General features: G+C 42.9%; 5 non-coding genes across 5 annotated transcripts; 1 reads left to right on the top strand and 4 right to left on the bottom strand.

Annotated features, from left to right (window-relative positions):
• The first annotated feature begins 5,916 nt into the window (after window positions 1-5,916).
• LOC140279030 (U5 spliceosomal RNA) lies at window positions 5,917-6,030 on the top strand. The gene has a single exon (XR_011909236.1). It is a non-coding gene; the product is annotated as a U5 spliceosomal RNA (small nuclear RNA).
• Window positions 6,031-37,789: 31,759 nt separating this feature from the next.
• LOC140279079 (U2 spliceosomal RNA) lies at window positions 37,790-37,973 on the bottom strand. Its single transcript, XR_011909280.1, has one exon. It is a non-coding gene; the product is annotated as a U2 spliceosomal RNA (small nuclear RNA).
• A 308-nt stretch (window positions 37,974-38,281) lies between these two features.
• LOC140279060 (U5 spliceosomal RNA) lies at window positions 38,282-38,395 on the bottom strand. Its single transcript, XR_011909263.1, has one exon. It is a non-coding gene; the product is annotated as a U5 spliceosomal RNA (small nuclear RNA).
• Window positions 38,396-46,640: 8,245 nt separating this feature from the next.
• LOC140279078 (U2 spliceosomal RNA) lies at window positions 46,641-46,824 on the bottom strand. The gene has a single exon (XR_011909279.1). It is a non-coding gene; the product is annotated as a U2 spliceosomal RNA (small nuclear RNA).
• A 308-nt stretch (window positions 46,825-47,132) lies between these two features.
• LOC140279059 (U5 spliceosomal RNA) lies at window positions 47,133-47,246 on the bottom strand. The gene has a single exon (XR_011909262.1). It is a non-coding gene; the product is annotated as a U5 spliceosomal RNA (small nuclear RNA).
• Between the last annotated feature and the right edge of the window lie 24,843 nt (window positions 47,247-72,089).

Genomic DNA, 72,089 nt, shown 5'->3' with positions numbered 1-72,089 from the left:
TGGTCGGACTTTCACACCTTCTTGTAGCCGAACAACTCCGCTCCTGCTATTGATTGTGTACAGTCGGGTATTTTAACCTTTTCTTACCCGCTTTTTACCAACTATGGTCGGACATTCACACCGTCTTACAGCGGAACACCTCTGCTCCCGCTTTTGATGGTGTATAGTCGGGCATTCGAACCTTTTCTTACCCGCTTTTTACAAACTATGGTGGGACATTCAAACCTTCTTGTATCCGAAAACCTCCGCTCTCTCTTTTGATCATACATTGTCGGACATTCGCACCTTTTCTTACCCGCTTTTTACAAACCATGATCGGACTTTCACACCTTCTTGTAGCCGAACACATCCACTCCCGCTATTGATTGTGTACAGTCGGGTATTTTAACCTTTTCTTACCCGCTTTTTACCAACTATGGTCGGACATTCACACCTTCGTACAGCGGAACACCTCCGCTCCCTCTTTTGATGGTGTATGTTCGGGTATTCAAACCTTTTCTTACCCGCTTTTTCCAAACTATGGTCGGCTATTCACAGCTTCCTCTCCACCATACTTGTATGGTTGGATATTCACACCCACTTGCATCCGAAGACCTCTGCCCCAAATTTTTTTGATATTTAGTCGGACATTCGCACCTTACCCGCTTTTGGCAAATTATGGCCTTCTTGCAGCCCAACACCTCTGATCTCGCTTTTGATGATGTAAGGTTGGGCATTCAGACCTTGCTTCACCTGCTTTTCACCAAATATAGTCGGACATTCACACCCACTTGCATCCGAAGACCTCCGCCCCAAATTTTGTTGATATTTAGTCGGACATTCGCACCTTACCCGCTTTTGGCAAACTATGGCCTTCTTGCAGCCAAACACCTCTGATCTCGCTTTTGATGATGTAAGGTTGGGCATTCAGACCTTGCTTCACCTGCTTTTCACCAAATATAGTCGGACATTCACACCTTCTTGCAGCCGAACACTTCCGCTCCACCTTTTAGTGTTCTATCACACCTTTTTTTCACCGCATTTTATACATTATGGTTGGAAATTTTCAACCACTCTCATCCGAAGACCTCTCCTCCCGCTTTTGTTAATATATTTGAACTTTAGTCGGACATTCAAACCTTCTTGCAGCTGAACCACCTCCGCTCCCTGTTTTGATCATATATGGTCTGGCAATACTACCTTTTCTTACCCGTTTGTGAGTAATTATGGCTGGACATTCACACCTACTTGCAGCCGAACACAACCTCTCTCGCTTTTGATGATGTATGGACCGGCATTCTTACCTTTTCTAACACATTTTTCAGCAATTATGGTCGGAGATTCACACCTACTCACAGCCGAACAACTCCGCTCCCGCATTTGATGGTGTATAGTCGGGCATTCTCACCCTTTCTCATCAGCTTTTTGCAAATTATGATCTGACATTCACACCTACTTGCAGTCGAACAGCTCTGCTCCCGCTTTTGATTATGTATGGTTGGATATTCGAACCTTTTCTTAACTGCTTTTTACAAACTTTGGTTGGACGTTCACACCTTCTTGTAGCCGAACACATGCACTCCTGCTTTTGATGATGTATGGTTGGGCATTCGCACCTTTTTTTTACCCATTTTTCAGGTATTATGGGTGGACATTCACACCTTCTTGCAGCTGAACACCTCCTCTCCCACTTATGAGCATGTGTGGTTTGATTTTCGAAAATTTTCTTTCATGTTTTCTAGCAATTATTGATGGACATTTAGACCTTCTTGCAGCTGAACACCACCTCTCCCGATTTTGATGATGTATGGACCGGCATTTTTACCTTTTCTAACACATTTTTCAGCAATTATGGTTGGAGATTCACACCTACTCACAGCCGAACAACTCCGCTACCGCATTTGATGGTGTATAGTCGGGCATTCTCACCCTTTCTCATCAGCTTTTTGCAAATTATGATCTGACATTCACACCTACTTGCAGTCGAACAGCTCTGCTCCCGCTTTTGATTATGTATGGTTGGATATTCGAACCTTTTCTTAACTGCTTTTTACAAACTTTGGTTGGACGTTCACACCTTCTTGTAGCCGAACACATGCACTCCTGCTTTTGATGATGTATGGTTGGGCATTCGCACCTTTTTTTTACCCATTTTTCAGGTATTATGGGTGGACATTCACACCTTCTTGCAGCTGAACACCTCCTCTCCCACTTATGATCATGTGTGGTTTGATTTTCGGAAATTTTCTTTCATGTTTTCTAGCAATTATTGATGGACATTTAGACCTTCTTGCAGCTGAATACCACCTCTCCCGATTTTGATTATGTATGGACCGGCATTTTTACCTTTTCTAACACATTTTTCAGCAATTATGGTTGGAGATTCACACCTACTCACAGCCGAATAATCCCCTACCGCAATTTGATGGTGTATAGTCGGGCATTCTCACCCTTTCTCATCAGCTTTTTGCAAATTATGATCTGACATTCACACCTACTTCCAGTTGAACAGCTCTGCTCCCGCTTTTGATTATGTTTGGTTAGATATTCGAACCTTTTCTTAACTGCTTTTTACAAACTTTGGTCGGACGTTCACAATATCTTGCAGCCGAACACCTCCGCTTCCGCTTTTGATGGTGTATATTCGGGCATACGAACCTTTTCTTACCCGCTTTTTACAAACCAAGGTCGGACTTTCACACCTTCTCTTAGCTGAACAACTCCGCTTCCTCTTTTGATTGTGTACAGTCGGGTAATTTAACCTTTTCTTACCCGCTTTTTACCATCTATGGTCGGACATTCACACCGTCTTACAGCGGAACACCTCCGCTCCCTCTTTTGATGATGTATGGTTAGGCATTCGCACCTTTTCTTACCCATTTTTCAGTAATTATGGGTAGACATTCACACCTTCTTGCAGCTGAACACCTCCTCTCCCGCTTATGATCATGTGCAGTTTGATATTCGAAAATTTTCTTTCATGTTTTCTAGCAATTATTGATGGACATTCAGACCGTCTTGCAGCTGAACACCTCCGCTCCCACTTTTGATGGTGTATAGTCGGGCTTTCGAGCCTTTTCTTCCCCGGTTTTTACAAATTATGGTTGGACATTCAGACCTTCTTGCAGCCGAAAACCTCCACTCCCTCTTTTGATCATACATTGTCGAGCATTCGCACCTTTTCTTACCCGCTTTTTACAAACCATGGTCGGACTTTCACACCTTTTAGTAGCCGAACAACTCCGCTCCCGCTATTGATTGTGTACAGTCGGGTATTTTAACCTTTTCTTACCCGCTTTTTACCAACTATGGTTGGACATTCACACCTTCTTACAGCAGAACACCTCCGCTCCTTCTTTTGATTATGTATGGTTTGACATTCGCACCTTCTCTCACCCGCCTTTTACTATGGTCGGCCATTCACAGCTTCCTCTCCACCATACTTGTATGGTGGGATATTCACACCCACTTGCATCCGAAGACCTCCGCCCCCACTTTTGTTGATATTTAGTCGGTCATTCGCACCTTACCCACTTTTGGCAAACTATGGCCTTCTTGCAGCCAAACACCTCTGATCTCGCTTTTGATGATGTAAGGTTGGGCATTCAGACCTTGCTTCACCTGCTTTTCACCAAATATAGTCGGACATTCACACCTTCTTGCAGCCGAACACTTCCGCTTTTAGTGTTCTATGAGGCATTCACATATATTTTTTCACCGTATTTTATAGATTATGGTTGGAAATTCTCACCCACTCTCATCCGAAGACATCTCCTCCCGCTTTTGTTAATATATAGTCGGGCATTCGAACCTTTTCTTACCCGCTTTTTACAAATTATGGTCGAACATTCACACCTACTTGCAGCTGAATACTTCCGCTCCACCTTTTAGGTATGTATGGTTGGCATTTGCACCTCTTTTTATACTGATTGCTGAAGATTAAGTTGTTCTTTCTCAAACTACAAATTTTTTTAATTGTTGAAACTTGATTTGAAGTGGATAAATAAGGAGGACAAACAGTTTTAAGTCAGGCTGATAGAAGGAATTAATTTTATAGCAAAATCTGTATTTCGTCATATGTCGAGAGATGCTTATTGCTGAAGAAGTTCTTTCTCATTCTACAAAGTACAACGTTGTTTATCGTTGAAACTTGATTAGACATGAATAAATATGAAGGACAAAGCAGTCTTAACTTGGTTTGAGTTAAGGAATTCGTTTTATAGGAGAATCCGAATTCGTGCATAACTCATAAAATAGAGCTTATTTTCGGATTCCTGAAGAATGATTCTGGTTCTTTCTCATAATACAAAGTTTGTTGTTTATTGTTGAAACTTCATCAGAAGTGAAGAAATAAATGAATGCCTATCAACAAATGTGGGATCTAAACTCTAGTGCTTCCTCTAAAATAATTTCCTTTCTCAATTTAGAAATGTGTGTGTGTAAGTCACAACACCCGTGACACCAAAACGGCTTTCTTTTCTCTACACTCTGCACTATGAGCACACACACCAAATCAGAAAGGCTTTTTTCTCTCTTTTCTACATTATGGACTGTGGGGACACAAAACCGCTCTCTCTCTTTTTTTTTTTATCGTGTGCCAGGGCGTTGTCTCATGTATTAGATTATGCTTAAGATACGAATGGGTTTATCAGTCACATCAGAATCCATACATACTGATCCTCCCGTAATAAAATGGTCGGATCTTATCAAACACACTTTGTTTCTTGTGACAATCAAGTCAGCGAAACAGCGTATACACGTCAAGACACTGAATCAAGTTTGCCACAAGAACTCATAAGTTTGGCAGTATTGCTCTGCCATCAGCAATGACACACCCATTTTATTTTCGTGAGACATGTGCAAGCACCTGTTCATCTACTGTTCTATCACTATGAATTAGTGATCTATTATCAATAAGGATACTTCTACAACTACTATCAAAGTATGTCCGGACTTCTTATGTTGTCAGTTGCTATATATGAATAAGTGGGTAGCTACTGACAAGCATTAAGCATGTCACACAGCCCAAACATATAACATTTCAGGACACACCACACAGTTAACAACCACAGTGAAGCGTGTCAAAGCCCAAACATGTAACATTCAACAGGACACTTACACAACACATTCAAATCAAACAGTCAGACAACATACAAGAACATATACCCCAGCCGGCATTGCTCCCTGCCTATTTTCGTACAGCACACTATGTGTGCGCACACCTTTATTCACAAACTCTTCAACTTATACTCTTTTACCGAAGCTGCTACAGCTCGATTGGCCGAATACCCTTAGATCCTATTTCGGTGAATTTGACATCTGCCTTACATGTAACAGATTAGCGGTTTAGCAGTTTTAATTTAGTTTGAGTGAAGGAATTAATTTTATAGCAAAATCCGAAATCGTGAAGCACTCATGAAAGTAAGCTTATTCTCGGATTCCTGAAACTTTAGATTTGCTCTTTCTTTTACTGCAAAGTACAACGTTGTTTTTTTTGTTTAAATCTTTCTAGACATGGTAAATATGAACGACAAAGCAGTTTTAACATAGTTTGAGTGAAGGAATTCATTTTATAGATAAAATCCCAAGAGTCTGCTGAGAAAAGAGAGTGAATGCGAAGTAGACTTTAACACGGCTATGGGAGCGAGCCGAGTGTCGGCTAACCGGGAGAATTGCTTGAAAGAAACGCGACACCGAATGAGCGGTCAGAACAAAGCCTCAATACGGGATTCTCGTGGTGTTTTTGTTGCTGCCTTGTCTTTTGCATAGAGTAAAAGACAAGGCAGCCATCGAATAGGGCCCGATTGTTCCTACTTGGTCAGCCGAGGAGCAGGGGGGGGGGGGGGGGGGCAAGCGTCTCAACCAAGCAAAGCTCACCATGGGGAAGGTGGCTATACCAACTAGCCTGATGCCCTGCTCCCGCAGTGACGGATAATCGTACTCTGGTTTCTCTTCATAACATACAAGTCTTTCGCCTTTTACTAAAGACTTCCGTGGAGAGCAGCACTAATGAGTTGTTTCTATTATTGGCAGGCTTTACCTTTGCGGGTGAAGCCCTTTCTGTCTGTGCAAAAGAAATCTTGCTACTTTGCAGAGTGACTTCTCTGAGTAGAGTCGCCTTACAAGACAAGGCAGCCATCGAATAGATTGTTTCTACTTGGTCAGCCGAGGAGCAGGGGGGGGGGCAAGCGTCTCAACCAAGCAAAGCTCACCAAGTAGGAACAATCGGGCCCTTTTCGATGGCTGCAACACCTGAAAGAGATATTGATGCGAGACCCGATCAAATGCTTTTTCAAAGTCTAAATTTAAGATGACAAGCCGGGTGTTTCTGTCTCTAGCGTAATCAATGATGTCTCGAATCAGTACGAGGCTGTCGGTGAGTTGTCTCCCTGAGATGGCACAAGCTTGGTCTGGGTGAATTACCTCCTCTAAAACAGAGGACATCCGTGTCGCTAAAACCTTGCTAAAAAGTTTACAGTCAAAGTTTAAAAGTGTGATGGGCCTCCAATTCTTTAGGTCAGTCTTATCATTTTTTTTATAAAGTAGAGTCACTATTCCCACTCTAAAACTGTCAGGCAGTCGGTCGAGTTTTTCAAAATCTTTAAAAACATCTAAAAGGTCCCAATAGGTCAGATAGAATTCTGCAGGAAGCCCGTCTAAACCCGGAGCTCGACTTCTCTTAAAACCTGTTAGGCATTTTTTTAACTCTAAAGCAGTAAAATTCTGTGTCAAGTGTGCATTCTCTTTTACGGTTTTGTCAACGAATTTTAAGATTTCTGCCGATGTTTCCAAGTGCACTGGTTTCTCTTTGTACATGTTACTATAAAAGGTATGTACAGTTTCAATCATCTCTTGTGTGGATTTTGTTAAAAACCCATCTTCTCTTTTTAGATTTTGAATACACTCCTTTTTATTTATAACTTTCTTTCTTTTTCACCTTCCTCAATTTCCTGCTCCCTGCTTCTTACAAAAATTCCTTTACTCTTTATTTCTGCTAAAACTGACATTTCCTTTTTGACATCTTTGATTTCTTCTTTAAAGTCTATGCCACACTGATTTAGTTTAAAGTAGCGCTGTAAGCGTTTATGTAGTCCCATCATACATCTATTCTCTTTCCTTTTTTTACGTTTACCTTGCTGTTTAAAAAAAGTCTGGGTCGTTTCCTTCACCATTTCCCACCATTGTGCATGTGTTTCGTAGAGGTCTTGAAGGGTCTGCCACTCTTTATAACATTCCCTGTACTGACTGACTATGATTTCATCCTCCAACAGGGAACAGTTGAGTTTCCACAGACCACTTCCTACCGTCACACCAGAAGGGGGTGAAAGGGTGCAGGAGAGCATAAGGTGGTCTGAAAAGAAAACAGGGGTTAATCTAACATCAGTGGGTGGGCAATCTCTAGTAAAGAAATAATCAATGCGAGAGGCTCTGGTGCCATCATGACTAAACCAGGTGAAGCCCTCCTCTCTGGGATGCATGGTTTTAAAACAGTCAGTAAGCTTAAAATCCCTGCATATGCCCTGAAGTAAAATCGAAGTCTTATCCACTTTAAAATCTACCCCTGCTCTTTTTCTATCTTTCCTGCTCAAGATACAGTTAAAATCCCCTCCTACAACTAAAGGTACTTGCCCTAGCATGTAAAGCTGTATATCTTCTAAAAGGTCATACCTTTCATTTTTTCCATTGAAACCATAAATATTTAAGAGGTTAAAGTCTTGCCCCATAAAATTCAAGTGTGCTAAAAGTGCCCGTCCGTCTCTCACCACTGTGCTACCTTTCACCAGAACATGCGGATTTTTAATTAGAATGGCCACACCATCATTTTTATTTTGATTTGAGCCACTCCATATCGATAAATGGGGCCACATTTCCTCCCATTGTCTATGGTTTTTTAAAAAAGGTAGTCCACATTCTTGTATTAAAAACACATCTGATTTTATGGAGTCTAAGATGGATAAAATACTCTGGGCTCTTGTCTTTGATTTCACACTTCTCACATTTAGTGTTGAGAAGGTGAGAACCATTAAAAGCATAAAGGAAAGTAGGTATGTCATTTTCGTTTTTCTAAGTTATCAAAACAAATTACACACAGGTTATTTCTTGGGAAACTAGCTCTTCCTTCATTTCTTTAGGTGAAAAGTGAGTAGGTTGATCTATATTTCCTTTTCGGACTCTCGGTGTTGGCCTCTGACGCAATGTTGCATTTAACTTTGAGTCCCTGGGGGTCGAGTGCAGAGCTGAAGTTAAAAAGGAGACCTCATTTGGTGAGTCGGAGGGGAAGACTCTAGGTTCTTCCACTGAAGAACTGTCTGAAAGGGACCTAACCCTTCCCCTCTTCTCTGATACCACTGGGGAATCAGAGGCTCAGATGCCGTCCTCTTCGGCTGTTGACCTTCGGGGAGGTGAGTATCTTCACTAGACTCACCTGTCTGCTCTTCCTCCTCATTTAGCGTAGCTCCACCCTCTGCCTGTGAATTCTCACAGACTTCAACACTGAGTGGTGAGGCCTCTACAGGCCCCTCCCCTTTTTGCTCCTCACTTCCAATCCAAGCTTTTGGCGGGAAGTTTGAATTTATTGGGTCAACCTCTTCACTTTGTTCACCAACTGCCACCTTTGGTCCTTCTCTTTGTTGGCTTGACTGTGGCTTTACCGTCTTTAATTTGTTGGCAAAAGATTTAGGGCAATCTCTGAAGAGGTGATTTAATTCTCCACAGAGATTACATTTCCTGCCATTTGGACACTCTCCAAAAGTTTGCCCAATTTCTCTGCTCTTCCCACATAACACCTTGGTACAAGCCTCAACCAGGTGCCCATGCTCACCACACTTGCGGCAGAACTTGGGCTGCCCCTGGTAGTGGATGTAATCTCGGTTTTCAAGGTGGCCAGAGTGTCGCCCACCCGCTGCACTGAGCACTCTTCAGCCCTTTTAAATGGTATAACTTTGCACTCCCGCACGCTCCAGCAAGCACCATTCAAGCAACAACTTTGCACTCCAGCTTCGAACATCGGCACAGTCGCAACAAGTAAGGCGACTCTACTCAGAGAAGTCACTCTGCACAGTAAGAAGATTTCTTTTGCACAGACAGAAAGGGCTTCACCCGCAAAGGTAAAGCCTGCCAAAAATAGAAACAACTCATTAGTGCTGCTCAACATTGTACTTTGCAGTAAAAGAAAGAGCAAATCTAAAGATTCAGGAATCCGAGAATAAGCTTAGTTCTTCACGATTTCGGATTTTGCTATAAAATTAATTCCTTCACTCAAACTAAATTAAAACTGCTAAACCGCTAATCTGTTACATACAAGGCAGATGTCAAATTCACCGAAATAGGATCTAAGGGTATTTGGCCAATCGAGCTGTAGCAGCTTCGGTAAAAGAGTATAAGTTGAAGAGTTTGTGAATAAAGGTGTGCGCACACATAGTGTGCTGTACGAAAATAGGCAGGGAGCAATGCCGGCTGGGGTATATGTTCTTGTATGTTGTCTGACTGTTTGATTTGAATGTGTTGTGTAAGTGTCCTGTTAAATGTTACATGTTTGGGCTTTGACACGCTTCACTGTGGTTGTTAACTGTGTGGTGTGTCCTGAAATGTTATATGTTTGGGCTGTGTGACATGCTTAATGCTTGTCAGTAGCTACCCACTTATTCATATATAGCAACTGACAACATAAGAAGTCCGGACATACTTTGATAGTAGTTGTAGAAGTATCCTTATTGATAATAGATCACTAATTCATAGTGATAGAACAGTAGATGAACAGGTGCTTGCACATGTCTCACGAAAATAAAATGGGTGTGTCATTGCTGATGGCAGAGCAATACTGCCAAACTTATGAGTTCTTGTGGCAAACTTGATTCAGTGTCTTGACGTGTATACGCTGTTTCGCTGACTTGATTGTCACAAGAAACAAAGTGTGTTTGATAAGATCCGACCATTTTATTACGGGAGGATCAGTATGTATGGATTCTGATGTGACTGATAAACCCATTCGTATCTTAAGCATAATCTAATACATGAGACAACGCCCTGGCACACGATAAAAAAAAAAAGAGAGAGAGCGGTTTTGTGTCCCCACAGTCCATAATGTAGAAAAGAGAGAAAAAAGCCTTTCTGATTTGGTGTGTGTGCTCATAGTGCAGAGTGTAGAGAAAAGAAAGCCGTTTTGGTGTCACGGGTGTTGTGACTTACACACACACATTTCTAAATTGAGAAAGGAAATTATTTTAGAGGAAGCACTAGAGTTTAGATCCCACATTTGTTGATAGGCATTCATTTATTTCTTCACTTCTGATGAAGTTTCAACAATAAACAACAAACTTTGTATTATGAGAAAGAACCAGAATCATTCTTCAGGAATCCGAAAATAAGCTCTATTTTATGAGTTATGCACGAATTCGGATTCTCCTATAAAACGAATTCCTTAACTCAAACCAAGTTAAGACTGCTTTGTCCTTCATATTTATTCATGTCTAATCAAGTTTCAACGATAAACAACGTTGTACTTTGTAGAATGAGAAAGAACTTCTTCAGCAATAAGCATCTCTCGACATATGACGAAATACAGATTTTGCTATAAAATTAATTCCTTCTATCAGCCTGACTTAAAACTGTTTGTCCTCCTTATTTATCCACTTCAAATCAAGTTTCAACAAATAAAAAAATGTTGTAGTTTGAGAAAGTACAACTTAATCTTCAGCAATCAGTATAAAAAGAGGTGCAAATGCCAACCATACATACCTAAAAGGTGGAGCGGAAGTATTCAGCTGCAAGTAGGTGTGAATGTTCGACTATAATTTGTAAAAAGCGGGTAAGAAAAGGTTCGAATGCCCGACTATATATTAACAAAAGCGGGAGGAGAGGTCTTCAGATGAGAGTGGGTGAGAATTTCCAACCATAATCTATAAAATACGGTGAAAAAAAATATGTGAATGCCTCATAGAACACTAAAAGCGGAAGTGTTCGGCTGCAAGAAGGTGTGAATGTCCGACTATATTTGGTGAAAAGCAGGTGAAGCAAGGTCTGAATGCCCAACCTTACATCATCAAAAGCGAGATCAGAGGTGTTTGGCTGCAAGAAGGCCATAGTTTTCCAAAAGCGGGTAAGGTGCGAATGTCCGACTAAATATCAACAAAATTTGGGGCGGAGGTCTTCGGATGCAAGTGGGTGTGAATATTCCACCATACAAGTATGGTGGAGAGGAAGCTGTGAATAGCCGACCATAGTTTGGAAAAAGCGGGTAAGAAAAGGTTTGAATGCCCGAACATACACCATCAAAAGAGGGAGCGGAGGTGTTCCGCTGTACGAAGGTGTGAATGTCCGACCATAGTTGGTAAAAAGCGGGTAAGAAAAGGTTAAAATACCCGACTGTACACAATCAATAGCGGGAGCGGATGTGTTCGGCTACAAGAAGATGTGAAAGTCCGACCATGGTTTGGTAAAAAGCGGGTAAGAAAAGGTGCGAATGTCCGACAATGTATGATCAAAAGAGAGAGCGGAGGTTTTCGGATACAAGAAGGTTTGAATGTCCCACCATAGTTTGTAAAAAGCGGGTAAGAAAAGCTTCAAATGCCCGACTATACACCATCAAAAGCGGGAGCAGAGGTGTTCCGCTGTAAGACGGTGTGAATGTCCGACCATAGTTGGTAAAAAGCGGGTAAGAAAAGGTTAAAATACCCGACTGTACACAATCAATAGCGGGAGCGGAGTTGTTCGGCTACAAGAAGGTGTGAAAGTCCGACCATGGTTTGTAAAAACCGGGAAGAAAAGGCTCGAAAGCCCGACTATACACCATCAAAAAGAAGGTTTGAATGTCCATCAATAATTGCTTTAAAACAAGAAAGTAAATTTTCGAATATCAAACCGCACATGATCATAAGCGGGAGAGAAGGTGTTCGGCTGCAAGAAGGTGTGAATGTCCACCCATAATTCATGAAAAATGGGTAAAAAAAAGGTGCGAATGCCTAACAATACATTATCAAAAGCAGGTGTGAATGTCAGATCATAATTTGTAAAAAGCTGATGAGAAAGGGTGAGAATGCCCGACTATACACCATCAAATGCGGGAGCGGAGGTGTTCGGCTCTGAGTAGGTGTGAATGTCCGACCATAATTGCTGAAGAATGTGTTAGAAAAGGTAAGAATGCTGGACCATACATCATCAAAAGCGGGAGAGGTGGTGTTCGGCTGCAAAAAGGTGTGACTGTTCGACTAAAGTTTGTAAAAAGTGGGTAAGACAAGGTGCGAATGCCTGACAATGTATGATCAAAAGCGGGAGCGGAGGTGTTCAGCTGCAAGAAGGTCTACATGTCCATCAATAATTGCTAGAAAACATGAAAGAAACTTTTCGAAAATCAAACCGCACATGATCATAAGTGGGATAGGAGGTGTTCAGCTGCAAGGTGTGAATGTCCACCCATAATTCCTGAAAAATGGGCAAAAAAAATGTGTGAATGCCCAACCATACATCATCAAAAGCAGGAGTGGAAGTGTTCGGCTACAAGAAGGTGTGAACGTCCAACCAAAATATGTAAAAAGAAGTTAAGAAAAGGTTCGAATATCCAACCAAACATAATCAAAAGCGGGAGCAGAGCTGTTCGACTGCAAGTAGGTGTGAATGTCAGATCATAATTTGCAAAAAGCTGATGAGAAAGGGTGAGAATGCCCGACTATACACCATCAAATGTGGGAGCGGAGTTGTTCGGCTGTGAGTAGGTGTGAATCTCCGACCATAATTGCTGAAAAATGTGTTAGAAAAGGTAAGAATGCCGGTCCATACATCATCAAAAGCGAGAGAGGTTGTGTTCGGCTGCAAGTAGGTGTGAATGTCAGGCCATAATTACTCACAAACGGGTAAGAAAAGGTAGTATTGCCAGACCATATATGATCAAAACAGGGAGCGGAGGTGGTTCAGCTGCAAGAAGGTTTGAATGTCCGACTAAAGTTCAAATATATTAACAAAAGCGGGAGGAGAGGTCTTCGGATGAGAGTGGTTGAAAATTTCCGACCATAATGTATAAAATGCGGTGAAAAAAAGGTGTGATAGAACACTAAAAGGTGGAGCGGAAGTGTTCGGCTGCAAGAAGGTGTGAATGTCCGACTATATTTGGTGGAAAGCAGGTGAAGCAAGGTCTGAATGCCCAACTTTACATCATCAAAAGCGAGATCAGAGGTGTTTGGCTGCAAGAAGGCCATAGTTTGCCAAAAGCGGGTAAGGTGCGAATGTCCGACTAAATATCAACAAAATTTGGGGAGGAGGTCTTCGGATGCAAGTGGGTGTGAATGTCCGACTATATTTGGTGAAAAGCAGGTGAAACAAGGTCTGAATGCCCAACCTTACATCATCAAAAGCGAGATCAGAGGTGTTTGGCTGCAAGAAGGCCATAGTTTGCCAAAAGCGGGTAAGGTTCGAATGTCCGACTAAATATCAACAAAATTTGGGGCAGAGGTCTTCGGATGCAAGTGGGTGTGAATATCCCACCATACAAGTATGGTGGAGAGGAAGCTGTGAATAGCTGACCATAGTTTGGAAAAAGCGGGTAAGAAAAGGTTTGAATGCCCGAACATACACCATCAAAAGAGGGAGCGGAGGTGTTCCGCTGTACGAAGGTGTGAATGTCCGACCATACTTGGTAAAAAGCGGGTAAGAAAAGGTTAAAATACCCGACTGTACACAATCAATAGCGGGAGCGGATGTGTTCGGCTACAAGAAGATGTGAAAGTCCGACCATGGTTTGTAAAAAGCGGGTAAGAAAAGGTGCGAATGTCCGACAATGTATGATCAAAAGAGAGAGCGGAGGTTTTCGGATACAAGAAGGTTTGAATGTCCCACCATAGTTTGTAAAAAGCGGGTAAGAAAAGGTTTGAATGCCCGACTATACACCATCAAAAGCGGGAGCAGAGGTGTTCCGCTGTAAGACGGTGTGAATGTCCGACCATAGTTGGTAAAAAGCGGGTAAGAAAAGGTTAAAATACCCGACTGTACACAATCAATAGCGGGAGCGGAGTTGTTCGGCTACAAGAAGGTGTGAAAGTCCGACCATGGTTTGTAAAAACCGGGAAGAAAAGGCTCGAAAGCCCGACTATACACCATCAAAAAGAAGGTTTGAATGTCCATCAATAATTGCTTTAAAACAAGAAAGTAAATTTTCGAATATCAAACCGCACATGATCATAAGCGGGAGAGGAGGTGTTAGGCTGCAAGGTGTGAATGTCCACCCATAATTCATGAAAAATGGGTAAAAAAAAGGTGCGAATGCCTAACAATACATTATCAAAAGCAGGTGTGAATGTCAGATCATAATTTGTAAAAAGCTGATGAGAAAGGGTGAGAATGCCCGACTATACACCATCGAATGCGGGAGCGGAGGTGTTCGGCTCTGAGTAGGTGTGAATCTCCGACCATAATTGCTGAAGAATGTGTTAGAAAAGGTAAGAATGCTGGACCATACATCATCAAAAGCGGGAGAGGTGGTGTTCGGCTGCAAAAAGGTGTGACTGTTCGACTAAAGTTTGTAAAAAGTGGGTAAGACAAGGTGCGAATGCCTGACAATGTATGATCAAAAGCGGGAGCGGAGGTGTTCAGCTGCAAGAAGGGCTACATGTCCATCAATAATTGCTAGAAAACATGAAAGAAACTTTTCGAAAATCAAACCGCACATGATCATAAGTGGGATAGGAGGTGTTCAGCTGCAAGGTGTGAATGTCCACTCATAATTCCTGAAAAATGGGCAAAAAAAATGTGTGAATGCCCAACCATACATCATCAAAAGCAGGAGTGGAAGTGTTCGGCTACAAGAAGGTGTGAACGTCCAACCAAAATATGTAAAAAGAAGTTAAGAAAAGGTTCGAATATCCAACCAAACATAATCAAAAGCGGGAGCAGAGCTGTTCGACTGCAAGTAGGTGTGAATGTCAGATCATAATTTGCAAAAAGCTGATGAGAAAGGGTGAGAATGCCCGACTATACATCATCAAATGCGGAAGCTGAGTTGTTCGGCTGTGAGTAGGTGTGAATCTCCGACCATAATTGCTGAAAAATGTGTTAAAAAAGGTAAAAATGCCGGTCCATACATCATCAAAAGCGAGAGAGGTTGTGTTCGACTGCAAGTAGGTGTGAATGTCCAGCCATAATTACTCACAAACGGGTAAGAAAAGGTAGTAGCCAGACCATATATGATCAAAACAGGGAGCGGAGGTGGTTCAGCTGCAAGAAGGTTTGAATGTAAAACTAAAGTTCAAATATATTAACAAAAGCGGGAGGAGAGGTCTTCGGATGAGAGTGGTTGAAAATTTCCAACCATAATGTATAAAATGCGGTGAAAAAAAAGGTGTGATAGAACACTAAAAGGTGGAGCGGAAGTGTTCGGCTGCAAGAAGGTGTGAATGTCCGACTATATTTGGTGAAAAGCAGGTGAAGCAAGGTCTGAATGCCCAACCTTACATCATCAAAAGCAAGATCAGAGTTGTTTGGCTGCAAGAAGGCCATAGTTTGCCAAAAGCGGGTAAGGTGCGAATGTCCGACTAAATATCAACAAAATTTGTGGCGGAGGTCTTCGGATGCAAGTGGGTGTGAATATCCCACCATACAAGTATGGTGGAGAGGAAGCTGTGAATAGCCGACCATAGTTTGGAAAAAGCGGGTAAGAAAAGGTTTGAATGCCCGAACATACACCATCAAAAGAGGGAGTGGAGGTGTTCCGCTGTACGAAGGTGTGAATGTCCAACCATACTTGGTAAAAAGCGGGTAAGAAAAGGTTAATATACCCGACTGTACACAATCAATAGCGGGAGCGGATGTGTTCGGCTACAAGAAGGTGTGACAGTCCGACCATGGTTTGTAAAAAGCGGGTAAGAAAAGGTGCGAATGTCCGACAATGTATGATCAAAAGAGAGAGCGGAGGTTTTCGGATACACGAAAGTTTGAATGTCCTACCATAGTTTGTAAATAGCGGGTAAGAAAAGGTTCGAATGCCCGACTATACACCATCAAAAGTGGGAGCGGAGGTGTTCCGCTGTAAGATGGTGTGAATGTCCGACCATAGTTGGTAAAAAGCGGGTAAGAAAAGGTTAAAATACCCGACTGTACAAAATCAATAGCGGGAGCGGAGTTGTTCGGCTACAAGAAGGTGTGAAAGTCCGACCATGGTTTGTAAAAAGCAGTTAAGAAAAGGTTCGAATATCCAACCAAACGTAATCAAAAGCGGGAGCAGAGCTGTTCGACTGCAAGTAGGTGTGAATGTCCAGCCATAATTACTCACAAACGGGGGAAGAAAAGGTAGTATTGCCAGACCATACATGATCAAAACAGGGAGCGGAGGTTCAGCTGCAAGGTGTGAATGTCTGACTATAGTTTGTAAAAAGCTGGTAAGACAAGGAGCGATGTCCCAACATTGTATGATCAAAAGCGGGAGCGGAGGTGTCCAGCTGTGAGTAGGTGTGAATGTCCGACCATAATTGCTGAAAAATGTGTTAGAAAAGGTAAGAATACTGAACCATACATCATCAAAAGCGGTAGAGGTGGTGTTCGGCTGCAAGAAGGTGTGAAAGTCCGACAATGGTTTGTAAAAAGCGGGTAATAAAAGGTTCGAATGCCCGAATATACATCATCAAAAGCGGAAGCGGAGGTGTTCGGATGCAAGAAGGTGTGAACGTCCGACCAAAGTTTGTAAAAAGCAGTGAAAAGCGAGAAAAAGCTTTTCGTGAGTTCTGCATGATTTGGGATTTTGCTTATAAAATGCATTACTTCACTCAAACTATGTTAAAACTGATTTGTTCTTCATATTTACCATGTCTACAAAGATTTAAACAAAAAAACAACGTTGTACTTTGCAGTAAAAGAAAGAGCAAATCTAAAGTTTCAGGAATCCGAGTATAAGCCTGCTTTCATGAGTTCTGCACGATTTCGGATTTTGCTATAAAATGAATTGCTTTGCTCAAACCAAGTTAAAACTGCTTTGTCCTTCCATATTCATCAATGTCTAGATCGACTTCAACAAAGAAAAACATTGGACTTTGAAGAAGTTGAAATCCATCTACACATTGATAAATATGAAGGACAAAGCAGTTCCCACTTGCCCATAAGAAAATAAGCTTATTCTCGGATTCCTGATCAGTTCAGGAAACTTCAGTTTTGCTCTTTCTTCTACTGCAAAATACAATGTTTTTCTTTGTTGAAGTCGATCTAGACATTGATAAATATGAATGAAAAAGCAGTTTTAACTTGGTTTGAGTGAATGAATTCATTTTATACATAAAATCCCAAATCATGCAGAACGTATGAAAAGAAGCTTATTCTCGGATTCCTGATCCTTCAGTTTTGCTCTTTCTTCTACTGCAAAATACAATGTTGTTCTTTGTTGAAGTCGATCTAGACATTGATAAATATGAATGAAAAAGCAGTTTTAACTTGGTTTGAGTGAATGAATTCATTTTATACATAAAATCCGAAATCGTGCAGAACTCATGAAAATAAGCTTATTCTCGGATTCCTAAAACTTTTGATTGGCTCTTTCTTTTACTGCAAAGTACAACGTTGTTTTTTTGTTTAAATCTATCGAGACATTGATAAATATGAAGGTAAAAGCCGTTTTAACATAGTTTGAGTGAAGGAATTGATTTTATAGATAAAATCCCAAATCATGCAGAACTCCTCAAAAGGGGCGTATGGCTTAATCACAAGTGTGGCTCTTTCTCATTCAGGGTAGTATGAGGAAGTTTATGCTTGAAATATATGTAGAAATGGGTACATATGAAGGACAAAGCAGTGTTAACTTAGTTTGAGTGAAGGAATTCATTTTATACATAAAATCCCAAATCATGCAGAACGTATGAAAAGAAGCTTATTCTCGGATTCCTGATCCTTCAGTTTTGCTCTTTCTTCTACTGCAAAATACAATGTTGTTCTTTGTTGAAGTCGATCTAGACATTGATAAATATGAAGGAAAAAGCAGTTTTAACTTGGTTTGAGTGAATGAATTCATTTTATACATAAAATCCCAAATCATGCAGAACGTATGAAAAGAAGCTTATTCTCGGATTCCTGATCCTTCAGTTTTGCTCTTTCTTCTACTGCAAAATACAATGTTGTTCTTTGTTGAAGTCGATCTAGACATTGATAAATATGAAGGAAAAAGCAGTTTTAACTTGGTTTGAGTGAATGAATTCATTTTATACATAAAATCCGAAATCGTGCAGAACTCATGAAAATAAGCTTATTCTCGGATTCCTAAAACTTTTGATTTGCTCTTTCTTTTATTGCAAAGTACAACGTTGTTTTTTTGTTTAAATCTATCGAGACATTGATAAATATGAAGGTAAAAGCCGTTTTAACATAGTTTGAGTGAAGGAATTAATTTTATAGATAAAATCCCAAACCATGCAGAACTCCTCAAAAGGGTCGTATGGCTTAATCACAAGTTTGGCTCTTTCTCATTCAGGGTAGTATGAGGAAGTTTATGCTTGAAATATATGTAGAAATGGGTACATATGAAGGACAAAGCAGTGTTAACTTAGTTTGCGTGAAGGAATTCATTTTATACATAAAATCCGAAATCGTGCAGAACTCATGAAAATAAGCTTATTCTCGGATTCCTAAAACTTTTGATTTGCACTTTCTTTTACTGCAAAGTACAACGTTGTTTTTTGTTGAAATCTATCTAGACATTGATAAATACGAGCCAAAACTCTGCTGCCGCTTTTGATAATTTATGGTTGGGCATTCTTACCTTTTACCCGCTTTTTACAAATTATGATCTTACATTCACACCTACTTGCAGTCGAACACCTTCTCATCCACTTATGATCATGTGCGGTTGGGCTTTCGTACCTTTTCTTACCCATTTTTCAGTAATTATGGGTGGACATTCAGACCTTCTTGCAGCCGAAAACCTCCGCTCCTCTTTTGATCATACATTGTCGGGCATTCACACCTTGTCTTACCCGCTTTTTACAAACTTTAGTCGGACATTCAAACCTTCTTGCAGCTGAACCACCTCCGCTCCCTGTTTTGATCATATATGGTCTGGCAATAGTACCTTTTCTTACCCGTTTGTGAGTAATTATGGCTGGACATTCACACCTACTTGCAGCCGAACACAACCTCTCCCGCTTTTGATGATATATGGTCCGGCATTCTTACCTTTTCTAACACATTTTTCAGCATTTATGGTCGGACATTCACACCTACTCACAGACGAACACCTCCGCTCCCACATTTGATAGTGTATAGTCGGGCATTCTCACCCTTTCTCTACAGCTTTTTGCAAATTATGATCTGATATTCACACCTACTTGCAGTCGAACAGCTCTGCTCCCGCTTTTGATAATGTTTGGTTGGATATTCGAACATTTTCTTAACTGCTTTTTACAAACTTTGGTCGGACGTTCACACCGTCTTGCAGCCGAACACCTCCGCTTCCGCTTTTGATGGTATATAGTCGGGCATTCGAGCCTTTTCTTCCCCGCCTATTACTTACTATGGTTGGACATTCAAACCTTCTTGTAGCCGAACACATCCGCTCCTGCTTTTGATGATGTATGATTTGGCATTCGCACCTTTTCTTACCCATTTTTCAGTAATTTTTGGTCGGACATTCAGACCTTCTTGCACCGGAACACCTCTGCTCCCGCTTTTGATGGTGTATAGTCAGGCTTTCGAGCCTTTTCTTCCCCGATTTTTACAAATTGTGGTTGGACATTCAGACCTTGCAGCCGAAAACCTCCGCTCCCTCTTTTGATCATACATTGTCGGGCATTCGCCCCTTGTCTTACACGGTTTTTACAAACTTTAGTCAGACATTCACACCTTGCAGCTGAACCACCTCCATTCCCTGTTTTGATCATGTGTGGTCTGGAAATACTACCTTTTCTTCCCCCGTTTGTGAGTAATTATGTCTGGACATTCACACCTACTTGCAGCCGAAAAACCACCTCTCCCGCTTTTGATGATGTATTGTCCGGCATTCTAGTCTTTTCTATCACATTTTTCAGCAATTATGATCTGACATTCACACCTACTTGCAGTCGAACAGCTCTGCTCCCACTTTTGATTATGTTCGGTTGGATATTCAAACCTTTTCTTAACTGCTTTTTACAAACTTTAGTCGGACGTTCACACCTTCTTGCAGCCGAACACCTCCGCTTCCGCTTTTGATGGTATATATTCGGGTATTCGAACCTTCTCTTACCCGCTTTTTACAAACCATGGTTGGACTTTCATACCTTCTTGTAGCTGAACAACTCCACTCCTGCTTTTGATGATTTATGGTTGGACATTCGCATCTTTTCCTACCCATTTTTCAGTAATTATGGGTGGATATTCACACCTTCTTGCAGCTGAACACCTCCTCTCCCGCTAATGATCATGTAAGGTTTGATATTCGAAAATTTTCTTTCATGTTTTAAAGCAATTATTAATGGACATTCACACCTACTTGCAGCCGAACACCACCTCTCCCGCTTTTGATGATGTATGGACCGGCATTCTTACCTTTTCTAACACATTTTTCAGCAATTATGGTTGGAGAATCACACCTACTCACAGCCGAACAACTCCGCTACCGCATTTGATGGTGTATAGTCGGGATTTCTCACCCTTTCTCATCAGCTTTTTGCAAATTATTCTCTGACATTCACACCTACTTGCAGTCGAACAGCTCTGCTCCCGCTTTTGATTATGTTTGGTTAGATATTCGAACCTTTTCTTAACTGCTTTTTCACAAACTTTGGTCGGACGTTCACACCTTCTTGCAGCCGAACACCTACGCTTCCGGTTTTGATAGTGTATATTCGGGCATACGAACCTTTTCTTACCCGCTTTTTACAAACCATGGTCGGACTTTCACACCTTCTCTTAGCTGAACAACTCCGCTCCCTCTTTTGATGGTGTACAGTCGGGTATTTTAACCTTTTCTTACCCGCTTTTTACCAACTATGATCGGACATTCACACCGTCTTACAGCGGAACACCTCCGCTACCTCTTTTGATGGTGTATGTTCGGGCATTCGAACCTTTTCTTACCCGCTTTTTAAAACCAGGGTCGGACTTTCACACCTTTTAGTAGCCGAACAACTCCGCTCCCGCTATTGATTGTGTACAGTCGGGTATTTTAACCTTTTCTTACCCGCTTTTTACAAACCATGGTCGGACTTTCACACCTTCTCTTAGCTGAACAACTCCGCTCCCTCTTTTGATTGTGTACAGTCGGGTATTTTAACCTTTTCTTACCTGCTTTTTACCAACTATGATCGGACATTCACACCTTCTTACAGCGGAACACCTCCGCTCCCTCTTTTGATGGTGTATGTTTGGGCATTCAAACCTTTTCTTACCCGCTTTTTACAAACTATGGTCGGACATTCAAACCTTCTTGTAGCCGTACACATCCACTCGTGCATTTGATGATGTATGGTTGGGAATTCGCACCTTTTCTTACCCATTTTTCAGTAATTATGGGTGGACATTCACACCTTCTTGCAGCTGAACACCTCCTCTCCCGCTTATTATCATGTGCGGTTTGATATTCGAAAATTCTCTTTCATGTTTTCTAGCAATTATTAATGGACATTCAGAACTTCTTGCAGCTGAACACCTCCGCTCCAGCTTTTGATGGTGTATAGTCGGGCTTTCGAGCCTTTTCTTCCCCGGTTTTTACAAATTATGGTTGGACATTCAGACCTTCTTGCAGCCGAAAACCTCCGCTCCTCTTTTGATCATACATTGTCGGGCATTCACACCTTGTCTTACCCGCTTTTTACAAACTTTAGTCGGACATTCAAACCTTCTTGCAGCTGAACCACCTCCGCTCCCTGTTTTGATCATATATGGTCTGGCAATAGTACCTTTTCTTACCCGTTTGTGAGTAATTATGGCTGGACATTCACACCTACTTGCAGCCGAACACAACCTCTCCCGCTTTTGATGATATATGGTCCGGCATTCTTACCTTTTCTAACACATTTTTCAGCAATTATGGTCGGACATTCACACCTACTCACAGACGAACACCTCCGCTCCCACATTTGATAGTGTATAGTCGGGCATTCTCACCCTTTCTCAACAGCTTTTTGCAAATTATGATCTGATATTCACACCTACTTGCAGTCGAACAGCTCTGCTCCCGCTTTTGATTATGTTTGGTTGGATATTCGAACATTTTCTTAACGGCTTTTTACAAACTTTGGTCGGACGTTCACACCGTCTTGCAGCCGAACACCTCCGCTTCCGCTTTTGATGGTATATAGTCGGGCATTCGAGCCTTTTCTTCCCCGCCTATTACTTACTATGGTTGGACATTCAAACCTTCTTGTAGCCGAACACATCCGCTCCTGCTTTTGATGATTTATGATTTGGCATTCGCACCTTTTCTTACCCATTTTTCAGTAATTTTTGGTCGGACATTCAGACCTTCTTGCACCTGAACACCTCTGCTCCCGCTTTTGATGGTGTATAGTCGGGCTTTCGAGCCTTTTCTTCCCCGCCTATTACTTACTATGGTTGGACATTCAAACCTTCTTTTAGCCGAACACATCCGCTCCTGCTTTTGATGATGTATGATTTGGCATTCGCACCTTTTCTTACCCATTTTTCAGTAATTTTTGGTCGGACATTCAGACCTTCTTGCACCGGAACACCTCTGCTCCCGCTTTTGATGGTGTATAGTCAGGCTTTCGAGCCTTTTCTTCCCCGATTTTTACAAATTGTGGTTGGACATTCAGACCTTGCAGCCGAAAACCTCCGCTCCCTCTTTTGATCATACATTGTCGGGCATTCGCCCCTTGTCTTACACGGTTTTTACAAACTTTAGTCAGACATTCACACCTTGCAGCTGAACCACCTCCATTCCCTGTTTTGATCATGTGTGGTCTGGAAATACTACCTTTTCTTCCCCCGTTTGTGAGTAATTATGTCTGGACATTCACACCTACTTGCAGCCGAAAAACCACCTCTCCCGCTTTTGATGATGTATTGTCCGGCATTCTAGTCTTTTCTATCACATTTTTCAGCAATTATGATCTGACATTCACACCTACTTGCAGTCGAACAGCTCTGCTCCCACTTTTGATTATGTTCGGTTGGATATTCAAACCTTTTCTTAACTGCTTTTTACAAACTTTGGTCGGACGTTCACACCTTCTTGCAGCCGAACACCTCCGCTTCCGCTTTTGATGGTATATATTCGGGTATTCGAACCTTCTCTTACCCGCTTTTTACAAACCATGGTTGGACTTTCATACCTTCTTGTAGCTGAACAACTCCACTCCTGCTTTTGATGATTTATGGTTGGACATTCGCATCTTTTCCTACCCATTTTTCAGTAATTATGGGTGGATATTCACACCTTCTTGCAGCTGAACACCTCCTCTCCCGCTAATGATCATGTAAGGTTTGATATTCGAAAATTTTCTTTCATGTTTTAAAGCAATTATTAATGGACATTCACACCTACTTGCAGCCGAACACCACCTCTCCCGCTTTTGATGATGTATGGACCGGCATTCTTACCTTTTCTAACACATTTTTCAGCATTTATGGTCGGACATTCACACCTACTCACAGACGAACACCTCCGCTCCCACATTTGATAGTGTATAGTCGGGCATTCTCACCCTTTCTCTACAGCTTTTTGCAAATTATGATCTGATATTCACACCTACTTGCAGTCGAACAGCTCTGCTCCCGCTTTTGATAATGTTTGGTTGGATATTCGAACATTTTCTTAACTGCTTTTTACAAACTTTGGTCGGACGTTCACACCGTCTTGCAGCCGAACACCTCCGCTTCCGCTTTTGATGGTATATAGTCGGGCATTCGAGCCTTTTCTTCCCCGCCTATTACTTACTATGGTTGGACATTCAAACCTTCTTGTAGCCGAACACATCCGCTCCTGCTTTTGATGATGTATGATTTGGCATTCGCACCTTTTCTTACCCATTTTTCAGTAATTTTTGGTCGGACATTCAGACCTTCTTGCACCGGAACACCTCTGCTCCCGCTTTTGATGGTGTATAGTCAGGCTTTCGAGCCTTTTCTTCCCCGATTTTTACAAATTGTGGTTGGACATTCAGACCTTGCAGCCGAAAACCTCCGCTCCCTCTTTTGATCATACATTGTCGGGCATTCGCCCCTTGTCTTACACGGTTTTTACAAACTTTAGTCAGACATTCACACCTTGCAGCTGAACCACCTCCATTCCCTGTTTTGATCATGTGTGGTCTGGAAATACTACCTTTTCTTCCCCCGTTTGTGAGTAATTATGTCTGGACATTCACACCTACTTGCAGCCGAAAAACCACCTCTCCCGCTTTTGATGATGTATTGTCCGGCATTCTAGTCTTTTCTATCACATTTTTCAGCAATTATGATCTGACATTCACACCTACTTGCAGTCGAACAGCTCTGCTCCCACTTTTGATTATGTTCGGTTGGATATTCAAACCTTTTCTTAACTGCTTTTTACAAACTTTAGTCGGACGTTCACACCTTCTTGCAGCCGAACACCTCCGCTTCCGCTTTTGATGGTATATATTCGGGTATTCGAACCTTCTCTTACCCGCTTTTTACAAACCATGGTTGGACTTTCATACCTTCTTGTAGCTGAACAACTCCACTCCTGCTTTTGATGATTTATGGTTGGACATTCGCATCTTTTCCTACCCATTTTTCAGTAATTATGGGTGGATATTCACACCTTCTTGCAGCTGAACACCTCCTCTCCCGCTAATGATCATGTAAGGTTTGATATTCGAAAATTTTCTTTCATGTTTTAAAGCAATTATTAATGGACATTCACACCTACTTGCAGCCGAACACCACCTCTCCCGCTTTTGATGATGTATGGACCGGCATTCTTACCTTTTCTAACACATTTTTCAGCAATTATGGTTGGAGAATCACACCTACTCACAGCCGAACAACTCCGCTACCGCATTTGATGGTGTATAGTCGGGATTTCTCACCCTTTCTCATCAGCTTTTTGCAAATTATTCTCTGACATTCACACCTACTTGCAGTCGAACAGCTCTGCTCCCGCTTTTGATTATGTTTGGTTAGATATTCGAACCTTTTCTTAACTGCTTTTTCACAAACTTTGGTCGGACGTTCACACCTTCTTGCAGCCGAACACCTACGCTTCCGGTTTTGATAGTGTATATTCGGGCATACGAACCTTTTCTTACCCGCTTTTTACAAACCATGGTCGGACTTTCACACCTTCTCTTAGCTGAACAACTCCGCTCCCTCTTTTGATGGTGTACAGTCGGGTATTTTAACCTTTTCTTACCCGCTTTTTACCAACTATGATCGGACATTCACACCGTCTTACAGCGGAACACCTCCGCTACCTCTTTTGATGGTGTATGTTCGGGCATTCGAACCTTTTCTTACCCGCTTTTTAAAACCAGGGTCGGACTTTCACACCTTTTAGTAGCCGAACAACTCCGCTCCCGCTATTGATTGTGTACAGTCGGGTATTTTAACCTTTTCTTACCCGCTTTTTACAAACCATGGTCGGACTTTCACACCTTCTCTTAGCTGAACAACTCCGCTCCCTCTTTTGATTGTGTACAGTCGGGTATTTTAACCTTTTCTTACCTGCTTTTTACCAACTATGATCGGACATTCACACCTTCTTACAGCGGAACACCTCCGCTCCCTCTTTTGATGGTGTATGTTTGGGCATTCAAACCTTTTCTTACCCGCTTTTTACAAACTATGGTCGGACATTCAAACCTTCTTGTAGCCGTACACATCCACTCGTGCATTTGATGATGTATGGTTGGGAATTCGCACCTTTTCTTACCCATTTTTCAGTAATTATGGGTGGACATTCACACCTTCTTGCAGCTGAACACCTCCTCTCCCGCTTATTATCATGTGCGGTTTGATATTCGAAAATTCTCTTTCATGTTTTCTAGCAATTATTAATGGACATTCAGAACTTCTTGCAGCTGAACACCTCCGCTCCAGCTTTTGATGGTGTATAGTCGGGCTTTCGAGCCTTTTCTTCCCCGGTTTTTACAAATTATGGTTGGACATTCAGACCTTCTTGCAGCCGAAAACCTCCGCTCCTCTTTTGATCATACATTGTCGGGCATTCACACCTTGTCTTACCCGCTTTTTACAAACTTTAGTCGGACATTCAAACCTTCTTGCAGCTGAACCACCTCCGCTCCCTGTTTTGATCATATATGGTCTGGCAATAGTACCTTTTCTTACCCGTTTGTGAGTAATTATGGCTGGACATTCACACCTACTTGCAGCCGAACACAACCTCTCCCGCTTTTGATGATATATGGTCCGGCATTCTTACCTTTTCTAACACATTTTTCAGCAATTATGGTCGGACATTCACACCTACTCACAGACGAACACCTCCGCTCCCACATTTGATAGTGTATAGTCGGGCATTCTCACCCTTTCTCAACAGCTTTTTGCAAATTATGATCTGATATTCACACCTACTTGCAGTCGAACAGCTCTGCTCCCGCTTTTGATTATGTTTGGTTGGATATTCGAACATTTTCTTAACGGCTTTTTACAAACTTTGGTCGGACGTTCACACCGTCTTGCAGCCGAACACCTCCGCTTCCGCTTTTGATGGTATATAGTCGGGCATTCGAGCCTTTTCTTCCCCGCCTATTACTTACTATGGTTGGACATTCAAACCTTCTTGTAGCCGAACACATCCGCTCCTGCTTTTGATGATTTATGATTTGGCATTCGCACCTTTTCTTACCCATTTTTCAGTAATTTTTGGTCGGACATTCAGACCTTCTTGCACCTGAACACCTCTGCTCCCGCTTTTGATGGTGTATAGTCGGGCTTTCGAGCCTTTTCTTCCCCGCCTATTACTTACTATGGTTGGACATTCAAACCTTCTTTTAGCCGAACACATCCGCTCCTGCTTTTGATGATGTATGATTTGGCATTCGCACCTTTTCTTACCCATTTTTCAGTAATTTTTGGTCGGACATTCAGACCTTCTTGCACCGGAACACCTCTGCTCCCGCTTTTGATGGTGTATAGTCAGGCTTTCGAGCCTTTTCTTCCCCGATTTTTACAAATTGTGGTTGGACATTCAGACCTTGCAGCCGAAAACCTCCGCTCCCTCTTTTGATCATACATTGTCGGGCATTCGCCCCTTGTCTTACACGGTTTTTACAAACTTTAGTCAGACATTCACACCTTGCAGCTGAACCACCTCCATTCCCTGTTTTGATCATGTGTGGTCTGGAAATACTACCTTTTCTTCCCCCGTTTGTGAGTAATTATGTCTGGACATTCACACCTACTTGCAGCCGAAAAACCACCTCTCCCGCTTTTGATGATGTATTGTCCGGCATTCTAGTCTTTTCTATCACATTTTTCAGCAATTATGATCTGACATTCACACCTACTTGCAGTCGAACAGCTCTGCTCCCACTTTTGATTATGTTCGGTTGGATATTCAAACCTTTTCTTAACTGCTTTTTACAAACTTTGGTCGGACGTTCACACCTTCTTGCAGCCGAACACCTCCGCTTCCGCTTTTGATGGTATATATTCGGGTATTCGAACCTTCTCTTACCCGCTTTTTACAAACCATGGTTGGACTTTCATACCTTCTTGTAGCTGAACAACTCCACTCCTGCTTTTGATGATTTATGGTTGGACATTCGCATCTTTTCCTACCCATTTTTCAGTAATTATGGGTGGATATTCACACCTTCTTGCAGCTGAACACCTCCTCTCCCGCTAATGATCATGTAAGGTTTGATATTCGAAAATTTTCTTTCATGTTTTAAAGCAATTATTAATGGACATTCACACCTACTTGCAGCCGAACACCACCTCTCCCGCTTTTGATGATGTATGGACCGGCATTCTTACCTTTTCTAACACATTTTTCAGCAATTATGGTTGGAGAATCACACCTACTCACAGCCGAACAACTCCGCTACCGCATTTGATGGTGTATAGTCGGGATTTCTCACCCTTTCTCATCAGCTTTTTGCAAATTATTCTCTGACATTCACACCTACTTGCAGTCGAACAGCTCTGCTCCCGCTTTTGATTATGTTTGGTTAGATATTCGAACCTTTTCTTAACTGCTTTTTCACAAACTTTGGTCGGACGTTCACACCTTCTTGCAGCCGAACACCTACGCTTCCGGTTTTGATAGTGTATATTCGGGCATACGAACCTTTTCTTACCCGCTTTTTACAAACCATGGTCGGACTTTCACACCTTCTCTTAGCTGAACAACTCCGCTCCCTCTTTTGATGGTGTACAGTCGGGTATTTTAACCTTTTCTTACCCGCTTTTTACCAACTATGATCGACATTCACACCGTCTTACAGCGGAACACCTCCGCTACCTCTTTTGATGGTGTATGTTCGGGCATTCGAACCTTTTCTTACCCGCTTTTTAAAACCAGGGTCGGACTTTGACACCTTTTAGTAGCCGAACAACTCCGCTCCCGCTATTGATTGTGTACAGTCGGGTATTTTAACCTTTTCTTACCCGCTTTTTACAAACCATGGTCGGACTTTCACACCTTCTCTTAGCTGAACAACTCCGCTCCCTCTTTTGATTGTGTACAGTCGGGTATTTTAACCTTTTCTTACCTGCTTTTTACCAACTATGATCGGACATTCACACCTTCTTACAGCGGAACACCTCCGCTCCCTCTTTTGATGGTGTATGTTTGGGCATTCAAACCTTTTCTTACCCGCTTTTTACAAACTATGGTCGGACATTCAAACCTTCTTGTAGCCGTACACATCCACTCGTGCATTTGATGATGTATGGTTGGGAATTCGCACCTTTTCTTACCCATTTTTCAGTAATTATGAGTGGACATTCACACCTTCTTGCAGCTGAACACCTCCTCTCCCGCTTATTATCATGTGCGGTTTGATATTCGAAAATTCTCTTTCATGTTTTCTAGCAATTATTAATGGACATTCAGAACTTCTTGCAGCTGAACACCTCCGCTCCAGCTTTTGATGGTGTATAGTCGGGCTTTCGAGCCTTTTCTTCCCCGGTTTTTACAAATTATGGTTGGACATTCAGACCTTCTTGCAGCCGAAAACCTCCGCTCCTCTTTTGATCATACATTGTCGGGCATTCACACCTTGTCTTACCCGCTTTTTACAAACTTTAGTCGGACATTCAAACCTTCTTGCAGCTGAACCACCTCCGCTCCCTGTTTTGATCATATATGGTCTGGCAATAGTACCTTTTCTTACCCGTTTGTGAGTAATTATGGCTGGACATTCACACCTACTTGCAGCCGAACACAACCTCTCCCGCTTTTGATGATATATGGTCCGGCATTCTTACCTTTTCTAACACATTTTTCAGCAATTATGGTCGGACATTCACACCTACTCACAGACGAACACCTCCGCTCCCACATTTGATAATGTATAGTCGGGCATTCTCACCCTTTCTCAACAGCTTTTTGCAAATTATGATCTGATATTCACACCTACTTGCAGTCGAACAGCTCTGCTCCCGCTTTTGATTATGTTTGGTTGGATATTCGAACATTTTCTTAACTGCTTTTTACAAACTTTGGTCGGACGTTCACACCGTCTTGCAGCCGAACACCTCCGCTTCCGCTTTTGATGGTATATAGTCGGGCATTCGAGCCTTTTCTTCCCCGCCTATTACTTACTATGGTTGGACATTCAAACCTTCTTGTAGCCGAACACATCCGCTCCTGCTTTTGATGATTTATGATTTGGCATTCGCACCTTTTCTTACCCATTTTTCAGTAATTTTTGGTCGGACATTCAGACCTTCTTGCACCTGAACACCTCTGCTCCCGCTTTTGATGGTGTATAGTCGGGCTTTCGAGCCTTTTCTTCCCCGCCTATTACTTACTATGGTTGGACATTCAAACCTTCTTGTAGCCGAACACATCCGCTCCTGCTTTTGATGATGTATGATTTGGCATTCGCACCTTTTCTTACCCATTTTTCAGTAATTTTTGGTCGGACATTCAGACCTTCTTGCACCGGAACACCTCTGCTCCCGCTTTTGATGGTGTATAGTCAGGCTTTCGAGCCTTTTCTTCCCCGATTTTTACTTACTATGGTTGGACATTCAAACCTTCTTGTAGCCGAACACATCCGCTCCTGCTTTTGATGATTTATGATTTGGCATTCGCACCTTTTCTTACCCATTTTTCAGTAATTTTTGGTCGGACATTCAGACCTTCTTGCACCTGAACACCTCTGCTCCCGCTTTTGATGGTGTATAGTCGGGCTTTCGAGCCTTTTCTTCCCCGCCTATTACTTACTATGGTTGGACATTCAAACCTTCTTGTAGCCGAACACATCTGCTCCCGCTTTTGATGGTGTATAGTCAGGCTTTCGAGCCTTTTCTTCCCCGATTTTTACAAATTGTGGTTGGACATTCAGACCTTGCAGCCGAAAACCTCCGCTCCCTCTTTTGATCATACATTGTCGGGCATTCGCCCCTTGTCTTACACGGTTTTTACAAACTTTAGTCAGACATTCACACCTTGCAGCTGAACCACCTCCATTCCCTGTTTTGATCATGTGTGGTCTGGAAATACTACCTTTTCTTCCCCCGTTTGTGAGTAATTATGTCTGGACATTCACACCTACTTGCAGCCGAAAAACCACCTCTCCCGCTTTTGATGATGTATTGTCCGGCATTCTAGTCTTTTCTATCACATTTTTCAGCAATTATGATCTGACATTCACACCTACTTGCAGTCGAACAGCTCTGCTCCCACTTTTGATTATGTTCGGTTGGATATTCAAACCTTTTCTTAACTGCTTTTTACAAACTTTGGTCGGACGTTCACACCTTCTTGCAGCCGAACACCTCCGCTTCCGCTTTTGATGGTATATATTCGGGTATTCGAACCTTCTCTTACCCGCTTTTTACAAACCATGGTTGGACTTTCATACCTTCTTGTAGCTGAACAACTCCACTCCTGCTTTTGATGATTTATGGTTGGACATTCGCATCTTTTCCTACCCATTTTTCAGTAATTATGGGTGGATATTCACACCTTCTTGCAGCTGAACACCTCCTCTCCCGCTAATGATCATGTAAGGTTTGATATTCGAAAATTTTCTTTCATGTTTTAAAGCAATTATTAATGGACATTCACACCTACTTGCAGCCGAACACCACCTCTCCCGCTTTTGATGATGTATGGACCGGCATTCTTACCTTTTCTAACACATTTTTCAGCAATTATGGTTGGAGAATCACACCTACTCACAGCCGAACAACTCCGCTACCGCATTTGATGGTGTATAGTCGGGATTTCTCACCCTTTCTCATCAGCTTTTTGCAAATTATTCTCTGACATTCACACCTACTTGCAGTCGAACAGCTCTGCTCCCGCTTTTGATTATGTTTGGTTAGATATTCGAACCTTTTCTTAACTGCTTTTTCACAAACTTTGGTCGGACGTTCACACCTTCTTGCAGCCGAACACCTACGCTTCCGGTTTTGATAGTGTATATTCGGGCATACGAACCTTTTCTTACCCGCTTTTTACAAACCATGGTCGGACTTTCACACCTTCTCTTAGCTGAACAACTCCGCTCCCTCTTTTGATGGTGTACAGTCGGGTATTTTAACCTTTTCTTACCCGCTTTTTACCAACTATGATCGACATTCACACCGTCTTACAGCGGAACACCTCCGCTACCTCTTTTGATGGTGTATGTTCGGGCATTCGAACCTTTTCTTACCCGCTTTTTAAAACCAGGGTCGGACTTTGACACCTTTTAGTAGCCGAACAACTCCGCTCCCGCTATTGATTGTGTACAGTCGGGTATTTTAACCTTTTCTTACCCGCTTTTTACAAACCATGGTCGGACTTTCACACCTTCTCTTAGCTGAACAACTCCGCTCCCTCTCCTTTGATTGTGTACAGTCGGGTATTTTAACCTTTTCTTACCCGCTTTTTACCAACTATGATCGGACATTCACACCTTCTTACAGCGGAACACCTCCGCTCCCTCTTTTGATGGTGTATGTTTGGGCATTCGAACCTTTTCTTACCCGATTTTTACAAACTATGGTCGGACATTCAAACCTTCTTGTAGCCGAACACATCCACTCGTGCATTTGATGATGTATGGTTGGGAATTCGCACCTTTTCTTACCCATTTTTCAGTAATTATGGGTGGACATTCACACCTTCTTGCAGCTGAACACCTCCTCTCCCGCTTATTATCATGTGCGGTTTGATATTCGAAAATTCTCTTTCATGTTTTCTAGCAATTATTGATGGACATTCAGACCTTGCAGCTGAACACCTCCGCTCCAGCTTTTGATGGTGTACAGTCGGGCTTTCGAGCCTTTTCTTCCCCGGTTTTTACAAATTATGGTTGGACATTCAGACCTTCTTTCAGCCGAAAACCTCCGCTCCCTTGTATGGTCTGGCAATACTACCTTTTCTTACCCATTTGTGAGTAATTATGGCTGGACATTCACACCTACTTGAAGCCGAACACCACCTCTCCCGCTTTTGATGATGTATGGACCGGCATTCTTACCCACTTTTTACAAACCATGGTCAGACTTTCACTCTTTGTTGCTGAACAACTCCGCTCCCTCTTTTGATTGTGTACAGTCGGGTATTTTCACCTTTTCTTACCCGCTTTTTACAAACTATGGTCGGACATTTAAACCTTCTTGTAGCCGAACACATCCACTCCTGCTTATGATGATGTATGGTTGGGCATTCTCACCTTTTCTTACCCATTTTTCAGTAATTATGGGTGGACATTCACACCTTCTTGTAGCTGAACAACTCCTCTCCCGCTTATGATCATGTGCTGTTTGATATTCGAAAATCTTCTTTCATGTTTTAAAGCAATTATTGATGGACATTCAAATCTTCTTGTAGCCGAACACATCCACTCCTGCTTTTGATGATGTATGGTTTGGCATTCGCACTCTTTTTTTACCCATTTTTCAGGAATTATGGGTGGACATTCAGACCTTCTTGCAGCTGAAAACCTCCGCTCCCTCTTTTGATCATGCATTGTCGGGCATTCGCACCTTGTCTTACCCGCTTTTTATAAACTTTAGTTGGACATTCACACCTTCTTGCAGCTGAACGACCTCCGCTCCCTGTTTTGATCATGTATGGTCTGGCAATACTACCTTTTCTTACCCATTTGTGAGTAATTATGGCTGGACATTCACACCTACTTGCAGCCGAACACCACGTCTCCCGCTTTTGATGATGTATTGTCCGGCATTCTAGTCTCTTCTAACATATTTTTCAGCAATTATGGTCGGACATTCACACCTACTCACAGCCGAACACTTCCGCTCCCGCATTTGATGGTGTATAGCCGGGCATTCTCACCCTTTCTCATCAGCTTTTTGCAAATTATGATCTGACATTCACACCTACTTGCAGTCGAACAGCTCTGCTCCCGCTTTTGATTATGTTTGGTTGGATATTCGAACCTTTTCTTAACTGCTTTTTACAAACTTTGGTCGGACGTTCACACCTTCTTGCAGCCGAACACATCCACTTCCACTTTTGATGGTATATATTCGGGCATTCGAACCTTTTCTTACCCGCTTTTTACAAACCGTGGTCGGACTTTCACACCTTCTTGTAGCCGAACAACTCCGCTCCCGCTATTGATTGTGTACAGTCGGGTATTTTAACCTTTTCTTACCCGCTTTTTACCAACTATGGTCGGACATTTACACCTTCTTACAGCGGAACACCTCCGCTCCCTCTTTTGATGGTCTATGTTTGGGCATTCGAACCTTTTCTTACCCGCTTTTTACAAACTATGGTCGGACATTCAAACCTTCTTCTAGCCGAACACATCCACTCCTGCTTTTGATGATGTATGGTTTGGCATTCGCACCCTTTTTTTACCCATTTTTCAGGAATTATGGGTGGACATTCAGACCTTCTTGCAGCTGAAAACCTCCGCTCCCTCTTTTGATCATGCATTGTCGGGCATTCGCACCTTGTCTTACCCGCTTTTTATAAACTTTAGTTGGACATTCACACCTTCTTGCAGCTGAACGACCTCCGCTCCCTGTTTTGATCATGTATGGTCTGGCAATACTACCTTTTCTTACCCGTTTGTGAGTAATTAATCCCAAAATATTGAGCATAAAATAAGTCTTTATGCTGATGATGTATTACTTTTCCTTCAGAACTCACAGACGTCTCTCACTCACACGATCACACTCATAAATAAATTCTCAACACTTTCTGACTACTCTATCAACTGGTCTAAGACCACAGTTCTGCCCATTAACTGTAGGGTCCATAATATACCTGCGATCACTTTACAGTCAGGAAATATTAGATATTTAGGCATAAACATTTCCTCCAGGCTCTCAGAGCTAACAAAGCTAAATTATGTGCAATTATTAAAGACAGTAGAGGACGATCTCTCTCGTTGGAAGTCCTTACCTATATCACTTATGGGGAGAATTACATCCATTAAAATGATGATACTACCAAAAGTTAACTATTTGTTCTCAATGATCCCCATAAAACCATCTGCTACTTGGTTTAAGTAACTAGATTCATGCATCTCCAAATTTCTGTGGAAAAACAAACCACCACGTATTAGTTTAAAAACCCTACAGAAGACCAAGGACAATGGTGGATTAGATTTACCTCATTTTCAGCACTATTCCTTAGCCAATAGGTTACAATATATATCAAAATGGTTTAAACCTTGTTTTTGTCACAGTTCCCAGAGACGTTGTAATCGTTGAGGATTCTATATTCACCCCCTCATTAGAGGCACGTGTTGCAGATTGATGACACTGAATCTTCTTCTCTGTTCATTGCTGGCATCATTCCCAGCATCGTAAGTGTTCGTGGCATTGTTAGCCTCTTCTTCTGGATCTTGATATCGAGAATCCTTTTGTATTTCTGGTTTGTCAGTGCTCTCTCTTCGTTCACCGGCGTCTTCGTCTTTTTGTCCTTGAGTTTGGTGATTTTTTCTTCTTTTGATGCCTTGACACAATGTGACAGGTGATACCACGTGGGAGATCCTGTAACTTGGACTGCTGTCCCTGTGCTGCGAAATGGCTGTGCTGCTCAAATGGTCTCTCCTTCATCATGGTTACATGCTGCCATTCCGACATCTCGCCATTCCGACATGGGTCTCCAATTGTCGGAATGGCGACACTTAATTTTTTATCAAACGTCCCACCATTCCGACACTTTTTTCCTCCTATGGTCGGAATGGCGGTAGGTTTTTTTTTTTTTAACATACCGCCATTCCGACAGTTCCTTTTAATAGCCTAGTTTTTACCCAAAACATTTTGCACTAATGATATGCCGGCGCAAATACACCCTAAAGTTTGGCGCACAAGCTCTGCACATGCAGAGGCCACAGCCTCGCAAACAAACTTTAATAATCTATTATCAAAATCCCCTGAATTTCAAATATAAAAATACAGATATTAATGTAACTCTGGCGAGACTGAAACTGATTAAGCAGAAATACATTGTCAGTGAGCTGTCACAGCAGCCAGCTGGAGCGGAGCTCTCCACAGAGCCCATGCGTCTTTTGCACGCTGTCATCATATGCAAAAGTAATAATTGCACAGATATCACGGCTACGGCACAGGACACAGTTGCGAGCACTCTGCCTTGCCTTGCCAATAGGAGAAGAGAGAAATGACAGCATAGAACGTATAAAACACAACAAAATGCAGTAAAAACGTTTATTCATGTTATTCACGTGATTTATGAGTACTCGCTCCAATTTTGGGAAGCGCGGATGGGCTTTGCGCATTTGTCACAAACACACAGCCGTTGCGCAAGGCTTTATACAGCCTGTTGATATCTTAAGGACGTAACTGGTCACACCTGGGAGTAAATGTCATGTAGAGATTGTTTTTACATGACATTACAGCTGAACATATAGCTTTCATCCACAAACCAATGTGGGAGAGCCCGAAGACGCATGTGCCAGACGCACATAGGCATGCGTAAAACCAATTTTGACCACTTCATACTGTTTATTTGCTTTCTTTTAGTTAATTTTCGTTTCTTTTGGATTCTTGTGCGTGTTATGGAGCCGTTTTGGTCCATGTTTGTAAGCCTTTTTTTCCTGGATTAAATTTTCGGAAGTTGAAACAAGTGGCATTGGAGTGTGTGATTGAAAACCACCGCGGACTGCTTCTCCTCCTCCAGTTGCCGAGACTTTGTGTTTTTAATAACGCTTGTCTATAAACATGTGTTAAACATATAAATGATGAATGGGTGTTGCCATTCCCTTCATCATATACACTTTTATTTATACATCACCTTCCACCATGAAGCGTTGTCCCTTTTTGTTTCTCTCTTTGTTCTTAAAATGCTGTTATGCATGTCTAAACCAATCCATTAAATTAGATCATTTTGTCAGTAAAGCGATCTACATTGTGCTTGGTCGCAAAGCTGCTCATCTGTGGTAAACAGCTCTTCAGAAAGGCATTCTTCAATTGATTTCACTAATTCTATGTAATAATTTTGTTATTTCCTACAAAACTACACTTCTTCTCCCATCTGTCTGAGTATTTAATATTGTCTGGGTCCCGTTAAAACATGTATTTTTCCCATCTAATTCCTTGTTTGCTTTAAAACAAGAATTCCCCATTTTCTATCCCTTCAGTAGCCAACCAGTTTGTATGGAGTACACTGGAGCAACTTGACTGATCAGTAAAACACTGCTTTTGTTGTCACCGCAAGGCATCCCCCGTCGGTTGTTTCACTGAGACACTACTGAGTAACTATAACTCAACACAGTTTATACACATAACATTCATATACATAGACATGTAGACCTTCTTGCAGCTGAACACCTCCGCTCCCGCTTTTGATCATACATTGTCAGGCATTCGCACCTTGTCTTACCCACTTTTTAAAAAACTTTAGTCGAACAGTCACACCTTTTTGCAGCCGAACACCACCTCTCCCGCTTTTGATGATGTATGGTCCAGCATTCTTACCTTTTCTAACACATTCTTCAGCAATTATGGTCGGACATTCACACCCACACCTACTCAGAGCCGAACACCTCCGCTCCCGCATTTGAGGAAATTATTTTAGAGGAAGCACTAGAGTTTAGATCCCACATTTGTTGATTGGCATTCATTTATTTCTTCACTTCTGATAAAAATGATAAGACTGACCTAAAGAATTGGAGGCCCATCACACTTTTAAACTTTGACTGTAAACTTTTTAGCAAGGTTTTAACGACACGGATGTCCTCTGTTTTAGAGGAGGTAATTCACCCAGACCAGGCTTGTGCCATCTCAGAGAGACAACTCACCGACAGCCTCGTACTGATTCGAGACATCATTGATTACGCTAGAGACAGAAACACCCGGCTTGTCATCTTAAATTTAGACTTTGAAAAAGCTTTTGATCGGGTCTCGCATCAATATCTCTTTCAGGTGTTGCAGCCATCGAATAGGGCCCGATTGTTCCTACTTGGTGAGATTTGCTTGGTTGAGACGCTTGCTCCCCCCCCTTGCTCCTCGGCTGACCAAGTAGGAACAATCGGGCCCTATTCGATGGCTGCCTTGTCTTTTACTCTGTGCAAAAGACAAGGCAGCCACAAACACCACGGGAACACCGTATTGAGGCTTTGTTCTGACCACTCATTCGGTGTCGCGTTTCTTTCAAGCAATTCTCCCGGTTAGCCCACACTCGGCTCGCTCCCAGAGCTGTGTTAAAGTCTACTTCGCATTCACTTTCTTTTCTCAGCAGATTAAAAGAAAGTTTCATCTTGGGCTCCCTGAAACTTCCATCCTGCACCGCTGTTTGCTTTTTCACAAGAGCAGAGAAGAGCGCACCGTTCCCAGCGGCACTGCAGTACTGGGTCGATGCTTGGAGTGAACGGAGCAAGCACCTTTTTCAACTCCTATTCTTAAAAATCCATTTAATATGTAGTCCTCGTATAGAGGACATATTAAACTGATAAGAACAGATACTACACTTGATCTTAGCCAAAAGGCCGAGAAGCGATAACTGTCCACTGTTTCAGGTCCGAGGGCCCTTGCTGGCACAATGCGCACTTGTAGCAGTGTTCTTTTTATGGCCATAGGTGGCCAGAGTGTCACGTTGCACCTCCGCCCACCCGCTGCACTGAGCACTCTTCAGCCCTTTTAAATGGTATAACTTTGCACTCCCGCATACTCCAGCAAGCACCATTCAAGCAACAACTTTGCACTCCAGCTTCGAACATCGGCACAATCGCAACAAGTAAGGCGACTCTACTCAGAGAAGTCACTCTGCACAGTAACAAGATTTCTTTTGCACAGACAGAAAGGGCTTCACCCGCAAAGGTAAAGCCTGCCAAAAATAGAAACAACTCATTAGTGCTGCTCTCCACGAAAGTCTTTAGTAAAAGGCGAAAGACTTGTATGTTATGAAGAGAAACCAGAGTACGATTATCCGTCACTGCGGGAGCAGGGCATCAGGCTAGTTGCCATAGCCACCTTCCCCATGGTGAGCGTTGCTTGGTTGAAACGCTTGCCCCTGTGCAATCGACAAGGCAGCAACAAAAACACCACGGGAACACCGTATTGAGGCTTTGTTCTGACCGCTCATTCGGTGTCGCGTTTCTTTCAAGCAATTCTCCCGGTTAGCCCACACTCGGCTCGCTCACAGAGCCGTGTTAAAGTCTACTTCGCATTCACTCTCTTTTCTCAGCAGACTCTTGGGATTTTATCTATAAAATGAATTCCTTCACTCAAACTATGTTAAAACTGCTTTGTCCTTCATATTTACCATGTCTTACCATGACTTTGCAGTAAAAGAAAGAGCAAATCTAAAGTTTCAGGAATCCGATAATAAGCTTACTTTCATGAGTTCTTCACGATTTCGGATTTTGCTATAAAATGAATTCCTTCACTCAAACTAAATTAAAACTGCTAAACCGCTAATCTGTTACATGTAAGGCAGATGTCAAATTCACCGAAATAGGATCTAAGGGTATTCGGCCAATCGAGCTTTAGCAGCTTTGGTAAAAGAGTATAAGTTGAAGAGTTTGTGAATAAAGGTGTGCGCACACATAGTGAGCTGTAGGAAAATAGGCAGGGAGCAATGCCGGCTGGGGTATATGTTCTTGTATGTTGTCTGACTGTTTGATTTGAATGTGTTGTGTAAGTGTCCTGTTGAATGTTTGGGCTTTGACACTTCACTGTGGTTGTTAACTGTGTGGTGTGTCCTGAAATGTTATATGTTTGGGCTGTGTGACATGCTTAATGCTTGTCAGTAGCTACCCACTTATTCATATATAGCAACTGACAACATAAGAAGTCTGGACATACTTTGATAGTAGTTGTAGAAGTATCCTTATTGATAATAGATAAACTAATTCATAGTGATAGAACAGTAGATGAACAGGTGCCTGCACGTCTCACGAAAATAAAATGGGTGTATGATTGCTGACGGCAGAGCAATACTGCCAAACTTATGAGTTCTTGTGGCAAACTTGATTCAGTGTCTTGACATGTATACGCTGTTTCGCTGACTTGATTGTCACAAGAAACAAAGTGTGTTTGATAAGATCCGACCATTTTATTACGGGAGGATCAGTATGTATGGATTCTGATGTGACTGATAAACCCATTCGTATCTTAAGCATAATCTCATACGTGAGACAACGCCCTGGCACACAATCAAAAAAAAAAAGAGAGAGCGGTTTTGTGTCCCCACAGTCCATAATGTAGAAAAGAGAGAAAAAAGCCTTTCTGATTTGGTGTGTGTGCTCATAGTGCAGAGTGTAGAGAAAAGAGAGAAAAGAAAGCCGTTTTGGTGTCACGGGTGTTGTGACTTACACACACACATTTCTGAATTGAGAAAAGAAATTATTTTAGAGGAAGCAGTAGAGTTTAGATCCCACATTTGTTGATAGGCATTCATTTATTTCTTCACTTCTGATGAAGTTTCAACAATAAACAACAAACTTTGTATTATGAGAAAGAACCAGACTCATTCTTCAGGAATCCGAAAATAAGCACGAATTCGGATTCTCCTATAAAACGAAAAAAAAAGCAGGAGTGGAAGTGTTCGGCTACAAGAAGGTGTGAACGTCCAACCAAAATATGTAAAAATAAGTTAAGAAAAGGTTCGAATATCCAACCAAACATAATCAAAAGCGGGAGCAGAGCTGTTCGACTGCAAGTAGGTGTGAATGTCAGATCATAATTTGCAAAAAGCTGATGAGAAAGGGTGAGAATGACCGACTATACATCATCAAATGCGGGAGCGGAGTTGTTCGGCTGTGAGTAGGTGTGAATCTCCGACCATAATTGCTGAAAAATGTGTTAGAAAAGGTAAAAATGCCGGTCCATACATCATCAAAAGCGAGAGAGGTTGTGTTCGACTGCAAGTAGGTGTGAATGTCCAGCCATAATTACTCACAAACGGGTAAGAAAAGGTAGTAGCCAGACCATATATGATCAAAACAGGGAGCGGAGGTGGTTCAGCTGCAAGAAGGTTTGAATGTAAAACTAAAGTTCAAATATATTAACAAAAGCGGGAGGAGAGGTCTTCGGATGAGAGTGGTTGAAAATTTCCAACCATAATGTATAAAATGCGGTGAAAAAAAAAGTGTGATAGAACACTAAAAGGTGGAGCGGAAGTGTTCGGCTGCAAGAAGGTGTGAATGTCCGACTACAGTGTACAGTCGGGTATTTTAACCTTTTCTTACCCGCTTTTTACCAACTATGGTCGGACATTCACACCTTCTTACAGCGGAACACCTCCGCTCCCTCTTTTGATAGTGTATGTTCGGGCATTCGAACCTATTCTTACCCCCTTTTTACAAACTATGCTCGGAGCTCCGCTCCGGTATTTGAGGGTGTATAGTCAGGCATTCTCAACCTTTCTCATCAGCTTTTTGCAAATTCAAATTCACACCTACTTGCAGTCGAACAGCTCTGCTCCCGCTTTTGATTATGTTTGGTTGGATATTCGAACCTTTTCTTTACTGCTTTTTAAAAACTTTGGTCGGACGTTCACACCTTCTTGCAGCCGAACACCTCCGCTTCCGCTTTTGATGGTATATATTCGGGCATTCGAACCTTTTCTTACCCGTTTTTTACAAACCATGGTCGGACTGTCACACATTCTTGTAGCCAAACACATCCGCTCCCGCTATTGATTGTGTACAGTCGGGTATTTTAACCTTTTCTTACCCGTTTTATACCAACTATGGTCTGACATTCACACCTTCTTACAGCGGAACTCCTCCGCTCCCTCTTTTGATGGTGTATGTTTGGGCATTCGAACCTTTTCTTACCCGCTTTTTACAAACTATGCTCGGACATTCAAACCTTCTTGTAGCCGAACACATCCACTCCTGCTTTTGATGATGTATGGTTGGGCATTCAAACCTACTTGTTGCCCGCTTTTCATTAATTTTGGGTGGACATTCACACCTTGTCACAGCCAAACACCTCCGCTCCCTGTTTTGATCATGTATGGTTGGACATTCGCACCTTTTCTCACCCGCTTTTTGCAAACTATGGTCGGCTGTTCACAGCTTCCTCTCCACCATACTTGTATGGTGGGATATTCACACCCACTTGCATCCGAAGACCTTTTGTTGATATTTAGTCGGTCATTCGCAGCTTACCCGCTTTTGGCAAACTATGGCCTTCATGCAGCCAAACACCTCTGATCTCGCTTTTGATGATGTAAGGTTGGGCATTCAGACCTTGCTTCACCTGCTTTTCACCAAATATAGTCGGACATTCACACCTTCTTGCAGCCGAACACTTCCGCTCCACCTTTTAGTGTTCTATCACACCTTTTTTTTCACCGCATTTTATAGATTATGGTTGGAAATTCTCAACCACTCTCATCCGAAGACCTCTCCTCCCGCTTTTGTTAATATATTTGAACTTTAGTCGGACATTCACACCTTCTTGCAGCTGAACCACCTCCGCTCCCTGTTTTGATCATGTATGGTCTGGCAATACTACCTTTTCTTACCCGTTTGTTAGTAATTATGGCTGGACATTCACACCTACTTGCAGCCGAACACCACCTCTCTCGCTTTTGATGGTGTATAGTTGGGCATTCTCACCCTTTCTCATCAGCTTTTTTCAAATTATGATCTGACATTCACACCTGCTTTTGGTAATGTATGGTTGGGCATTCGCACCTTTTCTTACCCATTTTTCAGGAATTATGGGTGGACATTCACACCTTCTTGCAGCTGAACACCTCCTCTCCCGCTATTGATTGTGTACAGTCGGGTATTTTAACCTTTTCTTACCCGCTTTTTACCAACTATGGTCGGACATTCACACCGTCTTACAGCGGAACACCTCTGCTCCCGCTTTTGATGATGTAAGGTTGGGCATTCAGACCTTGCTTCACCTGCTTTTCACCAAATATAGTCAGACATTCACACCTTCTTGCAGCCGAACACTTCCGCTCCACCTTTTAGTGTTCTATCACACCTTTTTTTTCACCGCATTTTATAGATTATGGTTGGAAATTCTCAACCACTCTCATCCGAACACCTCTCCTCCCGCTTTTGTTAATATATTTGAACTTAAGTCGGACATTCACACCTTCTTGCAGCTGAACCACCTCCGCTCCCGCTTATGATCATGTGCGGTTTGATATTCGAAAATTTTCTTTCATGTTTTAAAGCAATTATTGATGGACATTCAAATCTTCTTGTAGCCGAACACATCCACTCCTGCTTTTGATGATGTATGGTTTGGCATTCGCACTCTTTTTTTACCCATTTTTCAGGAATTATGGGTGGACATTCAGACCTTCTTGCAGCCGAAAACCTCCGCTCCCTCTTTTGATCATACATTGTCGGGCATTCGCACCTTGTCTTACCCGCTTTTTATAAACTTTAGTCGGACATTCACACCTTCTTGCAGCTGAACGACCTCCGCTCCCTGTTTTGATCATGTATGGTCTGGCAATACTACCTTTTCTTACCCGTTTGTGAGTAATTAATCCCAAAATATTGAGCATAAAATAAGTCTTTATGCTGATGATGTGTTACTTTTCCTTCAGAACTCACAGACGTCTCTCACTCACACGATCACACTCATAAATAAATTCTCAACACTTTCTGACTACTCTATCAACTGGTCTAAGACCACAGTTCTGCCCATTAACTGTAGGGTCCATAATATACCTGCGATCACTTTACAGTCAGGAAATATTAGATATTTAGGCATAAACATTTCCTCCAGGCTCTCAGAGCTAACAAAGCTAAATTATGTGCAATTATTAAAGACAGTAGAGGACGATCTCTCTCGTTGGAAGTCCTTACCTATATCACTTATGGGGAGAATTACATCCATTAAAATGATGATACTACCAAAAGTTAACTATTTGTTCTCAATGATCCCCATAAAACCATCTGCTACTTGGTTTAAGTAACTAGATTCATGCATCTCCAAATTTCTGTGGAAAAACAAACCACCACGTATTAGTTTAAAAACCCTACAGAAGACCAAGGACAATGGTGGATTAGATTTACCTCATTTTCAGCACTATTCCTTAGCCAATAGGTTACAATATATATCAAAATGGTTTAAACCTTGTTTTTGTCACAGTTCCCAGAGACGTTGTAATCGTTGAGGATTCTATATTCACCCCCTCATTAGAGGCACGTGTTGCAGATTGATGACACTGAATCTTCTTCTCTGTTCATTGCTGGCATCATTCCCAGCATCGTAAGTGTTCGTGGCATTGTTAGCCTCTTCTTCTGGATCTTGATATCGAGAATCCTTTTGTATTTCTGGTTTGTCAGTGCTCTCTCTTCGTTCACCGGCGTCTTCGTCTTTTTGTCCTTGAGTTTGGTGATTTTTTCTTCTTTTGATGCCTTGACACAATGTGACAGGTGATACCACGTGGGAGATCCTGTAACTTGGACTGCTGTCCCTGTGCTGCGAAATGGCTGTGCTGCTCAAATGGTCTCTCCTTCATCATGGTTACATGCTGCCATTCCGACATCTCGCCATTCCGACATGGGTCTCCAATTGTCGGAATGGCGACACTTAATTTTTTATCAAACGTCCCACCATTCCGACACTTTTTTCCTCCTATGGTCGGAATGGCGGTAGGTTTTTTTTTTTTTAACATACCGCCATTCCGACAGTTCCTTTTAATAGCCTAGTTTTTACCCAAAACATTTTGCACTAATGATATGCCGGCGCAAATACACCCTAAAGTTTGGCGCACAAGCTCTGCACATGCAGAGGCCACAGCCTCGCAAACAAACTTTAATAATCTATTATCAAAATCCCCTGAATTTCAAATATAAAAATACAGATATTAATGTAACTCTGGCGAGACTGAAACTGATTAAGCAGAAATACATTGTCAGTGAGCTGTCACAGCAGCCAGCTGGAGCGGAGCTCTCCACAGAGCCCATGCGTCTTTTGCACGCTGTCATCATATGCAAAAGTAATAATTGCACAGATATCACGGCTACGGCACAGGACACAGTTGCGAGCACTCTGCCTTGCCTTGCCAATAGGAGAAGAGAGAAATGACAGCATAGAACGTATAAAACACAACAAAATGCAGTAAAAACGTTTATTCATGTTATTCACGTGATTTATGAGTACTCGCTCCAATTTTGGGAAGCGCGGATGGGCTTTGCGCATTTGTCACAAACACACAGCCGTTGCGCAAGGCTTTATACAGCCTGTTGATATCTTAAGGACGTAACTGGTCACACCTGGGAGTAAATGTCATGTAGAGATTGTTTTTACATGACATTACAGCTGAACATATAGCTTTCATCCACAAACCAATGTGGGAGAGCCCGAAGACGCATGTGCCAGACGCACATAGGCATGCGTAAAACCAATTTTGACCACTTCATACTGTTTATTTGCTTTCTTTTAGTTAATTTTCGTTTCTTTTGGATTCTTGTGCGTGTTATGGAGCCGTTTTGGTCCATGTTTGTAAGCCTTTTTTTCCTGGATTAAATTTTCGGAAGTTGAAACAAGTGGCATTGGAGTGTGTGATTGAAAACCACCGCGGACTGCTTCTCCTCCTCCAGTTGCCGAGACTTTGTGTTTTTAATAACGCTTGTCTATAAACATGTGTTAAACATATAAATGATGAATGGGTGTTGCCATTCCCTTCATCATATACACTTTTATTTATACATCACCTTCCACCATGAAGCGTTGTCCCTTTTTGTTTCTCTCTTTGTTCTTAAAATGCTGTTATGCATGTCTAAACCAATCCATTAAATTAGATCATTTTGTCAGTAAAGCGATCTACATTGTGCTTGGTCGCAAAGCTGCTCATCTGTGGTAAACAGCTCTTCAGAAAGGCATTCTTCAATTGATTTCACTAATTCTATGTAATAATTTTGTTATTTCCTACAAAACTACACTTCTTCTCCCATCTGTCTGAGTATTTAATATTGTCTGGGTCCCGTTAAAACATGTATTTTTCCCATCTAATTCCTTGTTTGCTTTAAAACAAGAATTCCCCATTTTCTATCCCTTCAGTAGCCAACCAGTTTGTATGGAGTACACTGGAGCAACTTGACTGATCAGTAAAACACTGCTTTTGTTGTCACCGCAAGGCATCCCCCGTCGGTTGTTTCACTGAGACACTACTGAGTAACTATAACTCAACACAGTTTATACACATAACATTCATATACATAGACATGTAGACCTTCTTGCAGCTGAACACCTCCGCTCCCGCTTTTGATCATACATTGTCAGGCATTCGCACCTTGTCTTACCCACTTTTTAAAAAACTTTAGTCGAACAGTCACACCTTTTTGCAGCCGAACACCACCTCTCCCGCTTTTGATGATGTATGGTCCAGCATTCTTACCTTTTCTAACACATTCTTCAGCAATTATGGTCGGACATTCACACCCACACCTACTCAGAGCCGAACACCTCCGCTCCCGCATTTGAGGAAATTATTTTAGAGGAAGCACTAGAGTTTAGATCCCACATTTGTTGATTGGCATTCATTTATTTCTTCACTTCTGATAAAAATGATAAGACTGACCTAAAGAATTGGAGGCCCATCACACTTTTAAACTTTGACTGTAAACTTTTTAGCAAGGTTTTAACGACACGGATGTCCTCTGTTTTAGAGGAGGTAATTCACCCAGACCAGGCTTGTGCCATCTCAGAGAGACAACTCACCGACAGCCTCGTACTGATTCGAGACATCATTGATTACGCTAGAGACAGAAACACCCGGCTTGTCATCTTAAATTTAGACTTTGAAAAAGCTTTTGATCGGGTCTCGCATCAATATCTCTTTCAGGTGTTGCAGCCATCGAATAGGGCCCGATTGTTCCTACTTGGTGAGATTTGCTTGGTTGAGACGCTTGCTCCCCCCCCTTGCTCCTCGGCTGACCAAGTAGGAACAATCGGGCCCTATTCGATGGCTGCCTTGTCTTTTACTCTGTGCAAAAGACAAGGCAGCCACAAACACCACGGGAACACCGTATTGAGGCTTTGTTCTGACCACTCATTCGGTGTCGCGTTTCTTTCAAGCAATTCTCCCGGTTAGCCCACACTCGGCTCGCTCCCAGAGCTGTGTTAAAGTCTACTTCGCATTCACTTTCTTTTCTCAGCAGATTAAAAGAAAGTTTCATCTTGGGCTCCCTGAAACGTCCATCCTGCACCGCTGTTTGCTTTTTCACAAGAGCAGAGAAGAGCGCACCGTTCCCAGCGGCACTGCAGTACTGGGTCGATGCTTGGAGTGAACGGAGCAAGCACCTTTTTCAACTCCTATTCTTAAAAATCCATTTAATATGTAGTCCTCGTATAGAGGACATATTAAACTGATAAGAACAGATACTACACTTGATCTTAGCCAAAAGGCCGAGAAGCGATAACTGTCCACTGTTTCAGGTCCGAGGGCCCTTGCTGGCACAATGCGCACTTGTAGCAGTGTTCTTTTTATGGCCATAGGTGGCCAGAGTGTCACGTTGCACCTCCGCCCACCCGCTGCACTGAGCACTCTTCAGCCCTTTTAAATGGTATAACTTTGCACTCCCGCATACTCCAGCAAGCACCATTCAAGCAACAACTTTGCACTCCAGCTTCGAACATCGGCACAATCGCAACAAGTAAGGCGACTCTACTCAGAGAAGTCACTCTGCACAGTAACAAGATTTCTTTTGCACAGACAGAAAGGGCTTCACCCGCAAAGGTAAAGCCTGCCAAAAATAGAAACAACTCATTAGTGCTGCTCTCCACGAAAGTCTTTAGTAAAAGGCGAAAGACTTGTATGTTATGAAGAGAAACCAGAGTACGATTATCCGTCACTGCGGGAGCAGGGCATCAGGCTAGTTGCCATAGCCACCTTCCCCATGGTGAGCGTTGCTTGGTTGAAACGCTTGCCCCTGTGCAATCGACAAGGCAGCAACAAAAACACCACGGGAACACCGTATTGAGGCTTTGTTCTGACCGCTCATTCGGTGTCGCGTTTCTTTCAAGCAATTCTCCCGGTTAGCCCACACTCGGCTCGCTCACAGAGCCGTGTTAAAGTCTACTTCGCATTCACTCTCTTTTCTCAGCAGACTCTTGGGATTTTATCTATAAAATGAATTCCTTCACTCAAACTATGTTAAAACTGCTTTGTCCTTCATATTTACCATGTCTTACCATGACTTTGCAGTAAAAGAAAGAGCAAATCTAAAGTTTCAGGAATCCGATAATAAGCTTACTTTCATGAGTTCTTCACGATTTCGGATTTTGCTATAAAATGAATTCCTTCACTCAAACTAAATTAAAACTGCTAAACCGCTAATCTGTTACATGTAAGGCAGATGTCAAATTCACCGAAATAGGATCTAAGGGTATTCGGCCAATCGAGCTTTAGCAGCTTTGGTAAAAGAGTATAAGTTGAAGAGTTTGTGAATAAAGGTGTGCGCACACATAGTGAGCTGTAGGAAAATAGGCAGGGAGCAATGCCGGCTGGGGTATATGTTCTTGTATGTTGTCTGACTGTTTGATTTGAATGTGTTGTGTAAGTGTCCTGTTGAATGTTTGGGCTTTGACACTTCACTGTGGTTGTTAACTGTGTGGTGTGTCCTGAAATGTTATATGTTTGGGCTGTGTGACATGCTTAATGCTTGTCAGTAGCTACCCACTTATTCATATATAGCAACTGACAACATAAGAAGTCTGGACATACTTTGATAGTAGTTGTAGAAGTATCCTTATTGATAATAGATAAACTAATTCATAGTGATAGAACAGTAGATGAACAGGTGCCTGCACGTCTCACGAAAATAAAATGGGTGTATGATTGCTGACGGCAGAGCAATACTGCCAAACTTATGAGTTCTTGTGGCAAACTTGATTCAGTGTCTTGACATGTATACGCTGTTTCGCTGACTTGATTGTCACAAGAAACAAAGTGTGTTTGATAAGATCCGACCATTTTATTACGGGAGGATCAGTATGTATGGATTCTGATGTGACTGATAAACCCATTCGTATCTTAAGCATAATCTCATACGTGAGACAACGCCCTGGCACACAATCAAAAAAAAAAAGAGAGAGCGGTTTTGTGTCCCCACAGTCCATAATGTAGAAAAGAGAGAAAAAAGCCTTTCTGATTTGGTGTGTGTGCTCATAGTGCAGAGTGTAGAGAAAAGAGAGAAAAGAAAGCCGTTTTGGTGTCACGGGTGTTGTGACTTACACACACACATTTCTGAATTGAGAAAAGAAATTATTTTAGAGGAAGCAGTAGAGTTTAGATCCCACATTTGTTGATAGGCATTCATTTATTTCTTCACTTCTGATGAAGTTTCAACAATAAACAACAAACTTTGTATTATGAGAAAGAACCAGACTCATTCTTCAGGAATCCGAAAATAAGCACGAATTCGGATTCTCCTATAAAACGAAAAAAAAAGCAGGAGTGGAAGTGTTCGGCTACAAGAAGGTGTGAACGTCCAACCAAAATATGTAAAAATAAGTTAAGAAAAGGTTCGAATATCCAACCAAACATAATCAAAAGCGGGAGCAGAGCTGTTCGACTGCAAGTAGGTGTGAATGTCAGATCATAATTTGCAAAAAGCTGATGAGAAAGGGTGAGAATGACCGACTATACATCATCAAATGCGGGAGCGGAGTTGTTCGGCTGTGAGTAGGTGTGAATCTCCGACCATAATTGCTGAAAAATGTGTTAGAAAAGGTAAAAATGCCGGTCCATACATCATCAAAAGCGAGAGAGGTTGTGTTCGACTGCAAGTAGGTGTGAATGTCCAGCCATAATTACTCACAAACGGGTAAGAAAAGGTAGTAGCCAGACCATATATGATCAAAACAGGGAGCGGAGGTGGTTCAGCTGCAAGAAGGTTTGAATGTAAAACTAAAGTTCAAATATATTAACAAAAGCGGGAGGAGAGGTCTTCGGATGAGAGTGGTTGAAAATTTCCAACCATAATGTATAAAATGCGGTGAAAAAAAAAGTGTGATAGAACACTAAAAGGTGGAGCGGAAGTGTTCGGCTGCAAGAAGGTGTGAATGTCCGACTACAGTGTACAGTCGGGTATTTTAACCTTTTCTTACCCGCTTTTTACCAACTATGGTCGGACATTCACACCTTCTTACAGCGGAACACCTCCGCTCCCTCTTTTGATAGTGTATGTTCGGGCATTCGAACCTATTCTTACCCCCTTTTTACAAACTATGCTCGGAGCTCCGCTCCGGTATTTGAGGGTGTATAGTCAGGCATTCTCAACCTTTCTCATCAGCTTTTTGCAAATTCAAATTCACACCTACTTGCAGTCGAACAGCTCTGCTCCCGCTTTTGATTATGTTTGGTTGGATATTCGAACCTTTTCTTTACTGCTTTTTAAAAACTTTGGTCGGACGTTCACACCTTCTTGCAGCCGAACACCTCCGCTTCCGCTTTTGATGGTATATATTCGGGCATTCGAACCTTTTCTTACCCGTTTTTTACAAACCATGGTCGGACTGTCACACATTCTTGTAGCCAAACACATCCGCTCCCGCTATTGATTGTGTACAGTCGGGTATTTTAACCTTTTCTTACCCGTTTTATACCAACTATGGTCTGACATTCACACCTTCTTACAGCGGAACTCCTCCGCTCCCTCTTTTGATGGTGTATGTTTGGGCATTCGAACCTTTTCTTACCCGCTTTTTACAAACTATGCTCGGACATTCAAACCTTCTTGTAGCCGAACACATCCACTCCTGCTTTTGATGATGTATGGTTGGGCATTCAAACCTACTTGTTGCCCGCTTTTCATTAATTTTGGGTGGACATTCACACCTTGTCACAGCCAAACACCTCCGCTCCCTGTTTTGATCATGTATGGTTGGACATTCGCACCTTTTCTCACCCGCTTTTTGCAAACTATGGTCGGCTGTTCACAGCTTCCTCTCCACCATACTTGTATGGTGGGATATTCACACCCACTTGCATCCGAAGACCTTTTGTTGATATTTAGTCGGTCATTCGCAGCTTACCCGCTTTTGGCAAACTATGGCCTTCATGCAGCCAAACACCTCTGATCTCGCTTTTGATGATGTAAGGTTGGGCATTCAGACCTTGCTTCACCTGCTTTTCACCAAATATAGTCGGACATTCACACCTTCTTGCAGCCGAACACTTCCGCTCCACCTTTTAGTGTTCTATCACACCTTTTTTTTCACCGCATTTTATAGATTATGGTTGGAAATTCTCAACCACTCTCATCCGAAGACCTCTCCTCCCGCTTTTGTTAATATATTTGAACTTTAGTCGGACATTCACACCTTCTTGCAGCTGAACCACCTCCGCTCCCTGTTTTGATCATGTATGGTCTGGCAATACTACCTTTTCTTACCCGTTTGTTAGTAATTATGGCTGGACATTCACACCTACTTGCAGCCGAACACCACCTCTCCCGCTTTTGATGGTGTATAGTTGGGCATTCTCACCCTTTCTCATCAGCTTTTTTCAAATTATGATCTGACATTCACACCTGCTTTTGGTAATGTATGGTTGGGCATTCGCACCTTTTCTTACCCATTTTTCAGGAATTATGGGTGGACATTCACACCTTCTTGCAGCTGAACACCTCCTCTCCCGCTATTGATTGTGTACAGTCGGGTATTTTAACCTTTTCTTACCCGCTTTTTACCAACTATGGTCGGACATTCACACCGTCTTACAGCGGAACACCTCTGCTCCCGCTTTTGATGATGTAAGGTTGGGCATTCAGACCTTGCTTCACCTGCTTTTCACCAAATATAGTCAGACATTCACACCTTCTTGCAGCCGAACACTTCCGCTCCACCTTTTAGTGTTCTATCACACCTTTTTTTTCACCGCATTTTATAGATTATGGTTGGAAATTCTCAACCACTCTCATCCGAACACCTCTCCTACCGCTTTTGTTAATATATTTGAACTTAAGTCGGACATTCACACCTTCTTGCAGCTGAACCACCTCCGCTCCCGCTTATGATCATGTGCGGTTTGATATTCGAAAATTTTCTTTCATGTTTTAAAGCAATTATTGATGGACATTCAAATCTTCTTGTAGCCGAACACATCCACTCCTGCTTTTGATGATGTATGGTTTGGCATTCGCACTCTTTTTTTACCCATTTTTCAGGAATTATGGGTGGACATTCAGACCTTCTTGCAGCCGAAAACCTCCGCTCCCTCTTTTGATCATACATTGTCGGGCATTCGCACCTTGTCTTACCCGCTTTTTATAAACTTTAGTCGGACATTCACACCTTCTTGCAGCTGAACGACCTCCGCTCCCTGTTTTGATCATGTATGGTCTGGCAATACTACCTTTTCTTACCCGTTTGTGAGTAATTAATCCCAAAATATTGAGCATAAAATAAGTCTTTATGCTGATGATGTGTTACTTTTCCTTCAGAACTCACAGACGTCTCTCACTCACACGATCACACTCATAAATAAATTCTCAGCACTTTCTGACTACTCTATCAACTGGTCTAAGACCACAGTTCTGCCCATTAACTGTAGGTTCCATAATATAACTGCGATCACTTTACAGTCAGGAAATATTAGATATTTAGGCATAAACATTTCCTCCAGGCTCTCAGAGCTAACAAAGCTAAATTATGTGCAATTATTAAAGACAGTAGAGGACGATCTCTCTCGTTGGAAGTCCTTACCTATATCACTTATGGGGAGAGTTACATCCATTAAAATGATGATACTACCAAAAGTTAACTATTTGTTTTCAATGATCCCCATAAAACCATCTGCTACTTGGTTTAAGTCACTAGATTCATGCATCTCCAAATTTCTGTGGAAAAACAAACCACCACGTATTAGTTTAAAAACCCTACAGAAGACCAAGGACAGTGGTGTATTAGATTTACCTCATTTTCAGCACTATTCCTTAGCCAATAGGTTACAATATATATCAAAATGGTTTAAACCTTGTTGTTGTCACAGTTCCCAGAGACGTTGTAATCGTTGAGGATTCTATATTCACCCCCTCATTAGAGGCACGTGTTGAAGATTGATGACACTGAATCTTCTTCTCTGTTCATTGCTGGCATCATTCCCAGCATCGTAAGTGTTCGTGGCATTGTTAGCCTCTTCTTCTGGATCTTGATATCGAGAATCCTTTTGTATTTCTGGTTTGTCAGTCCTCTCTCTTCGTTCACCGGAGTCTTCGTCTTTTTGTCCTTGAGTTTGCTGATTTTTTCTTCTTTTGATGCCTTGACACAATGTGACAGGTGATACCACGTGGGAGATCCTTTAACTTGGACTGCTGTCCCTGTGCTGCGAAATGGCTGTGCTGCTCAAATGGTCTCTCCTTCATCATGGTTACATGCTGCCATTCCGACATCTCGCCATTCCGACATGGGTCTCCAATTGTCGGAATGGCGACACTTAATTTTTTATCAAACGTCCCGCCATTCCGACACTTTTTTCCTCCTATGGTCGGAATGGCGGTATGTTTTTTTTTTAATTTAACATACCGCCATTCCGACAGTTCCTTTTAATAGCCTATTTTTTACCCAAAACATTTTGCACTAATGATATGCCGGCGCCAATACGCCCTAAAGTTTGGCGCACAAGCTCTGCACATCCAGAGGCCACAGCCTCGCAAACAAACTTTAATAATCTATTATCAAAATCCCCTGAATTTCAAATATAAAAATACAGATATTAATGTAACTCTGGCGAGACTGAAACTGATTAAGCAGAAATACAGTGTCAGTGAGCTGTCACAGCAGCCAGCTGGAGCGGAGCTCTCCACAGAGCCAATGCGTCTTTTGCACGCTGTCATCATATGCAAAAGTAATAATTGCAATAACAGATATCACGGCTACTGCACAGGACACAGTTGCGAGCACTCTGCCTTGCCTTGCCAATAGGAGAAGAGAGAAATGACAGCATAGAACGTATAAAACACAACAAAATGCAGTAAAATCGTTTATTCATGTTATTCACGTGATTTATGAGTACTCACTCCAATTTTGGGAAGCGCGGATGGGCTTTGCGCATTTGCTTTCTTTTAGTTAACTTTCGTTTCTTTTGGATTCTTGTGCGTGTTATGGAGCCGTTTTGGTCCATGTTTGTAAGTCTTTTTTTCCTGGATTAAATTTTCGGAAGTTGAAACAAGTAGCATTGGAGTGTGTGATTGAAAACCACCGCGGACTGCTTCTCCTCCTCCAGTTGCCGAGACTTTGTGTTTTTGATAACGCTTGTCTATAAACATGTGTTAAACATATAAATTGCATGAACAGAAAGAAGGGACTCACCTGTTGAGTAACACACATTTCCTTATACGGAAAGCCTTGTCGGAATGGTGGGACATTTGAACGTCGGAATAGCGGGATGTCGGAATGGTGGGATGTCGGAATGGTGGGATGTCGGAATGGTGGGACGTTTGCATGTCGGAATGGTGGTATGTCGGAATGGTGGTATGTCGGAATGGTGGGATGTCGGAATAGCGGGATGTCAGAATGGCGGGATTTCGGAATGGTTGTTGCCACCCCCTTCATCATATACACAGTTATTTATACATCACCTTCCACCATGAAGCGTCCCTTTTTGTTTCTCTCTTTGTTCTTAAAATGCTGTTATGCATGTCTAAACCAATCCATTAAATTAGATCATTTTTGCAGTAAAGCGATCTACAATGTGCTTGGTCGCAAAGCTGCTCATCTGTGGTAAACAGCTCTTCAGAAAGGCATTCTTCAATTGATTTCACTAATTTTATGTAATAATTTTGTGATTTCCTACAAAACTACACTTCTTCTCCCATCTGTCTGAGTATTTAATATTGTCTGGGTCCCGTTAAAACATGTATTTTTCCCATCTAATTCCTTGTTTGCTTTAAAACAAGTATTGCCCATTTTCTATCCCTTCAGTAGCCAATCAGTTTGTATGGAGTACACTGGAGCAACTTGACTGATCAGTAAAACACTGCTTTTGTTGTCACCGCAAGGCTTCCCCCGTCGGTTGTTTCACTGAGACACTACTGAGTAACTATAACTCAACACAGTTTATACACATAACATTCATATACATACTAACAAACAAACAAACAATTATTTATCGCAATTTTCTCATCTCTGTTTGAACGTACACCCAGGTAAATATTCCTGTAGTCTTCTCATACCGACTATGGACCCATTCATTGTTTAACTTCACTGTTTTGCAAATCCTAATTGAATATTACAGATTGACATTGAACTTTACTGGATAAGCAGGTCTTCATTGCATTCAGCAGCCTATATGTGAGCATCTATGTGTAAGCTGTTCTTCTTTGCATTTATCAGCAGCAAGCAATTCTTCATTGCACATGCATATGAAAATAGTAAAACAATTCCAATGCGTTAGCGAAACCTTCTATATCAGGAGTGTCCATCATGATGCTGGGAATAGAACCTCTTTCCCAGAATAGTTCAACCTTCATTACTCAACTGATCATAACTCCGCAATGAGTACATTTCAAAGTATCATTCCTCTACATGTATTCAAAAATCTATGTGTAAATATTTAATATTTCTTATATTTGTTGATGTCATTCTGTGTGCATGTGGCCTAAACCCAATCTCTGTGTGGCAATTTTAATTTAAACAAGTTGGACTCTGCCTCTGATCATTTAAAAAAGGTGTGTACCAATATCAACCTTTCTCAGGTAATTGCTGATCCTACAAAACCAAAGAGATCCTTCAAGGTTGTCCCTGATTTGCTCAATCTTAACAAATCAAACGTAGAAAATCCGCAGTATCTGAACTTGGTGTTAGTTATCACCGCTCAATAGCCTGTATCAGAATTGCAAAAATGAAAAAATTAGGTCCACGCTTGGTATTCAGATCCTGAAACATCTCCATGAGCAGGCTTTTTTTTAACTGATCTGTTGAATAGTTATATGACACTGTTAAAATCCCAGATGAAGATCTAGCACTTGACCATTTTTGTAAATCTTCTAATTCCATAGTTGATAAACACGCCCCTTTTAAAAAGTATAGAACTTAGAACAGGTCTAGTCCCTGGCTTTCGGCAGAACTGTCTTCTTTACTTTTTTTTTTTTTTTCCCTTCAGAAGAATTGTAGTCTGAATACCTTTGATGCCAAACAGATTTGCTTTGCCAAGGGAAGTTTTATAAATGTAAAGCTCCCCTTGATGCCCATTTATTTATTTCTGTTTACAATATATGACATGAACTGAACTGAACCAGACCGGGGGACAAGGAAAGAAGAAGAGGAAAGAAGACTTGGACTGCTGTCCCTGTGCTGCAGTTCAGAGTACCCACCCTTTTTGGAGTCTCTGGGGGAGGCACTGGAGAATGCTCCTACCGGAGACTCCCTCGTTCTGCTGGGGGACTTCAATGCTCACGTGCGCAATGACAGTGAGACCTGGAGGGGTGTGATTGGGAGGAAAGGCCCCCCCGATCTGAACCAGAGTGGTGTTATGTTGTTGGACTTCTGTGCTGGTCATGGACTGTCCATAACGAACACCATGTTCAGACATAAGGGTGTCCATATGTGCACTTGGCACCAGGACACCCTTGGCCGCAGTTCGATGATCGACTTTGTGGTTGTATCATCGGACTTGCGGCCGTATGTCCTGGACACTCGGGTGAAGAGAGGGGCGGAGCTGTCAACTGATCAACGCCTGGTGGTGAGTTGGCTCCGCTGGTGGGGGAGGATGCCGATCAGACCTGGCAGGCCCAAACGTATTGTGAGGGTCTGCTGAGAGCGTTTGTCAGAATCCCCCGTCAGAAGGAGCTTTAACTCCCACCTCCGGCAGAGCTTCAACCATATCCCGGGGGAGGTGGGGGACATTGAGTCCGAATGGGCCATGTTCCGTGACTCCATTGCCGAGGCAGCTGATCGGAGTTGTGGCCGTAAGGTGGTCGGTGCCTGTCGTGGCGGCAACCCTCGAACCTGCTGGTGGACACCAGTGGTGAGGGAAGCCGTCAAGCTGAAGAAAGAGTCCTATCAGGCCTTTTTGGCCAGTGGGACCCTGGAAGCAGCTGATAGGTACCGACAGGCCAGACGGGCCGCGGCGTTGGCGGTTGCAGAGGCAAAAACTCGGGCCTAGGAGGAGTTCGGTGAGACCATGGAGAACGATTTACGGACGGCCTCGAAGAGATTCCTACCAACACCTGCTCGGAAGAGGCAGAGTCGGAGAGCTCGGAGACGGGGCCTCCCATTTCTGGGGCTGAGGTTGCCGAGGTGGTCAAAAAGCTCCTCGGTGGCAAGGCCCCGGGGGTGGATGAGGTCCGTCCTGAGTTTCTCAAGGCTCTGGATGTTGTAGGGCTGTCTTGGCTGACACGCCTCTGCAGCATCGCGTGGACATCAGGGACAGTGCCTCTGGACTGGCAGATTGGGGTGGTGGTCCCCCTCTTTAAAAAGGGGGACCGGAGGGTGTGTTCCAACTATAGTATAACACTCCTCAGCCTCCCTGGTAAGGTCTATTCGGGGGTATTGGAGAGGAGGATCCGTCGGATAATCGAGCCTCGGATTCAGGAGATGCAGTGTGGCTTTCGTCCTGGCCGTGGAACAGTGGACCAGCTCTATACCCTCGGCAGGATCCTGGAGGGTGCATGGGAGTTCGCCCAACCAGTCTACATGTGTTTTGTAGACTTGGAGAAAGCGTTCGACCGTGTCCCTCGTGGAGTCCTGTGGGGGGTGCCGTCCTGACTGTTGTTTGTGCCTATGCGCCAAACAGCCCTTGATAGGGGCCGTTCGGTCTCTGTATGACCGGTGCCAGAGTTTGGTCCGCATTGCCGGCAGTAAGTCGGATACGTTTCCGGTGAGAGTTGGACTCCGTCAGGGCTGCCCTTTGTCACCGATTCTGTTCCTAACTTTTATGGACAGAATTTCTAGGCGCAGCCAGGGCGTTGAGGGTGTCCGATTTGGCGACGTCAGAATCGGGTCTCTGCTTTTTGCAGATGATGTGGTTCTGTTAGCGTCGTCAGGCCGTGACCTTCAGCTCTCACTGGAGCGATTCGCAGCCGAGTGTGAAGCGGCTGGGATGAGAATCAGCACCTCCAAATCCGAGACTATGGTTCTCAGCCGGAAAAGGGTGGAATGCTCTCTCCGGGTCGGGAATGAGATCCTTCCCCAAGTGGAGGAGTTCAAGTATCTCGGGGTCTTGTTCACGAGTGAGGGACGAATGGAGCGGGAGATTGACGGGCGGATCGGTGCGGCGTCTGCAGTGTTGCGGGCTCTGCACCGACCCGTCGTTGTGAAGAGGGAGCTGAGCCAGAAGGCGAAGCTCTCTACTTACTGGTCAATCTACGTTCCCATCCTCACCTATGGTCACGAGTTGTGGGTAGTGACCGAAAGAACAAGATCGCGAATACAAGCGGCCGAAATGGGTTTCCTCCGCAGGGTGTCTGGGCTCTCCCTTAGAGATAGGGTGAGAAGCTCAGTCATCTGGGAGGGGCTCGGAGTAGAACCGCTGCTCCTCCGCATTGAGAGGAGTCAGATGAGGTGGCTCGGGCATCTGGTTAGGATGCCCCCTGGGCGCCTCTCTGGGGAGGTGTTCCGGGCATGTCCCACTGGGAGGAGACCCCGGGGAAGACCCAGGACACGCTGGAGAGACTATGTCTCTCGGCTGGCCTGGGAACGCCTCGGGGTCCCCCCGGAAGAGCTGGAGGAAGTGGCCGGGGACAGAGACGTCTGGGTTTCTCTACTCAAGCTGCAGCCCCCGCGACCCGACCCCCGGATAAGCGGCAGATGATGGATGGATGGTTTAGACATGCATAACAGCATTTTAAGAACAAAGAGAGAAACAAAAAGGGACAACGCTTCATGGTGGAAGGTGATGTATAAATAACTGTGTATATGATGAAGGGGGTGGCAACACCCATTCCGAAATCCCGCCATTCTGACATCCCGCTATTCCGACATCCCACCATTCCGACATCCCACCATTCCGACATACCACCATTCCGACATGCAAACGTCCCACCATTCCGACATCCCACCATTCCGACATCCCGTTATTCCGACGTTCAAATGTCCCACCATTCCGACAAGGCTTTCCGTATAAGGAAATGTGTGTTACTCAACAGGTGAGTCCCTTCTTTCTGTTCATGCAATTTATATGTTTAACACATGTTTATAGACAAGCGTTATTAAAAACACAAAGTCTCGGCAACTGGAGGAGGAGAAGCAGTCCGCGGTGGTTTTCAATCACACACTCCAATGCAACTTGTTTCAACTTCCGAAAATTTAATCCAGGAAAAAAAGGCTTACAAACATGGACCAAAACGGCTCCATAACACGCACAAGAATCCAAAAGAAACGAAAGTTAACTAAAAGAAAGCAAATAAAAAGTATGAAGTGGTCAAAATTGGTTTTACGCATGCCTATGTGCGTCTGGCACATGCGTCTTCGGGCTCTCCCACGTTGGTTTGTGGATGAAAGCTATATGTTCAGCTGTAATGTCATGTAAAAACAATCTCTACATGACATTTACTCCCAGGTGTGACCAGTTAGGTCCTTAAGATATCAACAGGCTGTATAAAGCCTTGCGCAACGGCTGTGTGTTTGTGACAAATGCGCAAAGCCCATCCGCGCTTCCCAAAATTGGAGCGAGTACTCATAAATCACGTGAATAACATGAATAAACGTTTTTACTGCATTTTGTTGTGTTTTATACGTTCTATGCTGTCATTTCTCTCTTCTCCTATTGGCAAGGCAAGGCAGAGTGCTCGCAACTGTGTCCTGTGCAGTAGCCGTGATATCTGTTATTGCAATTATTACTTTTGCATATGATGACAGCGTGCAAAAGACGCATGGGCTCTGTGGAGAGCGCCGCTCCAGCTGGCTGCTGTGACAGCTCACTGACACTGTATTTCTGCTTAATCAGTTTCAGTCTCGCCAGAGTTACATTAATATCTGTATTTTTATATTTGAAATTCAGGGGATTTTGATAATAGATTATTAAAGTTTGTTTGCCGGCATATCATTAGTGCAAAATGTTTTGGGTAAAAAATAGGCTATTAAAAGGAACTGTCGGAATGGCGGTATGTTAAAAAAAAAAAAAACATACCGCCATTCCGACCATAGGAGGAAAAAAGTTTCGGAATGGCGGGACATTTGATAAAAAATTAAGTGTCGCCATTCCGACATGGGTCTCCAATTGTCGGAATGGCGACACTTAATTTTTGGTTTTATGGGGATCATTGAGAACAAATAGTTAACTTTTGGTAGTATCATCATTTTAATGGATGTAACTCTCCCCATAAATGATATAGTTAAGGACTTCCAACGAGAGAGATCGTCCTCTACTGTCTTTAATAATTGCACATAATTTAGCTTTGTTAGCTCTGAGAGCCTGGAGGAAATGTTTATGCCTAAATATCTAATATTTCCTGACTGTAAAGTGATCGCAGGTATATTATGGACCCTACAGTTAATGGGCAGAACTGTGGTCTTAGACCAGTTGATAGAGTAGTCAGAAAGTGCTGAGAATTTATTTATGAGTGTGATCGTGTGAGTGAGAGACGTCTGTGAGTTCTGAAGGAAAAGTAATACATCATCAGCATAAAGACTTATTTTATGCTCAATATTTTGGGATTAATTACTCACAAACGGTTAAGAAAAGGTAGTATTGCCAGACCATACATGATCAAAACAGGGAGCGGAGGTCGTTCAGCTGCAAGAAGGTGTGAATGTCCGACTAAAGTTTATAAAAAGCGGGTAAGACAAGGTGCGAATGCCCGACAATGTATGATCAAAAGAGGGAGCGGAGGTTTTCGGCTGCAAGAAGGTCTGAATGTCCACCCATAATTCCTGAAAAATGGGTAAAAAAAGAGTGCGAATGCCAAACCATACATCATCAAAAGCAGGAGTGGATGTGTTCGGCTACAAGAAGATTTGAATGTCCATCAATAATTGCTTTAAAACATGAAAGAAGATTTTCGAATATCAAACAGCACATGATCATAAGCGGGAGAGGAGTTGTTCAGCTACAAGAAGGTGTGAATGTCCGATCATAGTTGGTAAAAAGCGGGTAAGAAAAGGTTAAAATACCCGACTGTACACAATCAAAAGAGGGAGCGGAGTTGTTCAGCTAAGAGAAGGTGTGAAAGTCCGACCATGGTTTGTAAAAAGCGGGTAAGAAAAGGTTAAAATACCCGACTGTACACAATCAATAGCGGGAGCGGAGTTGTTCGGCTACTAAAAGGTGTGAAAGTCCGACCCTGGTTTTAAAAAGCGGGTAAGAAAAGGTTCGAATGCCCGAACATACACCATCAAAAGAGGTAGCGGAGGTGTTCCGCTGTAAGACGGTGTGAATGTCCGATCATAGTTGGTAAAAAGCGGGTAAGAAAAGGTTAAAATACCCGACTGTACACCATCAAAAGAGGGAGCGGAGTTGTTCAGCTAAGAGAAGGTTTGAAAGTCCGACCATGGTTTGTAAAAAGCGGGTAAGAAAAGGTTCGTATGCCCGAATATACACTATCAAAACCGGAAGCGTAGGTGTTCGGCTGCAAGAAGGTGTGAACGTCCGACCAAAGTTTGTGAAAAAGCAGTTAAGAAAAGGTTCGAATATCTAACCAAACATAATCAAAAGCGGGAGCAGAGCTGTTCGACTGCAAGTAGGTGTGAATGTCAGAGAATAATTTGCAAAAAGCTGATGAGAAAGGGTGAGAAATCCCGACTATACACCATCAAATGCGGTAGCGGAGTTGTTCGGCTGTGAGTAGGTGTGATTCTCCAACCATAATTGCTGAAAAATGTGTTAGAAAAGGTAAGAATGCCGGTCCATACATCATCAAAAGCGGGAGAGGTGGTGTTCGGCTGCAAGTAGGTGTGAATGTCCATTAATAATTGCTTTAAAACATGAAAGAAAATTTTCGAATATCAAACCTTACATGATCATTAGCGGGAGAGGAGGAGTTCAGCTGCAAGAAGGTGTGAATATCCACCCATAATTACTGAAAAATGGGTAGGAAAAGATGCGAATGTCCAACCATAAATCATCAAAAGCAGGAGTGGAGTTGTTCAGCTACAAGAAGGTATGAAAGTCCAACCATGGTTTGTAAAAAGCGGGTAAGAGAAGGTTCGAATACCCGAATATATACCATCAAAAGCGGAAGCGGAGGTGTTCGGCTGCAAGAAGGTGTGAACGTCCGACCAAAGTTTGTAAAAAGCAGTTAAGAAAAGGTTTGAATATCCAACCGAACATAATCAAAAGTGGGAGCAGAGCTGTTCGACTGCAAGTAGGTGTGAATGTCAGATCATAATTGCTGAAAAATGTGATAGAAAAGACTAGAATGCCGGACAATACATCATCAAAAGCGGGAGAGGTGGTTTTTCGGCTGCAAGTAGGTGTGAATGTCCAGACATAATTACTCACAAACGGGGGAAGAAAAGGTAGTATTTCCAGACGACACATGATCAAAACAGGGAATGGAGGTGGTTCAGCTGCAAGGTGTGAATGTCTGACTAAAGTTTGTAAAAACCGTGTAAGACAAGGGGCGAATGCCCGACAATGTATGATCAAAAGAGGGAGCGGAGGTTTTCGGCTGCAAGGTCTGAATGTCCAACCACAATTTGTAAAAATCGGGGAAGAAAAGGCTCGAAAGCCTGACTATACACCATCAAAAGCGGGAGCAGAGGTGTTCCGGTGCAAGAAGGTCTGAATGTCCGACCAAAAATTACTGAAAAATGGGTAAGAAAAGGTGCGAATGCCAAATCATACATCATCAAAAGCAGGAGCGGATGTGTTTGGCTACAAGAAGGTTTGAATGTCCAACCATAGTAAGTAATAGGCGGGGAAGAAAAGGCTCGAATGCCCGACTATATACCATCAAAAGCGGAAGCGGAGGTGTTCGGCTGCAAGACGGTGTGAACGTCCGACCAAAGTTTGTAAAAAGCAGTTAAGAAAATGTTCGAATATCCAACCAAACATAATCAAAAGCGGGAGCAGAGCTGTTCGACTGCAAGTAGTGAATATCAGATCATAATTTGCAAAAAGCTGTTGAGAAAGGGTGAGAATGCCCGACTATACACTATCAAATGTGGGAGCGGAGGTGTTCGTCTGTGAGTAGGTGTGAATGTCCAACCATAATTGCTGAAAAATGTGTTAGAAAAGGTAAAAATGCCGGACTATATATCATCAAAAGCGGGAGAGGTTGTGTTCGGCTGCAAGTAGGTGTGAATGTCAGACCATAATTGCTGAAAAATGTGTTAGAAAAGGTAAGAATACTGAACCATACATCATCAAAAGCGGTAGAGGTGGTGTTCGGCTGCAAGAAGGTGTGAAAGTCCGACAATGGTTTGTAAAAAGCGGGTAATAAAAGGTTCGAATGCCCGAATATACATCATCAAAAGCGGAAGCGGAGGTGTTCGGATGCAAGAAGGTGTGAACGTCCGACCAAAGTTTGTAAAAAGCAGTGAAAAGCGAGAAAAAGCTTTTCGTGAGTTCTGCATGATTTGGGATTTTGCTTATAAAATGCATTACTTCACTCAAACTATGTTAAAACTGATTTGTTCTTCATATTTACCATGTCTACAAAGATTTAAACAAAAAAACAACGTTGTACTTTGCAGTAAAAGAAAGAGCAAATCTAAAGTTTCAGGAATCCGAGTATAAGCCTGCTTTCATGAGTTCTGCACGATTTCGGATTTTGCTATAAAATGAATTGCTTTGCTCAAACCAAGTTAAAACTGCTTTGTCCTTCCATATTCATCAATGTCTAGATCGACTTCAACAAAGAAAAACATTGGACTTTGAAGAAGTTGAAATCCATCTACACATTGATAAATATGAAGGACAAAGCAGTTCCCACTTGCCCATAAGAAAATAAGCTTATTCTCGGATTCCTGATCAGTTCAGGAAACTTCAGTTTTGCTCTTTCTTCTACTGCAAAATACAATGTTTTTCTTTGTTGAAGTCGATCTAGACATTGATAAATATGAATGAAAAAGCAGTTTTAACTTGGTTTGAGTGAATGAATTCATTTTATACATAAAATCCCAAATCATGCAGAACGTATGAAAAGAAGCTTATTCTCGGATTCCTGATCCTTCAGTTTTGCTCTTTCTTCTACTGCAAAATACAATGTTGTTCTTTGTTGAAGTCGATCTAGACATTGATAAATATGAAGGAAAAAGCAGTTTTAACTTGGTTTGAGTGAATGAATTCATTTTATACATAAAATCCGAAATCGTGCAGAACTCATGAAAATAAGCTTATTCTCGGATTCCTAAAACTTTTGATTTGCTCTTTCTTTTATTGCAAAGTACAACGTTGTTTTTTTGTTTAAATCTATCGAGACATTGATAAATATGAAGGTAAAAGCCGTTTTAACATAGTTTGAGTGAAGGAATTAATTTTATAGATAAAATCCCAAACCATGCAAAACTCCTCAAAAGGGTCGTATGGCTTAATCACAAGTTTGGCTCTTTCTCATTCAGGGTAGTATGAGAAAGTTTATGCTTGAAATATATGTAGAAATGGGTACATATGAAGGACAAAGCAGTTTTAACTTAGTTTGCGTGAAGGAATTCATTTTATACATAAAATCCGAAATCGTGCAGAACTCATGAAAATAAGCTTATTCTCGGATTCCTAAAACTTTTGATTTGCACTTTCTTTTACTGCAAAGTACAACGTTGTTTTTTGTTGAAATCTATCTAGACATTGATAAATACGAGCCGAAACTCTGCTGCCGCTTTTGATAATTTATGGTTGGGCATTCTCACCCTTTCTCATCAGCTTTTTGCAAATTATTCTCTGACATTCACACCTACTTGCAGTCGAACAGCTCTGCTCCCGCTATTGATTATGTTTGGTTAGATATTCGAACCTTTTCTTAACTGCTTTTTCACAAACTTTGGTCGGAGGTTCACACCTTCTTGCAGCCGAACACCTACGCTTCCGGTTTTGATAGTGTATATTCGGGCATACGAACCTTTTCTTACCCGCTTTTTACAAACCATGGTCGGACTTTCACACCTTCTCTTAGCTGAACAACTCCGCTCCCTCTTTTGATGGTGTACAGTCGGGTATTTTAACCTTTTCTTACCCGCTTTTTACCAACTATGATCGGACATTCACACCGTCTTACAGCGGAACACCTCCGCTACCTCTTTTGATGGTGTATGTTCGGGCATTCGAACCTTTTCTTACCCGCTTTTTAAAACCAGGGTCGGACTTTCACACCTTTTAGTAGCCGAACAACTCCGCTCCCGCTATTGATTGTGTACAGTCGGGTATTTTAACCTTTTCTTACCCGCTTTTTACAAACCATGGTCGGACTTTCACACCTTCTCTTAGCTGAACAACTCCGCTCCCTCTTTTGATTGTGTACAGTCGGGTATTTTAACCTTTTCTTACCCGCTTTTTACCAACTATGATTGGACATTCACACCTTCTTACAGCGGAACACCTCCGCTCCCTCTTTTGATGGTGTATGTTTGGGCATTCGAACCTTTTCTTACCCGCTTTTTACAAACTATGGTCGGACATTCAAACCTTCTTGTAGCCGAACACATCCACTCGTGCATTTGATGATGTATGGTTGGGAATTCGCACCTTTTCTTACCCATTTTTCAGTAATTATGGGTGGACATTCACACCTTCTTGCAGCTGAACACCTCCTCTCCCGCTTATTATCATGTGCGGTTTGATATTCGAAAATTCTCTTTCATGTTTTCTAGCAATTATTGATGGACATTCAGACCTTGCAGCTGAACACCTCCGCTCCAGCTTTTGATGGTGTATAGTCGGGCTTTCGAGCCTTTTCTTCCCCGGTTTTTACAAATTATGGTTGGACATTCAGACCTTCTTTCAGCCGAAAACCTCCGCTCCCTCTTTTGATCATACATTGTCGGGCATTCGCACCTTTTCTTACCCGCTTTTTACAAACCTTAGTCGGACATTAACACCTTCTTGCAGCTTAACCACCTCCGCTCCCTGTTTTGATCATGTATGGTCTGGCAATACTACCTTTTCTTACCCATTTGTGAGTAATTATGGCTGGACATTCACACCTACTTGCAGCCGAACACCACCTCTCCCGCTTTTGATGATGTATGGACCGGCATTCTTACCCACTTTTTACAAACCATGGTCAGACTTTCACTCTTTGTTGCTGAACAACTCCGCTCCCTCTTTTGATTGTGTACAGTCGGGTATTTTCACCTTTTCTTACCCGCTTTTTACAAACTATGGTCGGACATTTAAACCTTCTTGTAGCCGAACACATCCACTCCTGCTTATGATGATGTATGGTTGGGCATTCTCACCTTTTCTTACCCATTTTTCAGTAATTATGGGTGGACATTCACACCTTCTTGTAGCTGAACAACTCCTCTCCCGCTTATGATCATGTGCTGTTTGATATTCGAAAATCTTCTTTCATGTTTTAAAGCAATTATTGATGGACATTCAAATCTTCTTGTAGCCGAACACATCCACTCCTGCTTTTGATGATGTATGGTTTGGCATTCGCACTCTTTTTTTACCCATTTTTCAGGAATTATGGGTGGACATTCAGACCTTCTTGCAGCCGAAAACCTCCGCTCCCTCTTTTGATCATACATTGTCGGGCATTCGCACCTTGTCTTACCCGCTTTTTATAAACTTTAGTCGGACATTCACACCTTCTTGCAGCTGAACGACCTCCGCTCCCTGTTTTGATCATGTATGGTCTGGCAATACTACCTTTTCTTAACCGTTTGTGAGTAATTAATCCCAAAATATTGAGCATAAAATAAGTCTTTATGCTGATGATGTATTACTTTTCCTTCAGAACTCACAGACGTCTCTCACTCACACGATCACACTCATAAATAAATTCTCAGCACTTTCTGACTACTCTATCAACTGGTCTAAGACCACAGTTCTGCCCATTAACTGTAGGGTCCATAATATACCTGCGATCACTTTACAGTCAGGAAATATTAGATATTTAGGCATAAACATTTCCTCCAGGCTCTCAGAGCTAACAAAGCTAAATTATGTGCAATTATTAAAGACAGTAGAGGACCATCTCTCTCGTTGGAAGTCCTTAACTATATCATTTATGGGGAGAGTTACATCCATTAAAATGATGATACTACCAAAAGTTAACTATTTGTTCTCAATGATCCCCATAAAACCAAAAATTAAGTGTCGCCATTCCGACAATTGGAGACCCATGTCGGAATGGCGACACTTAATTTTTTATCAAATGTCCCGCCATTCCGAAACTTTTTTCCTCCTATGGTTGGAATGGCGGTATGTTTTTTTTTTTTTTAACATACCGCCATTCCGACAGTTCCTTTTAATAGCCTATTTTTTACCCAAAACATTTTGCACTAATGATATGCCGGCAAACAAACTTTAATAATCTATTATCAAAATCCCCTGAATTTCAAATATAAAAATACAGATATTAATGTAACTCTGGCGAGACTGAAACTGATTAAGCAGAAATACAGTGTCAGTGAGCTGTCACAGCAGCCAGCTGGAGCGGCGCTCTCCACAGAGCCCATGCGTCTTTTGCACGCTGTCATCATATGCAAAAGTAATAATTGCAATAACAGATATCACGGCTACTGCACAGGACACAGTTGCGAGCACTCTGCCTTGCCTTGCCAATAGGAGAAGAGAGAAATGACAGCATAGAACGTATAAAACACAACAAAATGCAGTAAAAACGTTTATTCATGTTATTCACGTGATTTATGAGTACTCGCTCCAATTTTGGGAAGCGCGGATGGGCTTTGCGCATTTGTCACAAACACACAGCCGTTGCGCAAGGCTTTATACAGCCTGTTGATATCTTAAGGACCTAACTGGTCACACCTGGGAGTAAATGTCATGTAGAGATTGTTTTTACATGACATTACAGCTGAACATATAGCTTTCATCCACAAACCAACGTGGGAGAGCCCGAAGACGCATGTGCCAGACGCACATAGGCATGCGTAAAACCAATTTTGACCACTTCATACTTTTTATTTGCTTTCTTTTAGTTAACTTTCGTTTCTTTTGGATTCTTGTGCGTGTTATGGAGCCGTTTTGGTCCATGTTTGTAAGCCTTTTTTTCCTGGATTAAATTTTCGGAAGTTGAAACAAGTTGCATTGGAGTGTGTGATTGAAAACCACCGCGGACTGCTTCTCCTCCTCCAGTTGCCGAGACTTTGTGTTTTTAATAACGCTTGTCTATAAACATGTGTTAAACATATAAATTGCATGAACAGAAAGAAGGGACTCACCTGTTGAGTAACACACATTTCCTTATACGGAAAGCCTTGTCGGAATGGTGGGACATTTGAACGTCGGAATAACGGGATGTCGGAATGGTGGGATGTCGGAATGGTGGGATGTCGGAATGGTGGGACGTTTGCATGTCGGAATGGTGGTATGTCGGAATGGTGGTATGTCGGAATGGTGGGATGTCGGAATAGCGGGATGTCAGAATGGCGGGATTTCGGAATGGGTGTTGCCACCCCCTTCGTCATATACACAGTTATTTATACATCACCTTCCACCATGAAGCGTTGTCCCTTTTTGTTTCTCTCTTTGTTCTTAAAATGCTGTTATGCATGTCTAAACCATCCATCCATCCATCCATCATCTGCCACTTATCCGGGGGTCGGGTCGCGGGGGCTGCAGCTTGAGTAGAGAAACCCAGACGTCTCTGTCCCCGGCCACTTCCTCCAGCTCTTCCGGGGGGACCCCGAGGCGTTCCCAGGCCAGCCGAGAGACATAGTCTCTCCAGCGTGTCCTGGGTCTTCCCCGGGGTCTCCTCCCAGTGGGACATGCCCGGAACACCTCCCCAGAGAGGCGCCCAGGGGGCATCCTAACCAGATGCCCGAGCCACCTCATCTGACTCCTCTCAATGCGGAGGAGCAGCGGTTCTACTCCGAGCCCCTCCCAGATGACTGAGCTTCTCACCCTATCTCTAAGGGAGAGCCCAGACACCCTGCGGAGGAAACCCATTTCGGCCGCTTGTATTCGCGATCTTGTTCTTTCGGTCACTACCCACAACTCGTGACCATAGGTGAGGATGGGAACGTAGATTGACCAGTAAGTAGAGAGCTTCGCCTTCTGGCTCAGCTCCCTCTTCACAACGACGGGTCGGTGCAGAGCCCGCAACACTGCAGACGCCGCACCGATCCGCCCGTCAATCTCCCGCTCCATTCGTCCCTCACTCGTGAACAAGACCCCGAGATACTTGAACTCCTCCACTTGGGGAAGGATCTCATTCCCGACCCGGAGAGAGCATTCCACCCTTTTCCGGCTGAGAACCATAGTCTCGGATTTGGAGGTGCTGATTCTCATCCCAGCCGCTTCACACTCGGCTGCGAATCGCTCCAGTGAGAGCTGAAGGTCACGGCCTGACGACGCTAACAGAACCACATCATCTGCAAAAAGCAGAGACCCGATTCTGACGTCGCCAAATCGGACACCCTCAACGCCCTGGCTGCGCCTAGAAATTCTGTCCATAAAAGTTAGGAACAGAATCGGTGACAAAGGGCAGCCCTGACGGAGTCCAACTCTCACCGGAAACGTATCCGACTTACTGCCGGCAATGCGGACCAAACTCTGGCACCGGTCATACAGAGACCGAACGGCCCCTATCAAGGGCTGTTTGGCGCATAGGCACAAACAACAATCAGGACGGAGCACCCCCCACAGGACTCCACGAGGGACACGGTCGAACGCTTTCTCCAAGTCTACAAAACACATGTAGACTGGTTGGGCGAACTCCCATGCACCCTCCAGGATCCTGCCGAGGGTATAGAGCTGGTCCACTGTTCCACGGCCAGGACGAAAGCCACACTGCATCTCCTGAATCCGAGGCTCGATTATCCGACGGATCCTCCTCTCCAATACCCCCGAATAGACCTTACCAGGGAGGCTGAGGAGTGTTATACTATAGTTGGAACACACCCTCCGGTCCCCCTTTTTAAAGAGGGGGACCACCACCCCAATCTGCCAGTCCAGAGGCACTGTCCCCGATGTCCACGCGATGCTGCAGAGGCGTGTCAGCCAAGACAGCCCTACAACATCCAGAGCCTTGAGAAACTCAGGACGGACCTCATCCACCCCCGGGGCCTTGCCACCGAGGAGCTTTTTGACCACCTCGGCAACCTCAGCCCCAGAAATGGGAGGCCCCGTCTCCGAGCTCTCCGACTCTGCCTCTTCCGAGCACGTGTTGGTAGGATTGAGGAGTTCCTCGAAGTACTCCCCCCACCGACTCACAACATCCCTAGTTGAGGTCAGCAAAGCCCCGTCCCCACTGTAAACAGTGTTGACTGTGAGCCGCTCCCCCCCCCTGAGACGCCGGATGGTGGATCAGAATCTCTTCGAGGCCGTCCGTAAATCGTTCTCCATGGTCTCACCGAACTCCTCCCAGGCCCGAGTTTTTGCCTCTGCAACCGCCAACGCCGCGGCCCGTCTGGCCTGTCGGTACCTATCAGCTGCTTCCAGGGTCCCACTGGCCAAAAAGGCCCGATAGGACTCTTTCTTCAGCTTGACGGCTTCCCTCACCACTGGTGTCCACCAGCAGGTTCGAGGGTTGCCGCCACGACAGGCACCGACCACCTTACGGCCACAACTCCGATCAGCTGCCTCGGCAATGGAGTCACGGAACATGGCCCATTCGGACTCAATGTCCCCCACCTCCCCCGGGATATGGTTGAAGCTCTGCCGGAGGTGGGAGTTAAAGCTCCTTCTGACGGGGGATTCTGACAAACGCTCCCAGCAGACCCTCACAATACGTTTGGGCCTGCCAGGTCTGATCGGCATCCTCCCCCACCAGCGGAGCCAACTCACCACCAGGCGTTGATCAGTTGACAGCTCCGCCCCTCTCTTCACCCGAGTGTCCAGGACATACGGCCGCAAGTCCGATGATACAACCACAAAGTCGATCATCGAACTGCGGCCAAGGGTGTCCTGGTGCCAAGTGCACATATGGACACCCTTATGTCTGAACATGGTGTTCGTTATGGACAGTCCATGACCAGCACAGAAGTCCAACAACATAACACCACTCTGGTTCAGATCGGGGGGGGCCGTTCCTCCCAATCACACCCCTCCAGGTCTCACTGTCATTGCGCACGTGAGCATTGAAGTCCCCCAGCAGAACGAGGGAGTCTCCGGTAGGAGCATTCTCCAGTGCCTCCCCCAGAGACTCCAAAAAGGGTGGGTACTCTGAACTGCAGCACAGGGACAGCAGTCCAAGTCTTCTTTCCTCTTCTTCTTTCCTTGTCCCCCGGTCTGGTTCAGTTCAGTTCATGTCATATATTGTAAACAGAAATAAATAAATGGGCATCAAGGGGAGCTTTACATTTATAAAACTTCCCTTGGCAAAGCAAATCTGTTTGGCATCAAAGGTATTCAGACTACAATTCTTCTGAAGGGAAAAAAAAAAAAAAGTAAAGAAGACAGTTCTGCCGAAAGCCAGGGACTAGACCTGTTCTAAGTTCTATACTTTTTAAAAGGGGCGTGTTTATCAACTATGGAATTAGAAGATTTACAAAAATGGTCAAGTGCTAGATCTTCATCTGGGATTTTAACAGTGTCATATAACTATTCAACAGATCAGTTAAAAAAAGCCTGCTCATGGAGATGTTTCAGGATCTGAATACCAAGCGTGGACCTAATTTTTTCATTTTTGCAATTCTGATACAGGCTATTGAGCGGTGATAACTAACACCAAGTTCAGATACTGCGGATTTTCTACGTTTGATTTGTTAAGATTGAGCAAATCAGGGACAACCTTGAAGGATCTCTTTGGTTTTGTAGGATCAGCAATTACCTGAGAAAGGTTGATATTGGTACACACCTTTTTTAAATGATCAGAGGCAGAGTCCAACTTGTTTAAATTAAAATTGCCACACAGAGATTGGGTTTAGGCCACATGCACACAGAATGACATCAACAAATATAAGAAATATTAAATATTTACACATAGATTTTTGAATACATGTAGAGGAATGATACTTTGAAATGTGCTCATTGCGGAGTTATGATCAGTTGAGTAATGAAGGTTGAACTATTCTGGGAAAGAGGTTCTATTCCCAGCATCATGATGGACACTCCTGATATAGAAGGTTTCGCTAACGCATTGGAATTGTTTTACTATTTTCATATGCATGTGCAATGAAGAATTGCTTGCTGCTGATAAATGCAAAGAAGAACAGCTTACACATAGATGCTCACATATAGGCTGCTGAATGCAATGAAGACCTGCTTATCCAGTAAAGTTCAATGTCAATCTGTAATATTCAATTAGGATTTGCAAAACAGTGAAGTTAAACAATGAATGGGTCCATAGTCGGTATGAGAAGACTACAGGAATATTTACCTGGGTGTACGTTCAAACAGAGATGAGAAAATTGTGATAAATAATTGTTTGTTTGTTTGTTAGTATGTATATGAATGTTATGTGTATAAACTGTGTTGAGTTATAGTTACTCAGTAGTGTCTCAGTGAAACAACCGACGGGGGAAGCCTTGCGGTGACAACAAAAGCAGTGTTTTATTGAATAGTCAAGTTGCTCCAGTGTACTCCATACAAACTGATTGGCTACTGAAGGGATAGAAAATGGGCAATACTTGTTTTAAAGCAAACAAGGAATTAGATGGGAAAAATACATGTTTTAACGGGACCCAGACAATATTAAATACTCAGACAGATGGGAGAAGAAGTGTAGTTT

Source organism: Leuresthes tenuis, unplaced genomic scaffold (assembly GCF_036924035.1).
Source record: "Leuresthes tenuis unplaced genomic scaffold, fLeuTen1.0.hap1 SCAF_20, whole genome shotgun sequence".
In the NCBI taxonomy this organism is placed as follows: Eukaryota; Metazoa; Chordata; class Actinopteri; order Atheriniformes; family Atherinopsidae; genus Leuresthes; species Leuresthes tenuis.
The sequence above is the reverse complement of the archived record's forward strand: the minus strand, read 5'-3'. Positions and strand labels throughout refer to the sequence as shown.